Source organism: Diabrotica virgifera, chromosome 4, assembly GCF_917563875.1.
Source record: "Diabrotica virgifera virgifera chromosome 4, PGI_DIABVI_V3a".
NCBI lineage: Eukaryota > Metazoa > Arthropoda > Insecta > Coleoptera > Chrysomelidae > Diabrotica > Diabrotica virgifera.
This window is the reverse complement of record NC_065446.1, coordinates 83,047,506-83,119,594: the sequence shown is the minus strand read 5'-3', so window position 1 is coordinate 83,119,594 and position 72,089 is coordinate 83,047,506. Positions and strand designations below refer to the sequence as shown.

Genomic DNA, 72,089 nt, shown 5'->3' with positions numbered 1-72,089 from the left:
GATCCGTCAGATACTACTGGTCAATACGTTTCAAACTCATGTTTAGTAATCAAAATCGGTTAAGCCGTTTAGAAGTTATTAAGCTACAAAAGTATAATCCAATTAACGATTATTCCCGAAATGGTTTATGTAGTTGTGGTGGTTACGACGCTAAATTTGATCTGGCAACGGGCAATCCGACTTCATTTACCGGCCATCTCAATTTTTTTTTCAATCTATTTCGAATAAAAAAAAATCTAGTGTACATTCGATGGACACTAGATCATTTGGGAGATAATGCAACAAAGGTGACTATTTATAAAGCTTGACGTGTAATAGAGGAACATTGCATTCAACTTCATACATTTAATTTATAAATAACTTTGAAAAACTCCTGATACAAGAATAAAAAACTGCTAAACGCCGTAAAAATGAGTGGCGCATAAAATATTCCAGCTACAAAAGATCTGATATGAATATTACGTGGCGCGAAAATGGATTTTCATTTGATGCAAAACAAAATTCTAGTTTTATTTTAAAAGATTTTTCCATAATATTTGCTAAATTTGAAGTAAACGCGCCACAAAAGAGTTTCAAAATTCAAACTGTATCAAAGTTATTCTTTTGTGGCGCGTTTACTTCAAATTTAGCAATTATTATGGAAAAATCTTTTAAAATAAAACTAGAATTTTGTTTTGCATCAAATGAAAATCCATTTTCGCGCCACGTAATATTCATATCAGATCTTTTGTAGCTGGAATATTTTATGCGCCACTCATTTTTACGGCGTTTAGCAGTTTTTTATTCTTGTAAAATACGTTTACGGGATAATAGCCATTTCCTAATTATTACTACTGACACTCTGACAGTATACGTATCAATACTACACATCGTGTACATCACGTATCAATACAACAAATCACATCCTGTAGTGAATACACGTACCTGGGAGTAATCTTCGATAGAACGGGAAAAGACGATGAGGAAATAAAGAAAAGGGTAACTCAAGCTAGAAGAACAATTGGATGCCTAAATGGAATACTTTGGAGCTCCGAAATAGGAATACAGCGAAAATACAACATCTATGAAACACTTATTAAAAGCAGCCTACTTTACGGAGCAGAAACTTGGAGAATAACCGAGAACAACAGGAAAAAATTAGAAGCTGTAGAAATGGATGTGTTTAGAAGATCGTTAGGTATATCCCGTAGGGAAAGAATTCGAAATGAGGAAGTAAGACGACGAATTGGAATAGATGGTTACTTAACAACAGACATTGAGAGGAAACAGTTGATTTGGTATGGTCATGTTCAAAGAATGGAAGACACAAGATTGCCCAAAAAGATCTTGGAGTGGGTACCACCAAACCGCAAAAAACGAGGAAGACCCAAAAAGACATGGAAAGAAGGGGTAACCAAAGCAATGAGTACAAGGGATCTTAGAGATTGACAATGGGATGATAGAAGGACGTGGAAGTCAGGCATCGGACAACGTCGAAAGACGTTCTAAAACCGATACATACAATACAATACTACACATCGACGTACGTTTCAGTTTATTTTTTTATTCAACTTATTCAGTGCCGGATTTACCACCAGGCCGACTAGACCGCGGCCTAGGGCCGCAAACCAAAGGGGGCCACAGCGTTTTGTAAAAGAAAACTTTTTTGGTAAAAAAAAATATGTAAAAAACCCGTGTTCGAATATGGACACGGCTTTGCGCATTCTATTATTCATGATGACATCTAATACACGCGGAGAAAGATCATTCGGCGTGTTGAAAAGAATCAAAAACTGACAAAGATTCCAGATTGTCTAGTTTTGTTAGTATTGTTTCAAATGCTAAGCTTTTTCAAGGTTTAGACTTTAACAATTTGTTTGAAGATTTTGCAGCCAAAAAAGCTAGAAAAGTGAGTGTTTACGGTGCAGATATGACATTTATTATATAGAAAGAAAACTACAGTATCTCGAACATGTGATGCGGGTCGAGAAGTATGGCATCCTGCGACTCATAATGCAATCAAAGATAGATGGCAGAAGAAGCATGGGAAGAAGATGAATTTCATGGCTGAATAACCTGAGAGAATGGTTTGGATGCAGCTCAAAACAACTATTTAGAGCTACTGCCTCAAAAATTAAGATAACTATGATGATTGCCAACCTCCGTAGCGGAAATGGCACCTGAAGAAGAAGAAGATGAGATTTATTATGAAAATGGAGTGGAGTGAGTGTCAATGGTAATCACTAATTGAACTTTATCCAAATTAAGAATATGACATTAGCGTTTTTCAGTATAAGAGAATAATGTAACAATTAAACGATTAGAAGTTTATTTGTGGTATTATTCTTAATATTTTTATTTTTCAGTACCGTAGCCTATTAGGTACTGTTAGGTTCAGTTCATATTATTTTGCTTGTTCTTTTACTTTTCAACTTGGTTTTTTTAAGTCTTTTGTGTATATACTTTTCCTCCCGGTTGAAACAAATGTTATTTAGTTTTAACAAATAAGGACATAGGCGCAAAATGTTGCCTGTCAAAATGTTCAATGTGTTTTAAATGTATTAATTTTTTTCGAATCCTGAGAAAACTAATAAGTATGTTTGAAAATTTTAAACGCAGAATGAAATATTACGTTCTTACCGAGGGCACCAAGTTCCTAAAAATTTCTATAGTGTTTATTTTAGTAAGTTACAGAGGTGAAAAAAAGAGAATATTTACTGTGACTTTTAATTTCAAATATCTCATTCAAAATAAACTTTTTTTGTTATTCTAAGTGACTTCGGCCCTCGGTAATAATGCAATCTTTCGTTCTGCGTTTAAATATTTCAAAGATACTTATTAGTTTTTTTAGGATCCGAAAAAATGAATACATTTAAAACACATTGAACATTTTTACAGGCGACATTTTGCGCTTATGCCCTTAATTGCAATTCTAATTTATAATATTTTAGCAATATTAATAATTTTATAAATATCTGCTGTTACTAACTTTTTTTGAATGATATATTTTCTATAAAAATATAGAAATTGTTGATAGAGCTGTTTTGGGGTTTTAGCCAAATGTGTAAACAAAGATTCTTTAATTAGTGAATACAACATTTCAACATTTCTATTCATTTATGATCATTTTTAATAAAGTTTATGAGAGAAGAAATCTTGAAAAAATGCTTATTTTTAGTCTTCTAAATTCTAAAGTGTACTAGTACCTTAATGCAAATATAGTTGGTTTTCTCTTAATTTACCTTTAGACCAGCTTTTTTGCTATTCTTTATTCTTTTTTTTTTATTATTATTTATTATTATTATTCTTTATTCTTTAAGAATAATTTTTTATAAAGAATAAAAAAAATACAAGAATACTTAAAAACAAGAGTGTTCGACCAGTGCATACTCCCAATTCTCACATACGCATGCCAAACATGGACCTTGACCAAGGCAAACATGGATAAAATAATGAAGACACAAAGAGCCATGGAGAGAGCAATGTTAGGAGTAAAATTAACAGACAGAAAGCAAAACAAATGGGTAAGAAATAGAACAAAAGTCAAAGACGCAGGACAACATATAGCCAGGCTAAAATGGAGCTTTGCAGGTCATAACGCTAGACAAATAGACAATATAGGTGGAATACCACGATACAACAATGGAGACCATGGACAGGAAAGAAAACAAGAGGACGACCCCAGGTGAGATGGGGAGACGACATTAAAAAGATAGGAGGAACGCACTGGAAATAGAAAGCACTAAACAGAAGCGAATGGAGGAAACTGGGGGAATCCTATGTTCAAAATTGGACGAACAAAAGGGCAAACGAAGAAGAAGATATTACCTATGCTTTGAATGTTGTACCCATTTTAAAAAGTAAAATTAAAATAAACGTTATCTATTAACATTATGCTTTAATTACATAATCGTGGAGTCATCGGGGTAATTTGAGGGTAATTTGGCCTAGGGCCGCAAGTACCCTAAATCCGGCACTGAACTTATTTGAAAATGAATCGTGACGCATGGGAAAAGTTAGAGTGGAAGATCTATATCAAAATAGTCTGGGAAGTGCTGCAAAAGAAACTTGTTCCATAATAAAACTCACACAGCTCAAAAATTTTCCCTTCCAGAACCTGAAAATCTAATATTTGTTAATGTGAGTAAAAATATAACATAAATTATTTTGTCAAAACAAGATTCCATTTCCTAACTCCCTAAGTGAAGAAAGGTCCCTAATTCATTCTTTATAAGACCAGTTGATAAATATGAGCTGATTGAACCAATAGCATCAAAACCAAATCTTTCTATAGTACTGATGGACTATCCATAAATTTTCTCAAATCTGCCAGAAAATGTGTTGGAAGTCATCATTTCACTAATTAATGATTTTTTGAGAAAGGTAAATTTCCAGAGTGCCTAAAGACAGCTATCATAATTCCTCTTCATAAGAGTTGTGACAAATCTAACGCCTGCGATAATAGACATATTGCATTAATACCGGTAGGTACTCTCCAAAATTTTTGAGAGACTCAGAAAAGCCCGACTTATGTCCTTTCTCGTTGGAAACAACATTTTATCACAAAATCAGTTCGGCATTTGTAAATAATAAATGTACCACTGATGCCATGTTTTCTGTACTACATGATGTTTATCAAACACTGAACAATAATCTTCATGCAGCCACTGTTTTTTGTGACTATGCCAGACTATGCCAAAGCTTTCGATTGTGTACCTAAATCACGAAATTTTGATAAAACAACTAAATTTCTACGGAATTCGAAGTATTTCTATGAATTGGTACCACTCTAACTTTGTAAGTAACAACCACAAATAATGACAATAATTGTGATATCTTTATACACGGTTTGCTAAAATAATGACTAAATATCTTACCTTTAACGTTAAGAAGTATTAACTTTACGTATTTTTAGGTAATTCAGAAGTATTGACATGTTTGTTTATTTTTCCTTCCTTTCCTGGAGTAATTGCGTTAACCCTAGTAAGGCGGTGCGGGGTGCAGCTGCACCCCAGACTTCGTTTTTCTCACCTATCTTTTTTAATAAATTTTTTTGATTTTTGTCCATTTTTTTATTCATATTAAATTCAATTCTAAACGTATTCCACCCATTACAGAATTTAAAACTTTTTGCGTTTACGTGCTTTGTTTAAAAAATGACTTTTGGGTGCAAATGATGAAAATTTCGTATCCTGAATTGGACGTTTTTGATGTTTTACCTGAAGCTAACAGAGCTACGGGACAAGGTCGGTGTTACTTATGTCAGAGAAAAAAGACCGAAAGTCCCGGCATAACTGTATTGTGTGTAAAAACTTTTTGTTGCTTATTCTGTGAAAAATTTCATGTGTTTGTATTACGAGGATAATATTTTTTTTAAGAAGGAATGAACACTTTTTTTGTAAAATTATGTTTCGTACTATAGTAAATAAGTCCTAATTATCTTTCAAATTAATTTCCCCGACGTTCACATATAAAAAATGAACATACAGTTGGGGTGCAAATGCACCCCGCACCGTTGTTTACGTAAAAATCTAAGCACTGCCTGACAATTTTAAGAGTTACGCGCTGATTTTTAAAATGCGATTATCTCGAAAACTGTTTAGTTTTAATATTATAAACACTTTTTTTGAAATAATGTAGGTATCTTTAATATTTTTGAGACAAACTGTGCTAACTTGAAAAGCAAAAAAAATTTATGCCACAAATATGTGGCCTCTTCTATAAGCTACATCAAGGTATGCATCAAATTAGAATTCCTCATACTCAAAAAGCCTCCAGTTTTTATACATAAATATCCAAAAACATGAAAGTTATAGCGAAAAATAAAATTTGTTATTATAAATTTAACACCCTGTATCTTTCTTAATGTCAACATTTTATTAAAAGTAATTTGACTGGAATCGTAATATTTTAAAGTATAGAATGTACGTCTTCATTGCTTTTTTTTGTATAATCACTACTTCGACATCCCCGTATATATACATGTCTGTATAAGAAATATATCATATCGGCGTATATTAATTACATTCCAAGCATAAAATATTACGATAAGCAAAATTCACGCCCACATGAATAAATCTCCGTGCGCACCTGATCACTCGTTGAGAATCGGTTTGTAGTTTATGAAGTCGTTTATATTTTTATACTTGCTTGACACTGACATGACACTTTTGTCCACATGCACATGTATCTTTAACCTTACTATTGCTCACTGTATTTGAGAAAATAATAATAAAGTGATGTGTTAATATTGTCAGCCGTGATTAATTCCTATTTTAAACGTAGACCATAAACTACGAGGTTTTAAATATGGGTAAGTCTGTTTATTTACATATTTTTTGTATAACACAAATGTCAAACTGTGTTTACATTTTGTTTACACGAAAATTGCATTAGGTTACATTACGGTGGTGGTGTTGAAGGAATGGAACTATGCGCTATTGCCATGCCAACATTACTCTTTTTGGTGAAATTAATTTATATTACATAATAGATGTACATTCTTAAAACTATATTTTTGATCATAAGTATATTATTAAGGTGGTTAAAGTATCTTTGTTTGTGACACAGGAGTCTGTTGAAGTTTATAAATTAAAATAATTTAGGTAATAATTACATACCTAAACAATACTTCTAAAGTATTGACAACGCAGCATAAATTCCTACCGATTGGCGGTGCGACGGTTACACGTTAGACCGAGAAGCAATCAATGGCGTAACAATAAGACGGATTAGGTTAAGAATTCAACACTAAAATTGTATAATATATTTATATAGCATATTTATATAGTAACTTTTTGAATTCCTGGGTTTGTCTATTTGTTATAAATAAAACACTTTATTATTGCTTAAACGTTTCGGCTATTTGCAATTTTCTATAAGCACTTTCATAATTATGTAAACATTACAAACATACCTACATTAGAAAATACCTACACTTAATATTTTATATTTAAATCTGTACTTTTTTAATTCTGAGATGGAAGGCTTTCTTAACACTGCATTTATGATCCTTTTTATGATCATTTTTATGAAGCATTTTCCATACCTAAACTCATTACTCCCCAAGATATTTTCAGTTTTATGCAATTTTCGGGAATAACTTGAATGTTTGTAAGTAGAAATATTTATCTTATTCTTGACAACAAAATTATTCTTATTCAATAAATAAATAAGTAAAAATATACATAAGAACAATATGCAATAAATGTAGCAGTTTTTAGACTAATGTTATATCAACAGTATTCTAAGCCAAGACATAGGCGTAACCAGGCTGGGTTTGGGTGTTATAACCCCCCCCCCCCCCCCCTCCATTTAGATGTACTTTGAGCTCTATACGCTTAACTCCATTACTATTCTATATCTACCCCAGGCTGTGGGTGAAAAAACGTGATATAATTCAGGAATTTTTGAAACCTATCAGGTGTTGTAAAGGACGATGCCAGGAATAACTTGTACTAAAATGTGACCAAAAATATTGTGAGCTTTTTTTTTAATTGCGATTTTCATTTGTTAAATTTGCAATTTTTAAAGATTTTTAATTTTGTAGCTTAGGATATTGATTTTAGAGAAAAACTTTTTGATAGAAAGTTTTAGTAAATTAAAAAACCTACAATTTGAGCTATGGTAAGTTTAATTTCGTTTATTGGTTATTGCAAAACAGCATGCGAAAGGTCCAAAATGGCCGTTTTTTACAATTGCGTTATTTATTGTACAAATAATTTTTTTTATTTAATTAAAGCTTGAAAATGAAGATCTTTCAATTCCAAACATAAAAAAATTGCAAGGCCAGATTAACGAATTTGTTGCACAAATTTTTTTATAAATCTTCGTTTCGTCTTTAGCAACAATAATCTGTAAGTTAGAAACTCATAGGATGTACAGGGCCGCTTCAGCTCTAAATGTTTATAACGAAATTTGCCCCCTATTTTCAAACCCCACATTTATAGGCTATTGATTATGTATTTCAGAAAGGAACTACAACGTTAACGGGGTTTTATTGTTTCATAGAGTCATTGGAACTCTATATATGAAAAAACCGCGGAGTGCTACCATTTAAAGGGGTGCGTTTTTGAGAAAAGGGTGAATTAGTCCCTAGGCACAGGGCAAATTAGAGTGAGTTCTATTCACCTTTGGTACAAACACGTCTACAGAAAAATTGTTTCAGGTTAAATTTACTATCGAAATATCACATTTTAAAGTCAAAAATATTTTTTTTTACAAAAATATATTCAAAAGAAAAGCAAGAAAAAAACACGAAAGGTAGCATTTTTGTTTCTTGCCCTACAACTTTTTTTCACGGGGATATAGGTATAGGCATTACTTCATAGAAAAAAAACTTCCATCCTTCCTCTTTAAAATGGCGTTTGGTGTAAGTCTGTATGATTTACAGTTTCCAAAATATGATTTTTCAAATTTCGCCACTCACAACAATTTTGGGCGATTTTCCTTGTTACTTCGCAAACATTGTTCTTTAACTTTTTTTTACGCAGCTTTAGGTATATGCAGTGTTACATTTAGTAGGAAGCAAAGTCAATTACCTTTAAAATGGTCTATCGTATAAGGCTGTATGACTATTTTTAAGTAAGATATGGTTTTTCAAAATTTTATACTTTTAATGATTTTTGATATATTTTACGATTATTTTTAAATTTCTCATTATAACTTTTTATTGTATACTTAGGTATACACATTGTGCAATAAAAAGGAAAGCTTATTTTCTTTACTTTAAAATGGTGTATTGTAAAAAATTCTAGGTCTATTTTTAAACAAGATATGCTTTTTCATAGTTTGACATATACACATGCAATAGGTCCCACTAAGTTGGAACCATATGGAAAACTTTTTATTATTAACTTTATGAAAAAAATTATTCTTTATAAAATGCTCTGCATAGTCTAAAACCTAAGATGTAATCATCAGATATAAAATTTTATCAATAGTGTACGAGGTATGTTAAAAAATATGAATTTAGCTCAAGAGTAAAGTACCTTTATATTCCACAATATCGAAAAGTGTTATCAAGAAAAGTTATTTAGAATTAAAAATTATGTTACAATATGCAATTATATTCTTCTAATTGAAAAAATAAAAAAAATTTAAATTTTTTCTCAAATTACGGATCCCCTTGGATATCCCACGGATATCTTGTTTAAAAATAGTGCTAGAGATGATTGCAATACAACATTTTAAAGTAAAGAAAATAAGCTTTTTTTATTCTAAAATGTATATACTTAAATGTACAAGAAAAAAAGTCATAATGAGAAATTTAAAAAAATAATCATAAAATATATCAAAAATCATTAAAAGTATAAAAGCTTGAAAAAGCATAACTTCTTTAAAAATAGTCGTACGACCTTACACAGTAGACCATTTTAAAGGCAATTGACTTCTCTTTTTACTAAATGTACCATTGCATATACCTAGAAATGCGTAGAAAAAAGTTACAGAACAATGTTTGCGAAATAATGGGGAAAATTTCACAAAAATTCTGTGAGCGGCAAATTTTGAAAAATTCTATTTTGGAAACTATAAATCCTGGAGTCTTCTACCAAACGTCATTTTAAAAAAGAAGGATGGAAGTTATTTTTTGCTGAAGCAATGCCTATACCTATATCCATGTGGAAAGAAATTAAGGGGCTAAAAACAAAATTACTTTCTTTTGTGTTTTTTTCTTGCTTTTCTTTTGAATGTATTTTTGTAAAAAAAAATACTTTTGACTTAAAAATATGATATTTCGATAGTAAATTTATCCTGGAACAATAATTTTCCTTTAGAAGTGTTTGTACCAAAAATGAATGGAACTCACCATAATTCACCCTGTGCCTAGGGACTAATTCACCCCTTTCTTAAAAACGCACCCATTTAAATGGTAGCACTCCGCGGTTTTTTCAAACATAGATGTCCGTTGACCATATGAGACAATAAAATCCCGTTAACGTTGTAGTTCCTTTTAGCTCTCTTATTTTGAACATAATCAATAGCCTATTAGCTCGGCTTCAGCTGGTCGTAGAAATTTTTTATTTTTTTATAAATCGTCGTTTCTTTTCAGCAACAATAATCTGTAAGTTAAAAACTCATAGGATGTATAAGGCCGCTTCAGCTCTAAATGATTATAACGAAATTTGACCACTTATTTTCAAACCCAAAAATTAGAAGTTTAAAAATGTTTTACGCATTTATTTACATCAGAATATGAAAATATAACTCCTTAGAAGGAGATTGGATGTTTCACCAACTCTCTACGATTTTTTTTTCAAAAAGTTATGCCCTTCGACATTTGACCTCTTGGGATAAACAATTTATAATATCTAAGCAACAAATTCGTTAATCCGGCCTTACAATTTTTTTATGTTTGAAATTGAAAGATCTTAATTTTAAAGCTTTAAAAAATAAAAAAAAATTATTTGTACAATAAATAACGCAATTGTAAAAAACGGCCATTTTGGACCTTTCGCAGGCTGTGTTGCAATAACCAATAAACGAAATTAAACTTACCACAGCTCACATTGTAGGGTTTTTAATTTACTACAACTTTCTATTAAAAAGTTTTTCCCTAGAATCAATATCTTAAGCTGCAAAATTAAAAATCTTTAAAAATTGCAAATTTAACAAATGAAAATCGCAATAACAAAAAAAGCTCACAATATTTTTGGTCACATTTTAGTAGAAGTTATTCCTGGCATCGTCCTTTACAACACCTGATAGGTTTCAAAAATTCCTGAATTATATCCTGAAATCGACCTATTTTTCACCCACAGCCTGGAGTAATCCCCCAGATACCATCAATTAGTTGTTACCCCCCTCCCCTACCCGCTTAGGATCATCCTGGTTACACCTCTGAGCCAAGAAGTATTTAATAAAACATTTATAACAGTCGATTGTGACGAGCAAAATTGTTAATAAGTAAAGGGCTACTTGTATCACTAAAAAACGGTATAACAGTTCATTGAAGAAATGACACTTTTCATAATAATATTATTACCTTTTTAAATTTTTCTGTGTGACTTGACTTTAATTTTAAAAATGAATCTTTCTGTGAGACTACCAGGGATCGTTTACACCAGGAAGAATACCTACTTACTTACTTAATCCAGATTTCTTCTACCTTTCGGTGTTAGTTATTGTGGAGTTGGGTTCTTCGTAGTTTTCTTCCACATTCCCTTTCTTTTCCTTCTATCCATGGCCAATGCTTTTGTTTCCTCCCATTTTATTCGTCTTTTGTCGGCCTCACTTCTGTCCACGTTTTTCTTGGTCTTCCTCTCTTCTTTTTTCCCATATCTTTCGCTCCATATATCTGTCTTACTATTTTTTCTTCTCCCCTTCTCAGTACATGTCCAGCCGTCTAAGTTGTCCTTGTTCGATTGTTGTTGTAACTGGGTGTATTTTCAGATTTTCTTTAAAGGTTTGATTTCTAATTTTATCTTTCCTTGTTTTTCCCTCTATTGTTCTCAAAAATCTCATTTCTGTGCTTATTCGTCTATTCTATTGTCTTTTTGTTAATGCCCAAGCTTCACAGGCATGGGTTAGAGTGGGTTTCACATTTCTCTTATCTTTTTTACTATTTCCGTTTTTATATTCTTAGGTATTTATTTCTTATTTAAAAAGTTACTCTTATATAGATTACCAGTCTTTGCAATTCTTTTATTTATCTCATCTTTTAATTTTCCATACAAGCTTATGATTACCCCCAAATACTTATATCTGTCTACCTGTTCAAGTTGCTTGACATCTACTTCTATTTTGTGTTTTTCTTTTTGTCTTCCAACTATCATTGTTTTTTATTTTTCTTTGTTTATTTTCATGTTTCTGATTTTTAGCTCTCCATACACTATGTTTATTTTTTCTTGTAATTGTTTTTCTGACTTCCCAATTAGTCCATGTGGTGAGACCGCTCCCGTCTGAAAAAATGTCTGATTCGGTTTCTTTGTGGATTCCTATTCAAAAATTTGAATTTCCCTTTTAACAAATCTGAAGGGTGACGGGCGGAATTTTTAGGCAGAAATTGTTTAAACAATTTTTTTAAACAAATACAAAAGATCACAATTTTTTAACCCGAAAAATACTTGTTTAGGTTTTTTGGGTCATTCTAAACAAGAGAGGTATCTTGTGATTTTTCTCAAAAATTGACAGTTTTCGAGTTATAGGCGATTTAAAATCTGAAAAATTCGCAAATACGCATTTTCAAGGCTTAAAAACGCATATTTAAATTAGTATTTTTGAGGTTGCCAAATACTTAAATTGTAGTTAAAACATTCATTTTCAAGATTCTGAAGACTGATTTGGTAACTTCAATTTACACCGTTGTTATTTAATTGTTAATTGTGCGTGTTCCTCCGATTTTTTGCCGATGCGGCGCGCAATATTTCCAAAAATCTCCTATTTTACTCCTAAAATATAATTTTTAGATGCTTTGGGACATTCTAAATAAAATAGGTTTCTTGTCATTTATCTCAAAAGTGAGTAGTTTTAAAGTTATACGCGATTTAAAATCCGAAAATGCATATTTTCGCATTTTTCGAATTTTAAATCACTTATAACTTTAAAACTATTAACTTTTTCCAAATATAAGAAGAAACGTATTTTTAGCAGGAAAACAGATTTTTTAAATAGAGCGCGCTTCACCGGAAAAAAAATCGGATGGACATTCATAATTAACAATTAAAAAACGGCGGTCCAAATTAAGGTTAGACCTGATAACTCTTCATAATCTTAAAAATGAATGTTTAATCTATAATTAAAGTACTTGGCAACCTCAAAAATCCCAATGTAAATAAGAGTTTTTAAGCCTTGAAAATGCGTATTTTCGCAATTCTCAGATTTTAAATCGCGTATAACTCGAAAACTATCAATTTTTGGGAAAATTCACAAGATACCTTTCTTGTTTAGAATGACCAAAAAAACCCAAAACAAATATTTTTTGGGTCAAAAAAATGTGATCTTTTGTATTTATTTAAAAAAAATTGTTTACACAATTTCCGCCCAAAAAATCCGCCAGGTACCCTTCAGATTTGATTAAAGGGGAAATTTTTGAAAAGTAATCCACAAAGAAACCGAATCAGAAATTTTTTCAAACGGGAGCGGTCTCACCACATTGACTAAATGATCACCAGGTCGTCTGCATAGCATAGTTCTGTTATTTGTATCATTCTCAACTTCCAATATTCTACATTATAATATTTTCTCCAGTTGTGTTTGCATTTTTTTTATTACGTCATCTAATACTAGGTTAAAAAGTAGTGCGCTCAGGACACAACCCTGTTTTAATCCAATGTTGCTGTCGAATATTTTTGATTTTTCATTTTTTGTCCTTACATAGCTTTTTATCTTTTCGTATAAACTCTGGATGCATCCTATTAGATCTTTTTTATTCTGTGGAAAACTTTTTTCATATCTATGAAACATGCATGTGTTTATTTTTCTGTTTTAAGAGTCTTTTCTACTATTTGTCTCATTATGAAAATCTGATCGTTCGTCCCTCTTTCTTCTGAAACCACTCTGGCTCTCCTCAAAAGTGTTTTCTAGTTTTTCTCTTAGCCTGTTTTCTAGTATACTAGCATAAAGTTTTTCTACTCTGCTTCCAAGTGTTATTCCTTTATAGTTTGAGCATTTTTTGCTGTCTCCTTTTTTATACAATGGTGTTATAATGCCTATCTGCTAATCTAGTGGAACTTTCTTTTCTTTCTTAGCTTGGTTCATGATGTTTAGTAGTTCTTGTTGTCTTTCTTCATTTATGTATTTGACCATTTCTGCAGTTATATCGTCATGTCATGATGCTTTGCCCATCTTGATTTTGTTAATTGCATTTGTTAATTCTTTTTGTGTTATATTTTCTATCTGCTCCTGTTGCTCTTGTGGGGGGAGTGTTGATTTCTGTTTTGTTATATCTTATTTCCTTCTACTTGTTCTACTTCCAAGAGTTCTTCAAAATATTCTCTCCCCCTCTCCATAATCTCATTCTCTTCTGTAAGTATGGTTCCATTCTTAGGAGGTCGAGTCGAAAAGCCGAAATGTACGGACGTGTCGCCAAGACATCGGCGATATCTAACTTTCGTATACCGGAAAACATCACGATGTCGAGGTCAAATGTAATTATACCCTATTCCACGAACATACGCCTGTTTTGGATTATTTCGACAACGAATATTTTACTGTGCAAAATAAGAAGAACGAAAGTAAACTGCAAATTACATTGTTGTTTATTGGAATAATTATTAGCGCCATTTACTTTCGTACTTCTTATGTTGTACAGTAAAATATTCGTTGTCGAAGTAATCCAAAACAGGCGTATGTTCGTGGAATGGCCCATAGTGTACTTTGGTGTCGGAAACAAAAACGATAAACGGGTTGTTCAAAATAAAATGTCGATGACTTATAACTTGAACGATAAAGTTTGACTGGATCAATCTTTTGTCGAAGCAACAAAAGTTGACCGATTAAAATTAAAACATATTATGTTCTCAACTTATATCTAGCGCCAGACCCACTACTTTGTGCCGTGTAGTTTAAGTTGCCCATATGAACTTGAATCGGCGAAATGGGCCTATAAATAATAAAGTTTTGCTACATTAACCACTTTAAAAATTCACATTGTAAGGCATGAATGAATCAAATACATATGTAGTACCTTTTTTGTAGATGTATTTTAAAATGAAAATGAAAAGTTATTACTATAAAGAGTGATCTATATCTATAACTGTGGCTATATGCTTGACTAAAATAAATCAACGATTAGATATAAAAAAATCAAAAATTTTATTAAATTTGGCAAAGTTTTTGGGTAATTTTTTCTTAATCATCCACCCTTTTTGCACATTTCATATTTTTAACTGGGAGCACACTAGTTCGCTCCCGTGGTCAAAAAAACCTTTTAATCATATACTAGTTCGCTCCCATGATTAAGCGGATTAAATATTTATCTACCAAGTTCTGTGAGAATTAATATCGGCAAATTTGGTAGTGGTTTTCGTATTTTATATAGAAATTATATAAAATATTATTTATTACATATTTATATACAAGACAGTTGAATTAGATTATTTGGTATAATATTCACTTCATTTTTTAGTCCCTATTTTGAAAAATGTTAGTAACTGATTCAGAAATTTTGATTTCTAATGGCCGGAGCGAATTTATCCGTGACCCTTTTCTGTTGGGTATTAAAATCTGACCGCCGGAGCGAACTAGTATATGCCCTTTTAAGTTGGTATCAGAGCTGATGGGCAGTATTTCAAAATTTAAATATTTTTTTTGTAATTACATATGTATTTAAATACTTTAGATTTTAGAGTATTTTAATACCAACTGTTTAAATACTATATAATTATAAATAAATACTTGGTATTTAAATGCTCTAAAGTCTAAAGTATTTAAATACCTACAAACATTATTTAAATTTTGAAATACGGCCCCTCGGCTCTGATACCAAGTTAAAAATATGAAATGTGCAAAAAGGGTGAATGATTAAGAAAAAAATTACCCAAGAACTTGGGTACATTTTTAGTATTTAATACTTGGTATTTAAATACTTTTCAACGTACTTTCCCTTTACTAAAATTTGTGATTTTTTTATATCTAATCGTTGTTTTATTTAAGTCAAGCATAGCCACAGTTATAGGTATACCTACAGATCACTCTTTATAGTAATAGCTCTTCAGTTTCATTTTTAAATACATCTACAGAAAAGGTATTATACATTTTATTCATTCATACCTTACAATGTGAGCTTTTTAAAGTGGTTTATAGCAAAACTTTATTAGCCCATTTCGACGATTCAAGTTCATATAAGCAATCCAAGCTACAGTCGGAAAAATGAAAGAATACCCATGAACGAACATATAAAACACGCTGTATTTTCCTGTCACCGTGTCACAAAGAAAATTGCCTAGCGCAAGTACATGTAATAATAATTATTACATGTACTTGCGCTGGCCAATTTTTTGTGTGCACGGTGACAGAAAAATACACCGTGTTTTATATGTTCGTTCATGGGTATTCTTTCATTTTTCCTACTGTACACGGCACAAAGTAATGGGTCGGGCGCTAGACATAAGTATGTTCTCACAGCTATTCACATTGGATTTTAGTTGATTAACTAAAATCGAACTGTGAGAGTGCGCCTATAAATAAAAGCTAAAATAGCTGTGAGTGTACGAGATAGTAATCAGACTCACAGTGATATATGCCAGCGAAACGTAGATTATGAACCAGCAAAGAAAAAAAAAGTAGAAATCTGGGAAGTAAAGGTATTCAGAAAAATAGTCAAAATAGGAAAAAAAATAGGAGGCATACAGATGGCAGAGAATATTTGGAGAAAACAAACAAATAAAGAAATAATGATGATGGATGGAAAACCAATAATTACGGCAAAAATACGAACCCAAAGAGCTAGATAGCTTGATCGCATTACACGAATGCCAGAGAATCAAAATATTAAACCAATACTAAAGGAGGGAGAAATGTGGAAAACAAAGAGAAACATTCTTCAAATGAAGAAATAGTTGGAAGCAGTAAAGCAATACTTGTCAGAAATAGGACTGAGAGTTTGGAAAGATTAAAGGGCCTGAAAAAGTGGAGGGAAATACCCAGGTTTTTGGAAGCCTGGGGCCTACAAGACCTGTAGCGCTGTATAAACAGCGTGCATATGGATGTATGCATCTTTCTGTGGAAGAATTATTAGTAGATATGATCTGGGTATTAGAATAATTTCTGGAAATTGCCGACTTGCATCCAGAATATACCAACAGTGATATCCTGAAGGAAGGAAGCTAAACGTAAGAGCTTTTGAAAATTTTATGAATCGTTTTGTTCGCACTCGGTGAGTTGCATATTCAATAAAATTTTATGAGTTCACTACTCGTGAAATTTCACGTCAACATAACATTAGTCAAACATAAGCGGCAAAAATCCTCCATCAACATAAAATGCATCCCTATCGCATGCATCTTTCTGTGGAAGAATTATTAGTAGATATAATCTGGGTATTAGAATAATTTCTGGAGATTGCCTGCTAGCATCCAGAATATACCAACAGTGATATCCTGAAGGAAGGAAGTCAAACGTAAGAGCTTTTGAAAATTTATGAATCGTTTTTTTCGCACTCGGTGAGTTGCATATTCAATAAAATTTTATGAGTTCACTACTCGTAAAATTTCACGTCAACATGACATTAGTCAAACATAAGCGGCAAAAATCCTCCATAAACATAAAATGCATCCCTATCGCATGCATCTTTCTGTGAAAGAATTATTATCGTCTGGGCTGATTATCCGAGAATAGGCCATTTTTGGGAAAAGTTATTTACCAGCAATTTTCATATATATTAATAATATATGTATGCAAAGTCCGCAGATAATGTGCTACTTTTTTTATAAACAAAATGGCGCCCGAAAATTGTGTTTTTTTCAATTATTGCTCTATAACTCCGAAAATTTTAAGTTTACAACAAAAACACTCAAATAAAAATTCACCGGAATTAAATTCTGCATAGACATATTTTCCCGATCTGCTTCGACGAAAATTTTCCTCGGAAAATGCGGGTTTTCCCAACAAAATCTTTAATTTTCAAATAAAGTTTTAGATAAGTAATTATCTACCAATAATTAAATAATTTGGTGACATAAAAGCCTTCATGGTTTAGATTATAGTTCCAGAAGCTGGTGAAAATTGAAAAAAATAGTTATAAACAAGTTAACGTTTCTCAGAAAGTTTTTATTATATTTTAATTTAAAAAAATAGTTAAAATGCGTATTTCAAATATCTTGAAAATGAATGCTTTAGAACTTTATGAAACAGCAAAGTAAACATACGATTACAACATTGTTTATAATTTTTTTTAATTCTTTCAAAGCGTAAAAGTGAGTTTAAAGTACAGGCTAATTATTTACAAAAAATATCGATTATTAGTTTAATGGTTATATTTTAATTAAAGATTATAAATATATTTTTTTGTAATTTACACGCGCAAAAGTAGACTAATACAGTACTGTAGCTAAAATTTTCACTCGAAACGACAACCGCCGCGCGACATACACTTAGTAAATAAAATTATAATATTATGTATACTGCGTGTCAGTCGCTTCGAGTGAACATTTTAGCTCCGGCTCTGTATCAAGCCTATTTTCGCGCTAAGAATTACAAAAAAAAGTATTTTTAATCTTTGATTAAAATATAACCATTGAACTAATATTTGATATTCTTTGTGAGTAATTAGATTGTACCACAGACTCACTTTTAAGCTTTGAAACAATTAAAACAAATTATAAACAACGGAGCAATCGTATATTTACTTTGCTGTTTCATAACTTTTTTGCAAATGGTTGGAAAATTTTTTTAAAGCATTAATTTTCAAGACCTTTGAAATACACATTTTAAGTATTTTTTAAAATTAGTATCTAATAAACAATTTCTGAGAAATGTTAATTTGTTTATAACTTTTTTTTTAACATTTAAAGATTATGCATAAAAATGAAAAATTTATATTTTGTCGACAAAATATTAAATAGTCATCACATCTTTATAATCTTTCTAAGTTTGATCAATGTCTCATGATTATTTTGGTTGTTATTGCGACTGGAAATTCTTAATTAACAATTGAATTGTTGCTAAAATATTCGTTTAATTTTCACCGGCTTCTGCAGTTATAATCTATTCCGAGGAAAATTTTCGTCGGAACAAATCGGGAAAAACATGCCTCTATGTAGAATTAAATTGGGGTGAATTTTTATTTGAGTGTTTTTGGTGTAAAGTTAAAATCTTCGGAGTTATAGACCAATAATTGAAAAAAACACGATTTGGGGGCGCCATTTTGTTAATTAAAAAAGTAGCACACTATCTGGCGGACTTTGCATACATATATTATTAATATATAGGATCATAATATTCGATTCCAGCAATAAAATTGCTGGTAAATAAAATTGCTGGTAAATAATCTTTATTTGTACTTTACTAATTAGACCAGCGTATTATAACTATTTTTTTTTTTCAAAATTTAAAGATTATGCAACAAAACGAAAAATTTATATTTTGTCGATAAAATATTAAATAAGCATTTCATCTATATAATCTTTATAAGTTTGATCAATGTATCATGATTATTGTGGCTATTATGGCTATCGTAAATTATTGTTAATTAACAATTGAATTGTTGCTAAAATATTCGTTTAATTTTTACCGGCTGCTGGAATTACAATATATACCAAGAAAGCTTTGATGTCACTAAGTTATTTAATTATTGATTAATAATTACTTACCTAAAACTTTATTTGAAAATTAGAGTTTTTGTTGGGAAAACCCGCATTTTCTGAGGAAAATTTTGGTTGGAGCAAATCGGGAAAACATATCTCTATACAGAATTTAATTGCGGTGAATTTTTATTTGGGTATTTTTGTTGTAAAGTGAAAATCTTCGGAGTTATAGAGCAATAATTGAAAAAAATACGATTTGTCGGCGCCATTTTGTTTATAAAAAAAGTAGCACACTATCTGCGGACTTTGCATACATATATTATAAATTATATAGGATCTTATAATTCGATTCCAGCAATAAAATTGCTGGTAAATGACTTCCATGAATTTTGCTAATTATCCCAGAGTATTAGTAGATATGATCTGGGTATTAGAATAATTTCTGGAAATTTCCTGCTAGCATCCAGAATATACCAACAGTGATATCCAGAAGGGAGGAAGCTAAACGTAAGAGCTTTTGAAAATTTTATGAATCTTTTTGTTCGCACTCGGTGAGTTGTATATTCAATAAAATTTCATGAGTTCACTACTCGTGAAATTTCACGTCAACATGACATTAGTCAAACATAGGCGGCAAAAATCCTTGATAAACATAAAATGCATCACTATCGCATGCATCTTTCTGTGGAAGAATTATTAGTAGATATGATCTGGGTATTAGAATAATTTCTCGAAATTGTCTGCTAGCATCCAGAATATACCAACAGTGATATCCTGAAGGGAGGAAGGTAAACGTAAGAGCTTTTGAAAATTTTATGAATCGTTTTGTTCGCACTCGTTGAGTTGAATATTCAATAAAATTTCATGAGTTCACTACTCGTGAAATTTTACGTCAACATGACATTAGTCAAACATAGGCGGCAAAAATCCTTGATAAACATAAAATGCATCACTATCGCATGCATCTTTCTGTGGAAGAATTATTAGTAGATATGATCTGGGTATTAGAATAATTTCTGGAAATTTCCTGCTAGCATCCAGAATATACCAACAGTGATATCCTGAAGGGAGGAAGGTAAACGTAAGAGCTTTTGAAAATTTTATGAATCGTTTTGTTCGCACTCGGTGAGTTGCATATTCAATAAAATTTCATGAGTTCACTACTCGTGAAATTTCACGTCAATATGACATTAGTCAAACATAAGTGGCAAAAATTCTCCATAAACATAAAATGCATCCCTATCGCATGCATCTTTCTGTGAAAGAATTATTAGTACATATGATCTGGGTATTAGAATAATTTCTGGAAATTTCCTGCTAGCATCCAGAATATACCAACAGTGATATCCTGAAGGGAGGAAGGTAAACGTAAGAGCTTTTGAAAATTTTATGAATCGTTTTGTTCGCACTCGGTGAGTTGCATATTCAATAAAATTTCATGAGTTCACTACTCGTGAAATTTCACGTCAATATGACATTAGTCAAACATAAGTGGCAAAAATTCTCCATAAACATAAAATGCATCCTATCGCATGCATCTTTCTGTGAAAGAATTATTAGTACATATGATCTGGGTATTAGAATAATTTCTGGAAATTTCCTGCTAGTATCCAGAATATACAAACAGTGATATCCTTAAGGGAGGAAGCTAAACGTAAGAGCTTTTGAAAATTTTATGAATCGTTTTGTTCGCACTCGTTGAGTTGTATATTCACTAGTAATACCACTAGAGGTCAAATTATTTCCGGAAATTTTTTTGAGATCATGAATATTTTGAAAATTTCCCGAGTCGCAGACGAGGGAAATTTTCTAAAAATATTCATGATCAAAAAAAAATTTCCGGATATTAATTTAACTATTTGAATATTTTGTAATAAACAAAACTAAAACCCATAATTTTTAAATATTTTAGATTCATAACAAAGAAAAAAGAAGAAAACTAAAAAATAAACAAACTTTTAGTAATAAAAGTAAGAGTAGCTAGAACCTATTTTATAAAAATTTAAACATGCTTATTAATAATACTTACTTATTTGTCTTAACACCTGATCAATTTCAGTTTGAAACTAAATAAACTGATTATGAACTATACAAGAACTAAGTAAGAACATAAATAATGCCTTGGAATTTTCACTAGTAATACCACTAGAGGTCAAAAAATTTCCGGATATTAATTTGACTTCGCGTGGTATTCGGTAAGAAGATTCCACACCAAATTTGCATTTGAAAATCCAAAGCTGCATGAACAGATTAATAGCGCGCCATAGCTTTGTCAGCAATTATTTAGGCTTTCAAATTCGTAATTTCTACTCATTGTAGTTGATGGGAATACCATTTCAAGATAGAGAATAGTATATTCTTCAATTTTACATAAGTTTTGAGTAACTACAAGTGATAGAAAATTATTTTTTGGCGTTTTATTTTAAATTATGTAAACAAATAAAAACCAGTCTGTCAAAAATGTTCTGTTATTGTAAACGTCAAAAAATGTCCACTATAATTCGCTGTTGGGTACCCCACGAGCAAAAAATTTCCGATAAAATACCTCCGTTGCCATGGTGATCTGTCAAAATAACGTATTTTGATTGGTTCAAAAGTGCAGGTGTGGAATTTTCAATAAAATTTCATGAGTTCACTACTCGTGAAATTTCACGTCAACATGACATTAGTCAAACGTAGGCGGCAAAAATCTTCCATAAACATAAAATGCATCCGTATCGCATGCAGATACATTCAGCCCTATTCTGTAACTTTTAACAAATCGAATAGAAATGACCAAGTCGAATCGTAATTACCCAAAATCGGAATGTTTGATATCTATCGCGTCATTTTTGTGTTTGGATCGGTATTCTGTAACTCATATCGTAATCGAAATCTCTGACTTCTATTTCACGCGGTTCTGAGGAGGTGGCAACCGCGCAGTAACCAGCGAAATTGTGTTCTGTGATCTATTTTGTTACTTGAAATATGACACCGTTGCCATTTCCTCAATGTTTTCATACTTTCTTCATACTATCCTCAAAGTTTTGAGAAGTAAATAAAATATTCGTGTAAATACTGGATGCAAAAAGCTCAAAAGAGGATAAATGGTTTTAAATTAAAGTTAATTAAAATTGATATAAAAAAGAAGATAAACTGATAAATAAAAAAGATAAGTGAAGATAAGAAGTATAAATGCTTTTAAATCAAAGATATTTAAATTTTTTTTTCTTTTTTTCCCATAATCATCACTACGATGATGATTATTACAATTACAATCTGATCATACTTGACCAATGAGCAATTTTAATCTAACCTAAATTATTACTGTTCCTTAAAATTAAGAGCTTGCCCCATAGCGTCTCTTATCTAACCTAACAAGATAGTGCACTATTCTAGCATACACACTAACGCGCACAAGCACTATGCTCTGCTTTTCACTATCACCTATCACTTAAACTAGTTCATAAGGTTTTGTCCTCTTCAGTCTTCTAACTTGCCCAGTAGTATCGAGGAGCTGGATTGCCTCAATATTCTCGTGCATGTGAAGTCGTTGCTCGTGACTTCCTGCCATCTTCTTGATGATTATATCCACAGTTTCCATTCCTAGGTCCTTATGGAGATCACTGTTTGTAACATACCAAGGAGCATCTACAATATTTCTTAGTATTTTGTTCTGGAATCTTTGTATTACTGTTATATTACTTGGTCTAGTACACCCCCATAGTGGGCATCCATAAGTCCATACAGGTCTCAATATTTGTTTGTAAATTAGTAACTTATTATGCATCGACAGTGTGGAGTTTCTTCCAATTAGCCAATACATTTTTTTATATCTTATATTTAGCTCTTCCCTTTTTTTCTTAACGTGCACCTTCCAGCGTAGTTTTGCATCTAATGTTATACCCAAATACTTAGCCCAAATATTTAAATTGATGTTATTAATTCATTATTATTAATAAATTATTTAAAATTGATATTACTAATAATATGCATGTTGTTCTGAAGCTATTTTCTTATATATTTTTTCATATATATTCATACTTGATTATAATAATATGCAATCTTTAAGATTCGATTCCAGTTGAAATAACTGCTAAACAGCTTTTCGCAAAAATGGCATCTTTTCTATAATTTGTTCAGACTATGAGCGTTGACTGATAAATATACAAGTATACTGGTATAATATTTATTTATCAATTAACGCATAAGAAGTCTATCGTATGCTATTCTTGTGCATTATACCATTGATTGCAATTGTACAAGAAATATGCGAATAAAATATGGCAACAATGTGAATGGGAAACATTCAGACGCCAAGTAGCAAATAAATAAGGTTAGGTCCCATTATTCATACTCGTACATGTCTAAATGAAATATATATATAGTTCTCTAAACAAATAACACCACAGACTAAAAATTAAGCAGCTAAAAAAAGGTACAAATACTATAAATAATTATAAATAAGTAGTATGTAATTAATTATTTTTATATATAAAATATAAACGTCAAAACAAAACAAAATGCGCTTGCGTCAACCACAATTCCGATAATCGAAATCTCATCTCGACAGGGTAAATGCTGTCGAAGTGATTTCTATTCACATTACGATTGTAGAGATTCCGAAGTAGTTATGGAATACGGATTTGGACTATTTCTATTCGACTTGGTCACTTCTATTCGATTTTACTGACTTCTATCATCGAAATGAGTTACAGAATAGGCATGATTAGGTTTGTTCGTAGTACGATCCAATCGATCAGCAACCGTTGCCAACCATCAGACGCATGCGCAGTTAACAGTTAGCGCTGCGCAGTTAACAGTTTGAGTTCGTAGACTACGAACGCGCTTGCGTCTGACGGTTGGCAACGGTTGCTGATCGTTGCAACAATGTCGCAACATTTCACAAAAATGGAGCAATGAATCGGGATAATTTTCATTACTATGTATCAAGCAATCCTTACTTTTAACAGTCATAGTCAAACTAGCTGATCTATGTGACTATGTGATTGGCTCACTCACAGTTTGTTGACAGCCGTGTGAATAGTGCTATATATTTGGATCTTCTGAATAATAATTTGCCATTACTACTGCAAAATTATCCACAAAGAATATGGTTTCTACACGACGAAGCTTCAGTTCATCACACTGCTCTTATTCACAATCATCTAAATAAAAACGTTCCTGCGAGGTGGATAGACAGGAGAGAACCAACTGTTTGGCCATCGGGATCACCGGATTTATCAAATATTGGTTTTTCATCTAGAGCTATAATATAAAAACCTGGTGTACCAAAAATTTCCAACGACGCCAGGTTATATGAAAAATAGAATAAGGCAAACTTTGTATAATCTTGACTTACTATAAGAAAAGTGGTTCGGTCATTTTAATATCGGTTACAAACTTGCGTAGACATTGGAGGTGGAAATAGTGTTATGGTTTATATTTTGTATTAGTTATTTATTGAATAAAAACAAATTTTGTTATATTATTACAAAAGATTAAGTCATTTCTACAAGCATATAATATACGACACAGCATATAGACAATTTCTCCATTAAAAGACCGGCTCTAACCTCTATATATAGCTATACAAAGTAAGTTTTTTGTATGAAGCGCCTCAATTATATCGGAAACGGCTTGCACGATTTTTATATAGATTTTGGTGAGTAGGGATCTTCTAAGCCGACCGATATCGTAGTGGAATTTACATTGTTGTCAGATCTTTCGCTTTTCTGAAAATCTAATGAAGTTTTTATTTGAAATGAAATACCTTGAATATTACAATAATGGCAAGAATATTACATGAAAAATATTCACTATTCGTTAAGGACTTCAAAACGCAAGAAATATATAGGCTGTTCCAGTTGAAAAAAGAAAGTTCGTTAGATTTCCACAAAAACGGATGATCTGACAACAATGCAAATACCACTATAATATCCGCTGCATTACAATACCCTTACTCACTAAAACCTATAAAAATCGTAAAAGCCGTTTCTGCGATAATTGAGGCGTGTCATACATAAAACTCACTCTGTATGTTAATATAGTTCACTTGAGAAATGTATCTTTATCTACAACCACTAATCAAAATGCACTTTTCTGTACAGTTTTATGTTAACAAAGTTATTTTCTCACAGTATAAAATATGACATTATTGTGCAGAAAAGTGACGTTTCTGTCCCGGAAAGTTCTTTTCTGCACAGTAGACTACCTCATTCTGAGTAACGTTATATATTCTGTTTACATCTGTGGTTAAAGTGTAGACAAATATAACCTGTAAGACAATTATTATACTTAATTATCAGTAGTAATTGCACAAGAGCTCTAAAATTCTATATTAATTTTAGAGATCGAGTGCAATTTGTTGCGATTATTTCGTGAATAAAACTGTTCAAAACCAAAATGTTATTGTAATTTATTTATGTAAGTACAAATTAGTACTGTTAAACACACAGTTGTTATAAAATATTTTACGGTTGAAAGTCATCACTTTTATAAGTTTTAAAACATTAATTGTCATTAATGTCACTGAATGTATTTTTCGTAGCAACGAAGGGCATCTGACGTAATATACTTGACGACGGGATATTATCAAAAATTATCACCTTAATTTGCATTTCTGTAGCTTTCTATTGGCCAGAATCTCCTATGAATGAAATAATCGAATAGAAATTTAATTATGGATGTTACAACTGTTTTATTTTAGAATTTTATTCTTAATAAATATTTTATAATTATCAATTAACCAATAAGGATTTAGCAAGCTTAGCAAGATACGTCGAATGAAGTAGGTTTGGTGTAAATTCGTGACTGCGTAAATATAACGCCAAATGTGACATTATTTTGTAATAATTATTTAAAATAGTTTAAATTCAAACAAATTAATGTAGTGCATTAATTTTTAACTGATTTCTGTGTAGTTTGTTTAGTAGTTCAGAGAAATAAGGAAAAAAAATATCATGTTGGTGACACATCCCCCTCCAGGCTGAAACCAAATTTTTCGAGTAATATGGTCATCTATAATAATAACGTATATGTTTCCTGCAGCCGATTTTGATGATATACATAGTTATAAACAAATGAAGATCAAAAAACGGTAAATTTTCGCTTTTTTCGTCTCTTACTAAAAAATTGGGCATTTTAAACAAATTTGAGAGTAATAAACTCATAAACCGTATAAAAGACTTCAATATGGCGTTCGCTGAATATGTCTATCCTTATTGGTTACTTAGAAAATTGCCAAATAAATCATAAATTTTGAGTTTTTATAAATATTCATAACTTATGTAAAAATTAACTTAGAACCTTCTTATTACACGGAATGCTGAGACTTATGGTGCTTTAATTACACCCTAAATTCCAAAGCAATTGGTCAAATAGTTTAAAAGTTATTTAATTTGTTTATCCAAAATTAATTTTTTTTGCAACACTGTAAGTCAGAAAATGATGAAGTTACAGTAATATTTTGGATAGTTTATGAAAGAAGAAAATTTACAGTATTAATTTAATTTAAAAAAAATGACAAAAAATAATTATAGATATTGCAAAATAATTTTGCAAAAACATGTGAATTAAAAAAATGGGGGGGCTAACTTTGTCCCTAAATGTCCTAGAACAGTTGTTTTCCTTTCTAAATGTGTATAAAAATTCAGTCTTTCTAAATATGAAAAAAAGAATGTGTGTGTACTTTGTACGCACGTAAGAAGTTATACTTCTATTATATGATTATATGATTATAAACGAAATTAATATACTTTTTATTTATATTTTATTTAAATATTAAATTAATTTATACTTACTACTTCTCAAACATTTTTATTAAAACAGTGCCAAAAAACACATTAAAAATGCCACAAATGATTTCTGAACATTAATTGTCGGAAAAATTTTTAACCAAATACGTATTTTCTGAAAATAAAATTATATAATAAATGTACTTACAATCATAAAATGTATAAATAAAAAATAAAAGTTTCTATTGGGATTCGAACCAACTTACCACGAGGCTGGTATTTGCGTTGTATTGGGATTCACCCGCATTAAAACTTCGCCACAGAGACAGCTTGTCATTATGTGCGAAGATCGTCTAACTAAACAGATTAACCTTTTGACATTTTTAACTTATATAAATCAAATTATTTTGATTTTGAATTGAAATGATTCAGAATTGAAAAAATACAACAAAACATAGAGTAAGAAGACAATATATTAGGTGCATATTGATAGAAATTTTGATGGTAATCAAATTATGTAAATAAAAGTATTACATACTACTTATGTATTTTGGTAGGTTCAAGGTAGGTATCGGAGCCCGTATAACGACTAATAAATTTCGCAATCACTTGCATCGTGCAAAGTGGCTATGTTCAAATATCATAACAAAATTTGATGAACTATTTATAAAACACTTACCAGTGAAAGATTCTTTAGCTTTGAATAAGCGAGATCTGCGGCACTCATACTAGGCACAGTTTGATGAGCTTTCACATTGGCATGCAACAATCATCTCTTCTATGTAAATAAGTCCAAAAATATAATATGAAAACTATTTAAAAAGGCAGTATAACCATTAACTAACTTTTTGTTTGTTGTTTCTCTTCCTACAAATTTTAAAACGCAACAAGCATACATTATAACCAAACCATGCAAAGTCCCACAGCTGTGCCACAGCTGCCATATTGGATAATTTTTGTCATGTCATTTGAACATCCAATCAGAACAAAGTTATAATGCGCATGCGCCCGGTCGCTAGGTTTTCCCATATAAAATTTCACCGTCATTACGCCCGTAAAGAAGTATAACTTCAAAAATAATTTTTCTACGGGTAACGGTTAAAAAGTTATTCTAATTGTTTTTAAGTAAGCAAAAAATGGACATGTTTTTGCAAAATAATTTTACACTGTTTAAAATTATTTTTTGTCATTTATTTTTAATTAAGGTAATAGTATAAATGTTCTTCTTTCATAAACTGTCCGAAGTATTATTGTAACCTCATAATTTTCTGACTTATAGTGTTTGCAAAAAAAATTAATTTGGGAAAAATAAATTAAATAACTTTTAAACTATTTGACCAATTGCTTTGAAATTTAAAATATAATTTAAGTACAAGAAGTCTCGGCATTCCGCGTAATAAGAAGATTCTAAGTTAATTTTTACCTAAGTTACGAATATTTATAAAAACTCAATATTTATGATTTATTTTGCAATTTTCTAAGCAACCAATAAGGTTGGACATATTCAGCGAATGCCATATGGAAGTTTTTTTATACGATTTATGAGTTTCTTACTCTCAAATTTGTTTAAAGTGTTTAACTTTTTGGTAATAGACGAAAAAAGCGATAATTTACCGTTTTTCGATCTTCATTTGTTTATAACTATGTATATCATCAAAATCGGTTGCAGGAAACATATAGGTTAATAATATAGATGTCCATACTACTCAAAAAATTTGGTTTCGGCCTGGAGGGGGATGTGTCACGAGAAAAACCTTATTTCTCTGGACTATAGGTATAAGGAACTTAAATTGATCAGTATTAATTAAACACAGTTTAAGGTACTAGTACACTTTAGAAGACCAAAAATAATCATTTTTTCACAATTTTTTTTCTCAGAAACTTTATTAAAAATGAACATACAACTTTTTACATATTAATATCCAACTTTTAGAGAGTACCAAAAATATATCTTCTTTCATTTATGCACGTACACTAATATTATAGAGGGCGCCAAAGTTGAGGCCTCGAAAAAAAGTAGTTCCGATGGCGGACAGTTAATCTCAGGATTGGGATCTCTGAAACAAAAAAATTGTACGGCATTTGAAAAAGGAGGGTTTCTTACGTGACAATTTACCACCATTAGTGAAAACTTCCGCAAAACAAAGATTTTACGGAAATTTTAAAAAAATTTGTGAAAAAATCGCCGGTTTTTCTTCAGTTTCTCATGGTTAAAAAATATTTATTTTTTATTTTTATGGTCAAATTGTGGTAAATTGTCACGTAAGCTACCTTCCTGTTTCAAATGCAGTGCGATTTTTTTGTATCAGATATCCAATTCCGAGATTAACTGTTGTCCGCCATCATTTTTCGAGGCCTCGACTTTTGCGCCCTCTACAATATAAGTGTACGACGTGTACGTGCATAAATAAAAAAAACATATTTTTTGTACTCTCTAAGAGTTATATGTTAATATGTAAAACGTTGTATTGTTCATTTTTAATAAAGGTTCTGAGAAAAAATTCTTGAAAAAAATGATTATTGTTGGTCTTCTAAAGTGTACTAGTACCTTAAAATTTATAATGTATTGTTAGAATAAATCTTCGATTGGAAATTGTGATTTTTAGTTTTAGCAAAATATGTGGTTGTAGAAAAAGTATAGTGTGTAACACGTACAGAAAGGTAATTTCTCACTCGTTTGAATTGCGGCACTCGCTTGCGCTCGTACCGCAACTTTTCAAACTCGTGAGAAATTAGCACCTTTCTGCACTTGTTACAAAATATACTATTTTTACCAGTACAACTTTACTGTGTCCAATGTTTTATTTTAAAACAAATCATCACTCGATTTGCATTATATTTTTACTTTTCTTTTTAGATTGTGAATCTTCATCGAAGAAAATCCTGGTTCTTAGAAAACAAAATGAAGTAATTGATATTATACCCTGTGGAAACGGTGATCACATCGTAGAAAAGGAATATGTTGCCTTGGAAAAATTCTTTCATATTGTTGAGAACAATATTTGTGATACTAACCTAGCTCTAGACAAGATTTCAACTTTAGACTTGTCTCGATGTAATCTAGAAAATTTGCCAGATACCTGTAAGGACCTAAACATTAAAAAATTGGTGCTGGCTCACAATAATCTATCCAAAGTACCAGTTTGTATATACAGCGGAATGACATACATAGAACATCTTGATATCGGTCATAACAAGATCGAACAATTTTATATAGCTCCAGCTTGTTTAAATGTGCTTAAAGTTCTTAAAATCAACAACAATTCATTTAAATCTCTGCCTCAATTTATCACTAATTTTCAATGTACAGAGTTGGAGGAAATCAATTTTAGCTGCAATAACTCCACGAGCTATAAGTTTGCCAAATTAAGCTGTACAGTGGACAAAATGAAACTGAAGAAGGTCAAGTTTAAAAATAGTTGTTTGTTGGACGCCGATTATGAGTTTCTTAGATGTTTTAATTTTATCGAATATTTAGATCTGAGCAATAAGTATAGAACTTTTCTTAATACGTTCTACGAGACTGATAATCTTTTTCTGAACCTAAAGTGGAAGCATTTGAAGGTATTAAAGATGAACAACTTATCCATAGATATGTTTCCCGATGGCATCTGCTGGGTGGAAACATTAGAGGAACTCTACATTAATAACAATTCTATCTCATGGTTACCCGATGGCATACGGTTTCTTGTTAACTTAAAGGTATTGGATGTTTCTAGTAATTTGATTGTAGCAATTCCACAGCAAGTAGAAAAGTTAGTTTCGCTAGAAGTTCTGTTAGCATCTAGAAACAGTATTGATACCATACTAAGCAATATGCCTGCACTAAAAGTATTAGATCTATATGATAATTCTTTGGATTCAATCAATATAGACTGTGATAAATTAGAAGAATTAGATCTGGAACTAAATTATTTCAGCACTAATGAAGTGGCAAACTATGAAGATAAGAAAAATAGGTTAAGGACGTCTTTAAAACAGTTGGAACTTCGAGCAGATGGTATAAAAATATTGGAAAAGTGTCCATCTAACAGGTCTTCCTATTGTAGTAGAAGTAGTTCTACTTCTATAAATGATAACTATTGCAATGATATCATTCCAACGGTAACCCTTTGTGACGAAACGGAGGATTGGGACTTGCCAGTTCCTTCCAAACCAAAGAATCCAGATATTGATAGTGCTGATGAAGAATGGACAGGTGTAGAAAACTATCACCACAGAAGCAGTTGCAAAGTTGATCCAAAGGTTTATGTCCATGATGAAGACTGGATGTTCGAGGATGCTGAATAAATTGTATTGATGCCATAATATATAGATCTAAAAAATGACTATGTTTTGTAATTTTACATTTATCGTCAATTATATTTTAGAATAATTAATCTTAGTTTTTCTTTTACAAGAAAAGAGATATTCAGATAATTCAAAAAGCAAAATCTTAGAAATATCTCCAGGATAATACAAAAGGAGTATGTAACAAAATCAGCCCTTCAATTTTTTTCACAGAATTTTTTAAAGTTAGGAGAAAATAAAACGCTTCAATTCACCCCCGTATAATGCCATCCAAGCAAAAAATGTTTGTTACCAAAACATGTACCTACAAACTGATGCAAGAATCTTGAAAATCGGAGTACAAATAATAAAGTTATAAATTGTCAAACTTAATCAAAAATTTTCGGCGGCAAAATTTTGTGCCGGTGAGTGTATATGAAATAAAAAAATTTCTTCGTAGAAATTCACCGCACTTTATACCGAAATGCCGACTAAGGGTATAATAATGTTTTCCCTACACTCATTCGACTCCCATCGTATATATGCAAATGTTTTCGTTTTAAATTAGAATCAACATGAAGCCATAAATAGGAATTTTCTTCAGTTCGCTTACGTTCCAACTTTATAGTCGGTTATATAGTTGAAACAAAGAACCAATTACTACTCACTTTCCTATCAAAGTCTTTTACGTCCCGGAGTACGAGATACAATTATCCGAGCTACAAAATAAACAGGTCACTTTGACACAACTCATCAGACTTTCTTTTTCCTTTTCCAACTTCCGGGCCATCTTCTTGCGAGTCTTCGGACCCTTTTGTTGTTGTTTTATCGTTTTTGATCGCCTAAATTTGTTACGAGTTAAAGTCAACTGTTTCTGAAACGACTCTATTGTCTTCGGTAAGTTTTTCACTAGTTCAATCCGGAAAAAAGTATTGACAGTATTATTGAAGTAGAAATGCGCAGCCTTTATCTTGTAACCAAATTCGGAGGATTGTTTCATAATATAATAGTTTTGTTCTAATCGTCTCAAAATACCGAGAATTATTAATGCCTATCATAATAGGCATTATAGACTAGTGACTAGTAAGGATCTGTTTTTAGGTGGATGTGAGAGGTGGCATTCAGATTTTTGCGGATAAAGTTAGGTGATAACTTCGTTAATAATAATTGATTTATGCTCCTTCTCATATATGCCCGGAACATTAATAAAAAAAAATAAAATATTTAAAAATTTCAAAAAATTTCGTTTTTTTTTCTACTTTTTTTGCTTATAACTTAAAAACTATTCATTTTAGAACAAAGTCCTATAGGAATAAAACAAAGATAATTAAATTTTCTATCAGATGCGATTGGTTAAAAATGTCTTAATTTATCACCCTTGATCCAAAATAGCAATAAATATAAAATAAGGGGGCAAAACAAGCCTGTCCTTATTCAATGATTTTCCATCACTTAGGTTACACTTGGAACCTTCTTAATTCGCTTAGAAAATTTTTGTAATGTGCTAAAACCGTACACCAAATTTCATTAAAATTGACTTACTAGATTTTGCATAATAATTTTGCAATCTAAACTTTTTTAAAAAATTAAAATTTTTTTAAAATCTTGCACAACAAAAACTAGAACATACAAACATTTGTCAATTTTTTTACATATAAAGAAGTACTCCACCTATCTAATTAGTCCAGAAAGCCACTGCGCATCCGCTAGGGAAAATATTCTAATTCGGATTTTTTGCACAATCTTACTTAAAAAGGACTCCTTTTAACAAATTTGCATGTTGCCAGAACCAAAAGGTGGTCAAAAATTTTTTAAACGTTTTTTTTTTTGTTTTTTCCTAAAATTATTTTTTTTGCATGGAAAAAAGTTATTTTATGTTTTTTGGATCATTTCAAACAGAAAAGGTGTTTAGTGACTTTTCTCTAAAATTGATAGTTTTTGATATATAAGCGATTAAAAATTGAAAAATTGCGAAATCGGCCATTTTTAACCCTCAAAAACTATGTGAAAAACTGAAAATTTGAATGTTGCCAAGGTAGGTAGATATTCTTTAAACATCGATTGATGAAATCCCGAAGAGTTTTTTGCAATACAATATTCAGAACTCCTTTGTTTTTTAATTGCTAATCAAGCGTGCGCGACACTATTTTCCACCGACAGTATGGTGCAAATGAAAGGAATAAATTCGTTATTTCGTAAACCGGCGACTTTAAGGAAAAATCCGGAAACAAGTCTATTTTTATTTTTAAGTTATGATAAAGTTTCTTCAATTCTCTATTCAGTTATATAATCATTTACATAATTATTTATACAGGGTGTCCAAAAAATTTTTATTAAATTAAATTATTTGACAAAAAAGAAGTAGGAGGACATCCTGTATAAATAATTATGTAAATAATTACATTACTAAATAGAGAATTGAAGAACCTTGCAAATGAGCTACCACACGACCCCTATTCTCATTTAAAAAAATCATAGATTACGTCATCACGCCCAGTATACCATATATGCCACAATATCATAACTTAAAAATAAAAATCGACCTGTTTCGGGATTTTTCCTGAAAGTCGCCGGTTTACGAAATAACGAATTTATTCCTTTCATTTGCACCATACTGTCGGTGGAAAATAGTGTCGCGCACGCTTGATTAGCAATTAAAAAACAAAGGAGTTTTGAATATTATATTGCAAAAAACTCTTCGGGATTTCATCAATCGATGTTTAAATAATAACTACCTACCTTGGCAACATTCAAATTTATAGTTTTTCACATAGTTTTTGAGGGTTTAAAATGGCCGATTTCGCAATTTTTCAATTTTTAATCGCTTATATGTCAAAAACTATCAATTTTAGAAAAAAGTCACTAAAAACCTTTTCTGTTTGGAATGATCCAAAAAACCTAAAACAAGTTTTTTCCATGCAAAAAAAAAATAATTTTAGGAAAAAAACAAAAAAAAAACGTTTAAAAAATTTTTGACCACCTTTTGGTCCTGGCAGCATGCAAATTTGTTAAAAGGAGTCCTTTTTAAGTAAGATTGTGCAAAAAATCCGAATTAGAATATTTTTCCTAGCGGATGCGCAGTGGCTTTCTGGACTAAATGCACTTTACAGAATTGAAATCGGATTATTTAAGCAGCCTCAGCAATGTTTTAAAGTTATAAACAATTTTTTGGCTTATAAACAAATTAGTGCTGTAGCCAGGAGGGGGTGCTACGGGCTCCTTTATTTAGATGGACCTACCCAAGTTTTTTATGTATTTTGACCCGTAGAACACGAATTTTTTGGGTAACAGTTGATCCGGATGTCGGATTGTTATAAACAAAGAACTTGAGGAATTACATAAAATCGATTTTTCGCAAAATAAAACATTTTTTTGTATTTCTTGGGTAACTCTAAGCAAAAAATGTTCTTACAAGTTTTTTCGTAGGATGCATAGTTTTCGAGATAAACGCGGTGAAACTTTAAAAAAATCGAGAAATTGCAATTTTTGAACGCGAATAACGTTTGATTAAAAAATAAAATAGCAATTCTGCTGACAGCATTTGAAAGTTTGAGTCAAATTATACCGGTTTTAATTATTTGCATTGCTAAAAATTAATTTTTTTATTATTGAACAAAGCTATTTGTTTATAAGCCAAAAAATTGTTTATAAATTTAAAACATTGCTGGGGCCCCTTAAATAATCCCATTTTAATTCTGTAAAGTGTATTAGATAGGTAGAGCACCTCTTTATATGTAAAAAAATTAGCCAACTTCTAAATGGTCTACTTTTTGTTGAGAAAGATTTTAAAAATTTGAACTTTTTTAAAAACATTTAGATTGCAAATTTATTATGCAAAATTTATTAGGTCGATTTTAATGAAATTGGGTACACGATTTAAGTATGTTACAAAGAATTTCCTAAGCGAATTACTAAGGTTCTAAGTGCCACCAAAGTGGTTAAAAAATATTGAATAACAACAGACTTATTTTGTATTTATTGCTATATTGCAGAAAAGGTAATACCTTAAGACATTTTTTACCGGTCGTGCATCATACAAAATTCAATTTTTTCAATCTTTTAATTTTTTTAATTATTTTAATTTTTTTATTAATGGTATATTTGAGAAGGAGCATAACTCAATTATTATTACTGAAGGTGTCACCTAACTTTATCTGCAAAAATCCGAATGCCACCTCTCACATCCAAAAATAGACGTTTTTTCGCAGATCCTTACTGGTCTATTAGATTTAGACATACAATAGACAGTACAATACAATACATTACATTACAATAGACATTAATTATACGCAATTTGGGTTTCGCAAAGGCCTAGGAACTTGTGAAGCTCGTTTTTTACTTAATATACCTACTAATACAAAGGTGACTGGACGTCAATCAAGATATATACAGTCGGAAAAATTTATATAACAAACATATGTTATTTATAGAAAAGAGAGCAAATACAAAATAAGTGATCGATATGATCGTTTATGGGTAATCTTTCTTTTTCCTACTGTACGCGTGTTTTATTGACTATATTAACGATCAGCTGTCAGAGGAAATTAAAATGAGACGTGGGGTGAGACAGGGACGCGTGTTATTGCCAATTCTTTTTAATGCCTACTTGGAAGAGATCTTGGAAAAAGCTCTTGAGGGTGAAACAGCTGGAATAAAGGTAAATGGAGTTCCTGTTAACAACATTAGATATGCGGATGACACTGTCATCTGAGCCGAAAATATTGGGTATCTTCAGAGGCTGGGTACCAGATTAGCTGAGTTTGGACAAGAATAAGGTCTAACAATGAACGTCAAGAAGACAAGGTTTATGAGAATATCGAAAAGTCAAAGAAATAACGAGAAACTCTTCATAAACGGATTCAATGTCGAACGGACTGACTAATATGCATATCTTGGAACAATGATCAACTCCACAGGTGATTACTTACAGGTAATCAGAATAGAAAAGGCTACAGCAAATTTTAACAAAAGGATAAAAGTGTTCTGCAGAAGAGATTTGAAGTTGGAGCTAAGAGTTAGGTTGGCTAGATGCTACGTTTTCTCGACTTTGTTTGATGGAATGGAAGCCTGGATCTTGAATGCGGCATCAATGAAAAAACTAGAATCATTCGAGCTGTGGGTGTACAGAAGAATTCAGAAAATATCGTGGACAGAACACGTCAAACAAAGAGGTTCTGAGAAAGATGGATAAAGAAATGGAAATCTTAAATACTTACCATTAAAACAAGAAAATTGGAATACCTCGGACATATTACACGTGGAGGGAGTTACAACTTGCTCCAATTGATTATGCAAGGAAAGATTTAAGGAAAAAGAAGTATAGGGAGACGCAGAATATCGTGGCTGCGGAACCTGAGAGAATTGTACGGACGTACATCAAATAAACATTTCAGAGCAGCTGTCTCTAAAGTCCGAATAGCTATGATGATTGCCGACCTCCATCGCGGAAATTGCGGAGGCTAGAACCTAGTTGATTTGCCAGGTTGGGACATGGTAATTGCAGACACATTATCTAGGTCATAATTAAAAACAGAAGTTAAGGACGATCCAGAAATGGAATATGTCATTCATGTCATATCTAAGGATATTCCTATGAGTGAGAATAACAAAATAATATTTCAAAATTAAATTGATAACGATGAAACATTAAGAAAAATAAAAGGATACTGCACTGAATTTTAGCCTATTAGTGATAAAAATTTGAACAAGGAATTAAAGTTTTACTAGAAATTAAGAGAAAAGATTTATTTATCTAATAATTTATTATTTTTGGAATATAAAGTTATTGTTCCAAATTCACTAAGGAAATAAATGCTGGAACTGGTACATAAAGCACATTTTGGTATTTAAATAGAGATATGGAGGATATGATTTCAAAGTGTGAGAAATGTCAAATATTTCAAGGATGTAATAAAAAGAGCCATTAAATAATCATTTAATACCTTGTAGATTTCTTTCAGTCTTTCTTTCTTTCAGGCTCAAAATAACGTTTATTTTGAAACTTCCTTATTTTTAATCCTAGAAGCTTTTTTAATAAACTTTAAAATAAAGTTACCACTTTAAAAAAAAGTTAAACTGAGTTTTCCCCAGTTTTTGATATTTTACCAAGACTGTGCCAAAACCTGGCGAGTACCTCGGACTAATCCTAGAATTACCCGTTTGCATCTAAACATTCCGTATATGTATTTGGAACCTAGGAGTTTTCTATTGGTTCGTTGCAGCACGCGGTCATATTTTAACCAATAGGCGGCGAGGTCCCAAACGCATATACGGAATGTTATTCGGTTCCAAATTCAGATACGGAATGTTAAATATTCGTACACCGAAAAAGATAAGTTTTTATTAGAGTCTGTTAAAAGGAGATTAATTTTAAAATACTTGTTACTGTATTATTAAATAAAAATAAAACAATTATAGTATTTGGAATGTTATTTGGTGCGAAATTCATATACGGTATGTTAAATATTCGTAGAAAAAAGACGATTTTATTAAAGCCAATTAAAATGAGACTGGTTTTTAATAGTATATTATGCAACGAGCATTTAATGATGGTCATTATGAAGCGAGTATAAGGGATACGAAACGAGCCGCCTAGCGGCGAGTTTCGTATAGAGTACCAGCTTCATAATGATAATTAAATGCAAGTTGTTTACACGATTTTTTCTATGATCATTCACAAAAAAATATATTCAAATTTATTAATTTTGTAACGCAAACAAATTAAGTGGTTTGTCAGTCTGACAGTTTGTTTACATATTGAGAACTGTCAAAGAGTATGTATTTGATTCGCCATTGGTTACTGCGCGTGTGCCACCTTTATCGCGAATGTCATATCGCGATTCTATTGGTTAAAAATCCGTATCCTAATGAAAATATGTATCACAATGAAGTTCATTATGATACAGGTAGTGACATCATGATTGATATTTTATAGTGTGAGAATAGAAAAATTATTGTTAATGTATTATTAAAGATCCACAGGGAAAAAGGTTTTCCTGTAGTTGGCTGTATACCATATAATACAAAAAACGAATAAAGTCCTTTATAAAAAGTCTATATTTAAAATCCCTAAAAAGGGCTACATCACAGAACTAGTTTTAGATTGACTGACCAATCATCATCAGTGCTTTCCTAAAATGAATATAACCTGATAAAATGATGCAAAGGTTTTAAAATTTTGACTACGTTTAAAAAAAGTCGTAGGCTATACCTACTCACGTGTCCTTACCATTCTAACCACCAAAATATAATATTACTAATTCTATTTACATATATTACATAATTACAAATATTTTGGTGGTTAGCATGTAAGATCACGTGAGTATAACGTTCAACTTTTTTTAACCGTAGTCAAAATTTTAAAACCTTTGCACCATTTTATAAGGTTATATTGATTTTAGGAAAGCACTGATGATGATTGGTCAACCAATCGAAAACTAGTTCTGTGATGTAGCCCTGTTTAGGGATTTTAAATATTGATCTTTTATAAAGGACTTTATTCGTTTTTTTGTATTATATGGTATACAGTCAACTACAGGAAAACCTTTTTCCTTATGGATCTTTAATAATACATTAACAATAATTTTTCTGTTCTCATACTATAATATATCAATTATGATGTCACCACCTGTATCATAATGAACTTCATTATGATACAGATTTTCAATATGATACAGATTTTTAACCAATAGGATCGCGATATGACATTCGCGATAAAGGTGGCACAGGCGCAGTAACCAATGGCGAGTCAAATATATACGCTTTGACAGTTCTCAATATGTAAACAAATTGTCAGACTGACAAACTACTTAATTTGTTTGCGTTACAAAATTAATAAAGTTGAATATATTTTTGTGAACGATCATAGAAAAAATCGTGTATACAACTTGCATTTAATTATCATTATGAAGCTCGTACTCTATACGAAACTCGCCGCTAAGCGGCTCGTTTCCTATCCCTTATACTCGCTTCATAATGACCATCATTAAATGCTCGTTGTACAGTGGCGACGCGTGACTTTTTCTGAAGTGTTACCAAAACCAGATGCAAAAAATCTTATTAAAAAAAATGAAGATATGGCTAAATGTATATATACACTCACCGGCACAAAATTCCGCCACCCAAAATTTTTTATTAAGTTTGACACTCTATAACTTTATTATTTGTACTTTGATTTTCAAGATTCTTGCACGAGTTTGTAGGTACATGTATTGATGTCAATTGCTATTATTCCGGTAACAAAAATTTTTTGCTTAGATGGCATTATACGGTAGTGAATGTAAGCGTTGTTTTTTCTCCTAACTTTAAAAAATTCTGTGGAAAAATTGGAGGGCTGATTTTGTTTCATACCCTTTTTGTATTATCCTGGAGGTATCACTAAGGTCTTGTTTTTTGAATTATCTGAATATCTCTTTTCTTGTAAGAGCTGTAATTAAAAACACTGCTTTGAAGGTTTATTTAATTAAAAATATCAAACGCACTAAAATTAACAAAACAAAACAAATTTAACAAGAAAACAAAACAATTCAATAGCGGTTATGTCCACCTCTTGCAGCAACGACTGCTCGCAATCTGTTTAGCATCTAATAAAGACGTGTTTTCCTTGCTTGGGGAATAGCCCGATATTCTTCTACAAGGGCCATAAATGTACCAACTTTTCTGGAGCCCTAGGATGACGGCAGATAGCTTTTTTTATTCATCCCATAAATGCTCAATATGATTGAGATCTGGGCTACATGCGGGCCATTCCAATCTTATCAATCCAACCTCAATTGTATGAGTCAATCAGTGTTTTTATTTACAAAAAATGGTACAGCTCTTACAAGAAAAAAGATATTCGGATAATTCAAAAAACAAAATGTTGGTGATGCCTCCGGGAAAATATGACAGGACTATGAAACAAAATCAGCTATTCCATTTTTCCACAGAATTTTTTAAAATTAGGAGAAAATACAACGCTTCCTTTCACCCCTGTACAATGACATGCAAGCAAAAATTTTTGTTACCGGCATAATACCAAACAATATGAATACATGTACCTACAAACTGGTGCAAGAATTTTGAAAATCGGAGCACAAATAATAAAGTTATAAATTGTCAAACTTAATCAAAAATTTTGGGTGGCGGAATTTTGTGCCGGTGAGTGTAGCTTCAATAATATCATTTTGTATATGACTTGAAACTCTCGAAAAAACAGAGGTTTCTAGATGTTGACAAAATTTTTGATCTTTTTTGGCAATTAATGTTAACAATTCCCCGTAATTGCCTCGATTGTCAGAGTCGTCGCACTCAAAATGATCACGAAACGCTAGTTCTTGTTTGGCCCAAAAACATACAGTATCTCTTATAAGTGTGCTAAGGATATACCATATACCTATCTATTTTTGAACAAACTCATTATGTTTAGCAATATTTGCTTTAAAAGCTTGGTTAAGAGAACTTTTGATTTTTTTTGCCAAACTGAATCAAATTGAGTATACATCTTACATGTAGGTAACGGAAAAATTTCATGTCTCCTTTTTAAAAATCTAACACCATTTAAATCGTGAATCTGGTCCACCCATTTTTCTGTAGAAACCAGAAGACATGCCCAACAAGACAGTATATTTTTCTTGCAACGATAATATAACCAAGGATTTTCACTGTACCAACTAAATTTAAAATATCGAACTACTTTTGTTGATTCCTTTTTTAAATTGTTTAAAATAGGTCTTTCATTTTTAATAATCTCATTTTTTTCTTCAGAATTATACAAGGAGAATTACTTTTCAAGTAGTTGATCGATTAAGAAGCGACACTCATCTATGGTTAACTGCACGCACACTTTTTATAGGTACTGTCACCAATTTTTTAAATTTGGTAACAGCCCTACTGATACACAGCGCGCTTATGTCGTCGCTTCTTCAAAATTTTCAGTCACTACCCGGTCCCGAGCGCCAGCGTGCGTATATAACCATTGTCACCAGAAATGAGTCTGGTAACAGAGTATCATAAAGTGCAACGGAGTCACATAAACTCGCCAATATTTTCGTGTCTACGAGTAGTTGGCTATATTGGAGATATTTACTGAATTAGGTACTATTACCACATAATATAATAATATATTTCTATTGGTAAAAATATTGGTAAATAGAATTATTCATCGTCATAAAATATTTATTTGCAAGATTTTTAACTGTTACCAATGGTAACAGTGGTTACATGGACGCTTCGCCAGTGTCGTTGTATAATATACTACTAAAAACCAGTCTCATTTTAACTGGCTTTAATAAAAATTGTCTTTTTGTTCTACGAATATTTAACATACCGTATATGAATTTCGCACCAAATAACATTCCAAATACTATAATTATTTTATTTTTATTTAATAATACAGTAACAAGTATTTTAAAATTAATCTCCTTTTAACAGACTCTAATAAAAACTTACCTTTTCCGGTGTAGGAATATTTAACATTCCGTATATGAATTTGGAACCGAATAACATTTCGTATATGCGTTTGGGACCTCGCCGCCTATTGGTTAAAATATGACCGTGTGTTGCAACGAACCAATAGAAAACTGCTAGGTTCCAAATACATATACGGAATGTTTAGATGCTACCAGTTTACCGAACTTTACCCATAACTTATACATTATAATCACATGGCAACACTGCCAAATTTAAATATTTCGTTTTGTGAAAATCAAGTCTAGCCATCTTGCAGCTAACTTCTCGGACCCCAGAACTTAATGTTCTCCAAAAATAATATTGCTTATATTATTGAATACAGAATTGAATAACCTTTCAAATGGACTCATAATTAAAATATAAAAATCGACCTGTTTTAAGATTTATTTCCAAAATCGCCCATTCACGAAAAAAATTAATTTATTCCAACCTTTACATGCCCACTGTATATGACGTCGCCTGCCATCTAACGAGAAGTAGCATAGCAGAGGTGAAACAATTTATAGATATCTCCATGTATGATTTAGAGTCCTTCCCTTTCTATAATATTAAAGATTGTAGGTATTATTAGATTTTTATAAAAAATATAAATTTAAAATATACCAAAAATATCAATGTACCACTATTTTGGTTTGATAAGGTTATTAATGATCTCAATTAATTATACAAAAATAAGTGAGTGTTCTGCAATAAAAGAATAATGTTCGACACAGTAGTGTATGAATTTTAGGAGAGATGGCGATACAAGAGTTTTATTTGGAACACTAGGAACACTAAACTATTCTAATAAAGATTATAAGAATTATTGTATGAATATTTGTTTAATTTAATAAGTTTAGTAATTTAAAATTTAATGCATATATTTCTAGAGAACAGAAATTTATTCTGTAGAAACGTAGAAATTATTGGTGGCGCCATCTCTGACAGACAAAATTAAATATGATCTTCAAATATCAATTTTACAGAACGAATTTATTGTAGGTACCTATGTAAATCTATATAAAATATTATTTTGATATACATAGATTTAAAATATTTAAATAAAAATATTTAAGATACTTAATAAATCTACTTGGTGAAATATTTAAAAATTTATTGTTTAATGTAATAATTATACCTAATAAAAAAATTACGTTCACGACACCTCTCCTACCATTCAAAAACTATTTTAGAAATCGTTCATAAAAGACACACGTGTATTTTTTTTATAATAATGAGAGCGATTATAAATATAACCTTATCCGGGCAAAAGAATTTCACATAACTATTTAATATTGTCTTTTGTCTTTTGACAACTGTTGACTAACATCGGTCATATTCCCTATTGACATGTTTGAGAAATTTTAAACTTTTAGCCCCATCTCTGAATAAAACTCGCAATATGAAGTATTGATCACTTAGCTTAGGAAAGGTTATAATATAGTTCATAGCAAACCCTTCTTTCAGGGCGTCGAAAATAGGGCTTTTCATCGATTGTCATTTGTTTCGAGCTTCTGTCATGTGTCACATAATATTAAGATATCTACGTCATACGTCTTTGGTTTGTATTATTGTATATACCAATAACGTATGTCGTAGATATATTAATATTATGTGACACATGACAGAAGCTCGAAACAAATGACTGTGAATGAAAAGCCCTATTACGTACCTCCGTGATTAAGTGATTATTATACATAGAAGGTAGAAAATGATGTATTCGTTGACGGGTATTTGCATACTAGTCGAGGCATTGAAGGATTGAAGTATCGATTTTTTTGCAGTAAGACGGATTTTAATGCGGATTGGGGCGTTGGATTCGTGAGAATGTCAGGAAATTTTGTGAACTAATGTAATGAATAAGAAATCTTAAATTGCATTTGTGCATAAGAAAAATGCATTTCAAAAATTCATTTCGCTAAATAGTGGGAAAATTGACCCAATTTTCATACTCGGGGGTTTTTGGGGTCGCTGACAACGAGTATGAGGTTGGCGAGAGTGTGCAAACTACCTGGTGCCTGCAGCGGATGTAATAAACGTCTTCCTCTGGAGTATTATTTTAATTTGTTAAATAATTGGCCCAAACTTGTAACTCGGGGGGTTCTTGTGGCCGCTGAAAATGAATATGAGGTCGGCGAGAGTGTGCAAAGTACCTGGTGCCTGCAGCGGGTGTAATAAACGTCTTCCTCTGGAGTATTATGGTAATTTATCATATAATTAGTTTAAACTCGTTACTTGGGGGTTTTTGGGGTAATCTATTTTCTTCGATGTAACTATAGTGATCGAAAAGGGTGGTATTTTTATTATAAATAAACATAAATTTTTATTATTATAATATATTTATGGTTAAAAAAGTTCATTATACAAAATTTATCGTAATTTATTTTTAAAATTCATTTTCTTCATCATTATCATCTTCTTCTTCATTATTGCTTTCCTCTCTCGATTCCAATGCAATATTTGTGCAATCATAGCCTGCACAATTTTTGCGGGGTAAATTACAAACTAACCCATGCTCCCTGCACCCGCATGAGTTGCCGCAGTCTGACTTACTACTACAGAATATTAAATTTATAATGTTTGGAGGACCAGGTGGCTGAGTCATTCTAGCTTGAATTAATACATTATTTTGTAATTCCCATCCCCAATCGGTTGGGTTCATGTTACTGTCCTCTCCATGCAGCCAAATTTGTGTTTGTAAATATACCCTTTTGAAATGCTGGGTAAATGCATCAACAGACGAAAGAATTTTTCCAATGACAATCTTTTTATTTTTGGCAATAACCATTAAGTACATTCTGTATCTAGTAATTTTCTCTCAAGGCAAGACCACATCATCCACTTGCGCCTTAATTCAAACTACTTTAAATGATATGAAATTAGAATTTAGTCGTTGCGATATTTATTTTCAGTGACCCCAAACACCTCCGAGTAACAAGTTTGTGCCAATTATTTAACAAATTACCATAGTAGTCCAGAGGAAGACGTTTATTACACCTTGGTGCTGCAGGCACCAAGTAGTTTACACACTCTTGCCGACCTCATATTCATTTTCAGCGACCCCAAAAACCCCCCGAGTAATGAGTTTAAGCCAATTATATGATAAATTACCACAATACTCCAGAGGAAGTCGTTTATTACATCTGCTGTAGGCACCAGGTAGTTTGCACCCTCTCGCCGACCTCATATTCATTTTCAGCGACCCCAAAGACCCCCCGAGTTACAAGTTTGGGCCAATTATTTAACAAATTACCATAATACTCTAGTGGAAGGCGTTTATTACACCCGCTGCGGGCACCAGGTAGTTTGCACACTCCCGCCGACCTCATATCTATTTACAGCGACCCCAAAAACCCCCGAGTAATGAGTTTAAGCCAATGATATGATAAATTACCACATTACTCCAGAGGAAGACGTTTATTACACCCGCTGCAGGCACCAGGTAGTTTGCACACTCTCGCCGACCTCATATTCGTTTTCAGCGCGTAACCCCTAAAACCTCCGAGTACGAAAATTGAGTCAATTTTTCCCACTATTTAGCGAAATGCATTTTTGAAATGCATTTTTCTTATGCACAAATGCAGTTTGAAATTTCTTATTCATTACATTAGTTCACAAAATTTCCTGACATTCTCACGAATCCAATGCACCAAACTGCATTAAAATCCGTCTTACTGCGCCAAAAATCGACAGTAAACCCTTTTTTTGTGCTTCAATGCCTCGACTATACTTATACTTATAGATGTATACAGGGTGTAACAAAAATACAGGTCATAAATTTAATCACATATTCTGGGACCAAAAATAGTTCAATTGAACCTAATTTACCTTAGTACAAATGTGCATATAAAAAAAGTTACAACCCTTGGAAATTACAAAATGAAAATCGATTTTTTCCAATATATCGAAAACTATTAGATATTTTTTATTGAAAATGGACATGTAGTATTCTTATGGCAGTAGCATCTTAAGAAAAAATTATAGTGAAATTTGGACACCCCATAAAAATTTTTTGAGGGTTTTGTTCCTTTAAACCCCCCAAACTTTTGTGTACGTTCCAATTAAATTATTATTGTAGTACCATTAGTTAAATACAATGTTTTTAAAACTTTTTTGGCTCTTAGTACTTTTTCGAAAAATCAGTTTTTATAAGATATTTTGAATATTTGTCAAATCCACCACATATTTGTATATGGTTGAGTACGATTATGGAGACTTGGTAATAATATGAAAATTTATGTCGTATGATTTACATTTTTAGGCATATTTTGCACCATATTAAAAAAGAAGCCACATCTCGATAAAAGGTGCCTTCTCGAAAAAATCCAAAGAGGCCAAAAAGTTTTAAAAACACTGTGTTTGACTAATGGCACCACAGTAATATTTTAATTGGAACGTGCACAAACATTTGGGGAGTTTAAAAGAACAAAACCCCCACAAAATTTTTATGTAAACATATTAAAAAATAAGCCTCAACTCGATAACAACTGCCTTATCGAAAAATACTAAGATGCAAAAAAGTTTTAAGAATATTGAATTTAACTAATGGTACCACAATAATAATTTAATTGAGACGTACACAAAAGTTTGGGGGGGGGGGGGTTTAAGGGAACAAAATCCACATAAAATTTTTATGGGGTGCACAAATTTCAGTATAATTTCAGTGTAATAGTTTCCGATATATTCGAAAAAAACGATTTTCATTTTGTAAATTCAAAGGGCTGTAACTTTTTTTATGTGCATATTTGAACTAAGGTAAGTTAGGTTCATTCCAACTATTTTTGGTCCCAGAATATGTGATTTAATTTATGACCTGTATTTTTGTTACACCCTGTATATACTGTTCGTCCGCTATACTTTTCCCATGCGTCACGATTCATTTTCAAACAAATTAAGTCAAAACATAAAGTGAAACGTACGCCGATATGTGTATATATTATATAGTATACAGTATACAAAATGTATCATCGACGTTCGTTTCACTTTATGTTTTGACTTAATTTGTTTGAAAATGAATCGTGACGCATGAGAAAAGTTTTAGCGGACGAACAGTAGCAGCTTATACTTATAGATGTATATGTAATTGGTTGGCGAATACAATACTCGAAATAGATAACCAATCAATATCAATGATGCAGATAAAGATAATTTGACCACAGAATAACCAACGACAAGAAGCGACAGCTTGGTCGGTTTCTTTGATGTAGGGCTTTTCATTCACAGTCACTTGTTTCGAGCTTGTGTCGTATGTCGTATAATCCGTGTATATTAATATTATGCACAGATTATACAACTTATGATAGAAGCTCGAAACAAATGACAATCGATGAAAAGCCCTATTGGCATGTAGGTACTTAACTTTAGTATTGATTTGACAGTTACGTATCAGTACACTGAGAAAAGTCTCAAGGCCGGTTGACATTCTTAATAATGGTGGAAATATTTAATGGACTTACTAAATCATGTTTAAGATTTAAGCACCGTGGATGACGAATTTGGATATTATGTATACGGTTTTTCCTGTTAACATATTGATGATTGTGGATTTAACCCGGGAGCAGTCGCACTCACTTCTGTCAAGTAAGCAGTCGCACGTAGAGAAAAAATCTAACAATACGAATTTAAAACAAATTTCTATTTTATAACATTGTTATTTACTTGTTATGTTAAAAATATCTATTTCTAACAACTTTAAAGCTAATTGGTTCTGACCAAAGCCATAAATTCCACAAAAAAAATTTAAAAAAATTAAAAAGAATATCCCATGCATTACTACAATCTTCCTCGAGGCACTGACGAGTGGAAAGTTATGTTGAAAAATTTTTCCTCAAGTTATCATCATCATTCTCTTTGCCTTATCCCTATGCGGGGTCGGCTTCCCTAATTGCATTTCTGCACACAATTCTATCTTGGGCGATATCAATGTCAATCCCCTTTACCAACATGTCCTGCCTTATCGTCTCCCCCCAGGTCTTCTTTGGTCTTCCCCTCCTACTCCTTCCAGGAATCTGCACTTCAGCTATTCTTCGTATTGGGTGGTTAACGTCTCGACGTTGAACATGACCAAACCATCTTAACCTATGCTCTCTCATTTTGGCATCAATTGGTGCCACACCTAAACTTCCCCTAATATACTCATTTCTAATTTTATCCTTCTTTGTCACTCCACTCATCCATCTAAGCATTCTCATTTCCGCCACATGCATTCGTTGTTCCTCTTTCTTTTTCACTGCCCAACATTCAGGTCCGTACATCATAGCTGGTCTTATGGCTGTTTTATAGAATTTTCCCTTCAGCTTCATTGGGATTTTTCTGTCACACAACACCCCACTCGCTTCTTTCCACTTCATCCATCCAGCCCTAATTCTACTGCATGCATCTCCATCTATATCTCCATTACTCTGTAATACCGATCCTAGGTACTTAAAACTATTGCTTTTCACAATCATTTCACCATCCAAAGATACCATTTTATTTGTAGTAGCTCCATCTTTAAATGAACATTCCAAATACTCTGTTTTTGTCCTACTAAGTTTTAAACCTTTTTCCTCCAGAGCTTGTCTCCACTGTTCCAGTTTTTGTTCTAAGTCTCTTTCACTATTTCCTACTAACACGACATCATCAGCATACATTAAGCACCATGGAATGTTACGCTGTAGTTTCGCTGTTATCTGGTCCAAAACTAATGAGAATAAATACGGACTAAGCACAGAACCTTGATGCAATCCTACTTTCACATGAAATTTATCAGTCTCTCCCACACCTGTCCTAACACTAGTCGTTACTCCCTCATACATATCCCTCACAATCTTTACATATTCACCAGGGACTCCTTTCTTATTGAGTGCCCACCACAGAATCTCTCGAGGAACTCTATCATATGCTTTCTCGAGATCAATGAATACCATATGAGCGTTTGTTTCTTTAGTCCTGTATTTTTCCATCAACTGCCTTATAATGAAAATTGAATCTGTTGTTGATCTACCCTGCATAAAGCCATTTTGATTCTCGGATATTTCGGTCTCTTCACGTATCCGTCTATCAATTACTCTTTCCCATATTTTCATGGTGTGGCTAAGCAGTTTTATAGCCCTGTAGTTTGTACATTGTTGTATATCTCCCTTGTTTTTGTAAACAGGTACCAGTATACTGTATCTCCATTCGTCTGGCATTTGTCCAACTTCCATAATTCTATTAAATAGACCTGCTAGCCACCTTGTTCCTGTCTCTCCCAATGCTCTCCATACTTCCCCAGGAATATCATCTGGTCCTACCGCTTTTCCTTTCTTTATTTTTTGAAGCGCTTGGGCCACTTCCTCGTTGGTTATTTTGGTGACCATTGCTGCTACTGTCTCCGTTGACTCTACAGGCTGTCTGTAAAATTCTCCATTTAATAAGCTGTCAAAGTACTTTCTCCATCTCTTTTTGACATCCCTTTCGTGAACTAGTATTTTATTATTTTCATCTCGGATACATCTAATCTGGTTAAAATCTTTTGCTTTCTTTGCTCTCTGTTTGGCTATTTTATATATCTTCGTTTCACCTTCCCTGGTATCAAGTTGGTCGTATAGGTTTGAATACGCTTCTGCTTTGGCTTTTGCTACTGCTACTTTCGCTTCCTTTTTCGCCACCATATAGTTTTGCCCTCAATAATATATGATAACCTCATGAGATTCCATGATAACCTCAAGTTATCATGGAAATGGATAAAATGTTAGATTGTTTTAAACGGCGCGACTACTCCCGGGTTAATGGTAAAAATTGAAAAAAATGAAGCTGGTGTTTCCCAGTACCGTTGAATGAAATATTAATACCCGTATTAATTTTTTAAATCAAGGCACGCAATCAACGCCAGTACGCTCATGATATTATCCTACAGTCTTCTATTAAAAATCAATGTTCATACTCCTAATAGATGGCGCACACAGGGAGATGAATAATAATTGTAGCATTTTACATTATATTTCAATATGATTGCTGATAATTTTACTTTATATTTTATTATTAATATTGGCGTATAAAACGGCCTTAAAGTCAATTTTATGTTAAGGCCTAAAAGTCTTAAATACTGTGGATTATATTATTTTCTTTTAGATTAATAAAGGATTCTTTAGAAACTCGGAATTAGTTTCTTACTTACTCACTAGAGGGCAATATAGGCTTGAATCAATAGCCTCATTAAGAGAAATCCTTGTTTTAATACAAAACGTTTTATAAAAAATTAGTGGAGTGGTACTGGATATTGGAAGTGGATATTTTAATATTTTTGTTTTTTTTTCTTCTTATAACTATATAATTTATTATCTTTATTCATTATTAACCACAATTTCAGTGGAGAATAAGTTTATTTTGATGTTTTAAATTTACTTTGGAAATCGTTCTGTATTTTTCATACAAAAAAATATTTGGAGAACGATTTTTGAGTTAATCGGAAATCTACATAGTTTATTTGTTTTACACTTGGAAAATCAATCAACCATATAGAAACCTTAGAGAAAAATGTCCACATTATTAAATTATAATATATTCTTCTATTTTCTATCTTTATAAAGGAAAGGTATACATAATATAAGAATTATATTCTATACATATTATGTACCTACCTATAAAATATCATTCATCGTATATGCATTTATAGAAAAGCCTGTTGACCTGTATTTTATTTTCCCAAATATACATACGATATCAGCATTCCCAATATTAGTATTAAATCAATAAATAGTTGCAAATAGTATATAAACTAAAAAAAAAAACAAAAAGTGTTTCGACCGTGACAGGACTCGAACCTGCAATCTTCGGATCCGAAGTCCGACGCCTTATCCATTAGGCCACACGGTCATTGATAATGATACTTGAGAACTGTTATAACAGCGCATGCATGTTTTGGAATGTGAATAAAATTATTATTCCGTCCACTTTTATTGATTGTATAAGGTTGGTAGTATGTAGTAAGGTACAAAGTATAAAATGTATACATTATTTTTAGAATATTAATAAATAATGTATTTTTTTTAATTCATTAACGGAAAAAAATTTAAATAAAAATGTCAAAGATTGAAATGTTTTCGCTCTCAAGAACAAAAATAAGAAAATATTTTTCAATAACGGTTTACTAGAAAAAAAATACTATTTTGTACAACAAGTGAGAAAAAAGACATAGGTATATCTCACGAGCGCAGAAGTTTGTTGGCACGAGCCGAGGCGCGAGGCGAGTGCCGCAAATCAAGCGAGGGAGAAATATGTCATTTTCTCATGTGTTGTACACTGGATTTTTTCTATGGATGCGGTTTCTCCAAGAGTTCAAATTTCAAAATTAAATAATTCAGGTGCTTTTAGGTACCTATATTATATGCATACATTGAAATAATTTAAATATACTTATATGTAGGTATTCAATATTCTTATAATTTATATACCTTATTTATTTAACATTCTAATTACCTGTTTCTAATTCTAAGTTGTTATTTTTAAACAATTTTGAAAGGTAACTACCGGTAACACATTTTGTTTGACAACATTACCTAATAAAATTGTGTTTGTATTGTGAATGTTACCATGGAAACGGCTATCATATGTATGAATCCGTAGGAGAACGCGTGAGAAAAAATATTTCTCACTGCAATGGCCGGCTTTTCTCACTGCGTGTGAAATTGTTCATTTTGAATGTACCCAGATAGCACAAGTACGTTTTATGGGCATACAATGGACTTACGCATCTGTGTACATTGGAACGTCCAATGGACGTCCCGCTAAGGTACAATGGAAATCCGATGGACATCCAACGAACGTCCAGAGTTCACAAAATTGGACGTCCATAGAACGTCCGCAACAAACGTACAGTATCTATACGTTGTTGGAACTTTCAGTGTACGCCTTATGTACATTCAATGTACATTCAATATTCAATGTAGGTACGTCTTATAGACATTTTTAGCCCACTTTTCACAAAGCAATCCATAATTTTGTGAATACATAGTAAAAAGCCTTTATAGGAAATAGTTCCTTTAACTTATACATTAAAATATTACACAAGAGACGTTTTTTTATTTTTCTTTACTATAACAACTTTATTATAATATATACAGTAGGTATACAGGTATATATTATGTAGGTAGTTTATTATATAGGAACTTCATTAATGCACAACTGAACTTGCACGATAAACAGAAAACACAAAGGTATTATCACAGGATGTATTATATTGTATGTAATAATTTAATAAAAAACGAGATTCAGTTAATGGCGGCGTATGCAGCAGCATGCACATAGAAAAATTGTTTAGTTTAGGTTTAGGAGCATGAAGATGAAGTATGAAGTCATGAAGATGAAATACGCCGCTCCGGGCCAGTTGGTAATTGGTAACTAAAATGACATTCCATGGCATACAAAGCAAGGCGGGAAATTTAACAGTTACAAATGTACATTTAAGATTTAAATTGGTAGTGTCTAATTCTTGTAAGGTCTATAATTACCGATGTAGCTCCGTTATACTGAAAAAGTTTACGATCATTTTATCATCGTCTAATATTAGGTATATAGGTTTAATTAATAGTTCTTTATGTATTAAGAGTGAACATTGATACATTATTGCTTGAGAGTAAAAGTTACTACTCAAGTAGTAACTAACTACTAAAGTAATTACTCGAAAGCAATAATGTTACTTTGCGCTTGTAATACATACAAATTTTTTTTTCCCTGTAATGGGATAATGTAAATGTAACCCTATTTTAGTTTCAGTATTTTCTTCTTTTTTACCTAATTTTTCGTTGAAATCTCCCATAATTATAGTATATATTGTATCATTTTCATCTAATGCTGTTATCAGATCTTCGTAGAACATTTCAACTTCCTCTTCCTGATGTGATGTTGTGGGAGCATACACTTGTATTACCTTTATCTTAGTTTTATTACCTAGGTCTACTATAATATAAGCTACTCTATAAGAAACGCTTTTATAAATGTTGAAATGTATGGTGTGAGATACTTTTTCATAAGAAATCCTATTCCACCATATGTTTCGTCTATTTTCCCTGTATAGTACAGGCGATTTCCCGAGTTTAGCTGCATGCATTGTTCGCCTCTTCTTTTCACTTCTGACAGTCCTACAATATCCCACTTTATCTTGGATAGTTCTTCTTCTAATTCGTGTACTTTTTCATCTTTAGCCATTGATTGAATGTTGTATGTGGCTAGTAGAAATTTTTTTTTGTTTGGTTGTATCTACTTTGGCGCGTTTTGTTGAGCTTGTGCCTCCCCCAGAATCCGAGAGGCTGACCGTTTTTCCGGTGTGGGAGTCTCTACCCACCTGGGGAACCATTCCATTTTGTTTCAAGTTCAACATGTTTTGTTTTGAGGGGTATATTGGCATTAAAACACCACGCTTGCCGGACGGGTTGGTGAGTGTTCGCAGTATCACAGCCGGTTAAATCAATATCAGATTCTCGCCTGCGACTTTGTGGAACCGCACCTGTCAGTAATTTTATTCCACAGCCACGGGTCACTAATGACACAGCTGCTGACCTGTATCATATCTGGATCAGACGCTACATTTGATTTTACACGAACCCTAAAACCGGGGGTGGCCACTTCCGCCATACACACCGTACTGAAGATGTTCTTCTCCGCCGTGGATACCGTTGTGGTCGTCATTCGTTACCCTGGACAAAGGACCCTAAGCAGGTACTAGTTTCCCGGGTCAGGAAACTCCTTGAATCTACGGAGGGCAGAGATTGATTCACTTTCCCTGATAGGACTGTCCAAAGGAGTTCCTACCCGCTACCCGTGAACAATAGCAACCATTAAATTTTTGTCCAAGAACGGTCTATCTATCCTTTTATGGTTCAACAATTTTAAGTTTATTGTATGCAAAAGTTTGTTTTTATCTATTGAGGCAGTACGAAGTCTGCCGGGTCAGCTAGTATATTATATAACAAAGATGTAAGGTAGAGAACATTAGGTTAGTACTGGGTAAGAAACAGAAGAGTAGAATGGAACGATCATAAGCCAAATGATAAAAAATAGAGCAGTAAAGGTGGCGGAAGACGGTTCCTTAATAGGAAAACGATCAGTGTGGAGACCCCGAAAACTATGGAACGACAACCTATTGGAGGCACATTGAGAAAGAGACAGTCATGTCTACACAAAAAGAAAAAGAAGAAGAAGAAGAAGATCTTTACACATAAACAAAGATTAAATATTATTTTCCACTACTTATTAATCACTGACGAATACTAGCGTAAATTAAATGTTAATGTACTATTGAAGAGGATCTGTCCATTGATCTAGATAATAAGTACCTGTTAATAATTAGGTATATTATCGTTTACTTCGATGAATTCACAAAACATACAACTAAGTTATTAACTAGAATATGCGACAATACGATTTTGTATGATGAATAGAACCGTTCACAGTACACCTGCCATTCTCTAAATTGGTAATTAGCGAGTGAAACCGGTGTGAAATTCGCCACACCGATCACACCCCAGCGGACAATCACATAATCGCTTTGTATCCTTCTTTCCGGGCCTTATGAGACCCGAAAAATATTCGCCGTGATAATATACGTTTTGTTACGTTGGAAAACTTACAGAGCAGCCAGCCGCAGGATTTCCATATTAAATTTTTAAGGTTAGGATTTCTAGAGGGCAGTTATTAGATATTATTGCGAAAATTATAGAGAGAGAGAAAGAGAGAGAGAGAGAAAGAACTATTAGAGTTATAGAGGTTCTAAAACTGTTTTCTTGTGACATGTAAGTTGAATAATATACAGAGAGGGGCAAAATTATGGAATAAATTCATTTTCTCTAAAATGGACGATGTTGGAGAAAAATCCCGAAACAAGTCGATTTTTATTTTCAAATTACAATTTTTTGGCATATATTTCATACTAGTGACGTCGTCCATCTGAGCGTAATGCAGTAATCGATTATTTTTTTAAATGGGAATAGTTACGTGTGGTAGCTCATTTGAAAGGTTGTTCATTTCTCTATTCAGTAATATAAACATTAACATTATTATTTATACAGGATGACCAAAAAAATGAATTTTTGAATGAAATTAATTGACACAAAAAGAAGAATGTATGTAATCTATTTAATTCAAAATACATTGTATTGCTGTCAAAAAATAGAAAAAAATGTTTATTGCTTAAATTTAATCTCAAACAGCCTCCAACCTGCTTCTTGGCAGTTTGAACATTTAATTGAAGGGGAAGTGCTTATTTCCCAAATAAACATTTTTTTCTCTTTTCTAACAGCAATAGAATGTATTTTGAGTTAAACAAATTAGATACATTTTTCTTTTTGCGTCAATTAACACTTTGACTACCAACACTTTGACTATCATCACTTTGTGATGATTCTGCGTTGTGGTACCATATGTATCACCGGTGATCCACCTTCTTGGTTTATTTCTGGACCATGTATATCACCTGTGATACCATGCAGAGTATAGTTTAAATGACCATTAACATCGTTGGTATATAAAATCGGGCAAACAGAGTGTGAAGATGGGATGTAAATGAACCTAATAGCATATCGGACAAGTGGGCTTCACCTTAGTCAAATTGCAATTTGAATAATAAAATAGCAAGATTTGACGACTATTATTAAAACAATCACGCATTGTTTTCTGAATATTATATTATAAAAAGTTACAGAAAAAAAAAGATATATTTTAACAGATAAAAAATATTATCTTAGTGTCTTTTTTGGAAACATTCTAAACATAGCGCCGGACCATTTGGGCAACTATTAATTTAGTCCATTCTATGAGGCCGCCCGGTTTCTTTGCGGATCCTGTTAAAAAATGTCCCCTTTAAACAAGTCAGAAGGGTACCAGGCATAGGCGCCCATACCCATGAGCAGGGGGCGGCGCCCCCTAGCTTTTCGGGTGCTTAAACTATATATTTATTGTTACGAAAACTATACTCTTCTGGTTCTTTCATATACCATGTGAATCACCGGTGATCACATGTCATTCCTTCTTAGAAGTTATTCCGTTATGATATTTAAGTTGTCCAGAGCGACACCTATGAATCGGAGAATAAATTTATAACCGCAGTGTGCTTGGTACCAGACAGAAGTATATTCAAGTTTATGCCGGTATAGCAGCGACTGAAGCTGATGTATCACCGGTGATTCACATGGGAACCAAAGTGTTAATGATATGCCCGCTATTGAAATTAATACTTTCATTTCGACATTGTTAATTTGTTGTTTCGTCTTTCTTGTATCGGGCCTTGTATAAATATTGTTCTGAAGCTATTTCCTTGTGGCATTTTTATGATTGACTATTTAGATGGGAAATAAGCCACAACTAAATTGAAAAATAATTTTATTAACGTTTCAACGCTCAAATCGGGTGCCGTTGTCAAAATACAAAACACTACTAAATTAAACAAAAATTTGTTGCTAAGTAAAAAAATTCTTCTAATAATTTATTTAATCTGACTCATTTCTATTGGCAATTCAGACGTATATTATACATTTTAAAGTAGAAGACTTTAAAATGATATCGCCAATATTTATGAGTTGCATTTCTGGGACGACTTTACTAAAAGATAGTTCATTCGATTACACGAAATCAATCCCATCCCAACTCAAGAATATCCGTAACAAAAAAATCATAGCATGTGATCTGTCTTTAAGAAGACAACCAAATGCAACGATGACAGTAAAATTCTCCCGTTAGAGATTCCATAGTAAATCACGAGGGAAAACCAGGAAAAAAACCTCGTGATACTATCCCGACATCGTAAGTATTTAGTCTTACATTTAATTTACTTTCAAAAACTAATACAGTACAGCGTCGATTATCCGAACTAATTGGGAGACAGGGGTGTTTGCAAAATCGATTTTTTCGGATAATCGAACTGTATTGACATAGCAATACTATTTATCCATAGGCGAATGAAAGCCCTATTTACATACATCATTACATACTTACAGACATACATGTATATCTTTAGTGACAAATAGTATAAAAATTAAACAAAAAAGTGTTGTATTTGCAACAAAGTGAAGATTTTTAAGCATTAAAAAATCTTCAATTTTTTCTGCCGAAGCAATCCTACCCGTTTACGAGCAGCTGGGTTACGTATTTTTTAACCAGGTGTCTGGTAAAGTATTTCAGAATGGATTAAAAAATAAAAAATACAAAATTTGATTTTAGGTGTCAGTTTGGCATCACAAACTATATGCAACAATGCTAAAACTCCCTGAGATCTAGATCTAGAGAGGAGAAATAGGTTCTCCCCGGGATCTATTTTGAGTAAACCGCTTATTTACTACGGCATCAACTAAATCTTTTGTTATTTATCCGTCTTACCAGCCTGTCAACTTTGTATTCATTGGATAAATTGGTTGCAGATTCACCTCCCTCCAACCATTTGTTAATCTCGTGTTTTTTTTTCATAGAAAGGACAATACTCATTTTTAATCGAGTTTTTACACGACAAGTCGGGAGTTCGGATAAGCGGTCGTGCGGTTGATCGACGTTCGGATCATCGACGCTCTATTGTACCAAATTTTGACTATAATATGTTTATATAATAAATAATATTAATAATATATAGATATACAATAAGTAATACTAAAATATAAAGTATGTACTAACCCGATATGTTATTGACTTACTAATCGTGGTATTTTCTTTCTATTGACTTCCTCTTTCAGTATGGGTAACCGCATCCTACTGCATTCTACCGAGGAATTTGCGACACAATTGGTTTCATTTAGCATAATTAGAGCCGCTTCTTTGATTTTTCTGTTTTTACTATCTGATTCTTTCAGTACTATACTTGAATCTCTCCACTGAACTTTATGTTCATTATCCCATGCGTATTGACATATTTGAGATCTATCAAATTCTCTATTTTTAATATAAGACTGATGTTCACTTATTCTAACGTTTAATGGGGCCTGATTCTAATTCATTTCGACAGTCGCAATTTCATTTCGACACCGCCATGACAGCAACTAAGGATATTAACCTTATCATGTTGAGACTGCTCAGAATTTGGGTTGGCGCTTCGGTTTCTTGGATTTTGTTGATAGTCTGGGAAAATTATCGAAAAAATACCATTTTTGGGAAAAATTATTTACCAGCTATTTTATTGCTAAAATCGAATCTTAAGATTGCATATATTAGTAATAAGGGGTATGACAAGTCCGCAGAAAGTGTGTTATTTTATTTATAAACAAATTAGCACTCCTAAATCTTCTTTTTTTTTTTCAATTAGTGGTCTGTAACTCCTATAATTTTTCCTTTGAGCCAAAAACACTCAAATAAAAATTCACCGTAATTTAGTTCTGCACAAAGTTATTTTTTTTCCGATTTCCTTCAACAAAAATTTTACTCAGAAAATCCGAGTTTTTCCAAAAAATCTGCCATTTTCAATTAAAATTTTAGGGAAGTAAATAATTATTTATCAATAATTAAATAATTGAAGACATGAAAGATTTATTATAGTAGATTATACAGAGGGGCTAAATTATGGAATAAATTCATTTCTTTAAAACGGACGATTTTGGAGCAAAATCCCGAAAGAGGTCGATTTTTATTTTTCAATTACAATTTTTGGCATATATTTCATACTAGTGACGTCATCCATCTGAGCGTGATGACGTAATCGTAATTTTGTTAATGGGAATAGGGGTCGTGTGGTAAGTCATTTGAAAGGGCGTTTAATTCTCTATTCAGTAATATAAACATTAATATCATTAGGTATTTATACAGGGTTGCCAAAAAAATTTTTGAATTAAATTAATTGGCGCAAAAAGAAGAATGTATGTAATTTATTTAACTCAAAATACATTGTACTGCTGTCAGAAAATAGAAAAAAAGGTTTATTTCACCAATAAACATTTCTTTTCGCTTAAATTAAAGCATAAACAGCCTCCCTCCTACCTATTGGCAGTTTGAACTTTTAATTTAAGCTAAAAGCAATGTTTATTTGCAAAATAAACATTTTTTTCTATTTTCTGACAGCAATAGAATGTATTTTGAGTTAAATAAATTACATGCATTCTTCTTCTTGCGTCAATTAATTTAATTCAAAATTTTTTTTGGCCTCCCTGTATAAATATTGATATTAATGTTTATAATACTGAATAGAGAATTGAACGCCTTTGTAAATGAGCTACAACACGAACCCATATTCCTATTTAAAAAATAATTACGTCATCACGCTCGGATGGATGACGTCACTAGTTTGAAATATATGCCAAGAAATTTAATTTAAAAATAAAAATCGACCTGTTTCGGGATTTTTCTCTAAAATCGTCCATTTTAGAGAAAATGAATTTATTCCATAATTTAGCCCCTCTCTGTATATCAGGAGACCGGCGACAATCTAACCAATAGTTTAGCAATAATTAAAATGTTAATTAAAAAATTTCGGTCGAAATAATAACCAGAAAGATTATGATACACTAGAATAACTATGATTTTCATATAAAAAAGCACTATACCTATTCAACGTACCTTACAGGATTGAAATTGGACCATTTGAGCGGTCTCAGGAATGTTATAAAGAAACAATTTTTTGGCTTATAAACAAATAGAACCCCTCAGAAAATATTAGATTAAATTAAATTAAGTTAACGCTGTTGAAAAGAGCACGGCTTCTGTGTCCTTTTCGAAGAAAAACAAATTGAATTGCGAGGAGTGATTCCAGGTATAACCAGTCAAATTTGACTGGCATTTGCGACAGAGTTATAAACAACAGGATTTTAATCTTTGAACCATTAGATACCTTTTAATTCCGGTCCTCTTTGTACATACAAATTTTCATATCTTCAAGACACTCATAACAAAAAAGATTTATGTCACTGTCACCAAATTATTTAATTATTGATAAATAATTACTTCCCTCAAATTTTAGTTGAAAATTAAAGATTTTGTTTGGAAAACCCGAATTTTCCGAAGAAAATTTCCGTCGAAGGAAATTGGAATAAATTATCAATGTGCAGAATTAAATTACTGTCAATTTTTATGTGAGTGTATTGGTTTAAAGTTAAAATTTTCGGAGTTATAGAGCAATAATAAAAAAAAAGATTTCGGAGCGCTAATTTGTTTATAAACAAAATAACACACTTTCTGTGGACTTTGCACAGCTATATTACTAATATAGGAAACCTTAAGATTTGATTTCAGCATGTCCAGCAATAAAATAGCTGGTAATTAATTTTCCTTGTTTTTTACTAATTTTCCCAGATTATTACCTCACATCTTTCATCGAGTTGATGATTCATGTTGTGGACATTCTCAATTATTATATTTCTAATTTAATACTATTCTATCTAATTCCTCAAAACAAGCAAATTTCAATTAAACCCAGCTATATTATAATACCTTTTGATTTAGTTTTCCTTGCAAGAAATAAACAAAACACATCTAAACTAAACCTAACCTCGCTTTTGGCCATTCATTCATCTCCGTGTCAAATAATTTCGACAGTCGCCATATTGAAAGCGACTTGTTTTTGGTCGAAATTTGATTTAGAATCAGGGCCATGGTTTTGATGTTTCACCTAAATAAAATTGTTCGCGTTCACAAGGTATTTTATAAATGAAATTCTTTGTTCTTTCTTGTTAACTGTTAGGTTTAGTTTTAGATAGAATAGATCCCAATGCGTTTATTGTTTTGAATGTTGTTGAAATGTTGAGTTTATTTCCTATTGTTTTAAGTTTCTTGGATAGCCCTTTTATATATGGTATTGATATTTTCCTCGTATTATTTCTTGTGAATGTTGTAGGATCCCGTTCTAAGTTGTTATCTTCCATTCAATCCAATCTTGACAATTCCTTATTTATAAACGAAAACGGAAAATCATTTTTTAATAAAACAGATGTTAACAATTGTTTTTCTTCTAAAAATAAATTTTCGTTAGAACAAGTAATTTTGGATTTATCATATAAGGATTTAATGATTCCTTTGTTAACGTTGATGTTGTGATTTGATTTGTAATTGAGATATCAGTTGGTGTGTGTTGGTTTTCTATACACTTGAGTCTCATATCCAGTATCCTTCTTTGAGACTAAAACATCGAGAAAAGGCAAAGTGTTATTGTATTCCTTTTCCATTGTAAATTTTATTGTCTCTTCTTGATCGTTTATAATATCCAGGAATGTATCCAACAATTCTGATCTATGAGGCCATATTGAAAACACATCATCTGCTGTGGGATTTAAATTTTGTTTAGAAATGATATTAGTTTCGAAATCCTCCATAAATATATTAGCCAATAATGGAGATAAACAAGAGCCCATTGCTAGATCAAAATTTTGTTTATAGAATTCATTATTTATTTCAAAATAGATATTATTAGTACATAATGTCAATAACTCCATTATAGCTGATACATTAAGTCTTGTCCTAGTCTTGATGTATTATCATTCTCTAATTTCGTTTTGATTATGTTTAAAGTGTTATCTAATGGCACATTTGTAAATAAACTGGTTATGTCACAACTTACTAAAATATTATTTGGATTAAACTCAATAATTGATCATTTGTTTAAAAAATGTTTTATATTTTTTATAAATGTGTCGTCATTATTATAAATATTCAATTGTATAAATATGTTAGGATTGGTAAATAAATCGACTTTTTTAAATCCGACCCTGATTACTTCAGTGGCGCATCTATAGATATTTGCCGTGGGAGGGGAAAGTTGCCTTAGGGGACGAACTTCCAATGAAACACCAACCAAAAGACATAAAAAGATAAACCCAAATTACATAAAAAACATAAATAACTCACATGCATTAAGTTCCTTACTTTTCCTAACTAGCGTGTTTATTGGGTTAACAGTTTATACATGTTTCATAATATATGGTTCGTGGGTATATGTTTCAACAGTTTTTTTAATTTGGACCTTGTTAGGGTGGGAAATTTTCCCATTTTCCCTCCATAGGAACTAAGCTCCACTGGATTACTTTAGTTTTAATGAATCCGTTAATTAGGTAGGTGGTAGTAGTAGTAGTAGTAAATTAATAGAACTCTACTACTCACTACGTAACAATCATATAAAAATATAATTCTGATTTAAAGGTTAAAATATTGTTTCGTAATAAAAAATTAGGGCTAAAACTGAACACACCAGTAATGAAATAGGGCACGATGAACAGAATATAATTTTATGATTGTGCGAAATGCTTGGCCAATCCAGAAAGGGAAAGCATCTTCCACCCGCATAATTGTTTTGTGCGCAACAATGGAAGCACATCGTTTCTCTGATACACACCCCAAAACATCTTCCCTAGTCCGTGAAAGCTCTTATTACAAAAATACCTGCTACGCGGGGGATACGCTTTTGTCTTTTATCGAATTCGACTAGAATATTGCATACTTGTTATTAACAAGAATATAATATTTGATTTGATTTGATAATAGTATTTCTCTACTTAATGTGGCTTGTGAAGTAATAACGATTATTATTAATAATAATCTCGAAGTGAAACCACAAATTGTATACCAAAATTTATTTAAAAAATGAAAAAATGTTCTTAATAAAAAAAATTATACTTACAGAGCTTAATTTAAAAGAGAGTGGGAGAGTGGCTGCGTTGCCCACGATAATGAACCTCCTGAATACACAATTGCCGTATAAAAAAACATTTAATTAATTATAAAACATTTTTATCTACTCTATCTCATATTATGTATAAGATTTTAGTTTGTGAAAACTGTCATTATAGATAGCAGTGCGTGAAGGATTGAAAGTGTACTTGAAGTAACGATGTATTTGAAATGGGATTTACTTTTTCTCACTGTTTTTTGTCACAGTTTATTTACATTGGACTTTACTAATACTTTACCCGTTAGTGATAGTTCATTACTCACGGGCTGAAGTTACTCAGGGGTTAAAGTTACTCACGGGTTAAAGTTACTCACGGGTCATTACTCACGAGCTGAAATTAGGTCCAAGTGGTGAATCCCACTTTTAAAAAATGAAATTACTTAAACTTGTTTATTTTTTACAATAAATATTATAATTTATATCAATAATTAACTTCGAAAATTTTTTAAAGGATTTTTAACTGTAACAATAGACCAGGCCGCATCTGTAAAAATATTAGTACATTTGGATGTTGATAGGTGACTCATATTTTTTGTTTTTGCAAAAATTGCTTGAAAATAACTCATATAATTATATTTGAGTTATCCTCCCGCTCAAAAAGGTTTGGAACATTGTTTAAATAATAGTCAAAAAATAAAGGAAAAATTCGATTTTTTTCTTCGTTTTTTGATTATAACTTTAAAAGTATTCATTTTCGAGAAAAGTACAGTGGGTTACTGTATTTTTAACTTTTTTACCTTGTTTATAACATTTATAATTTATATTGTGTTTTCTGTTTATTTAATTAATTTATATTGGGTTAAATATATTATAACATATCCATAACATATTATATACAGTGATGAGCGCGCTAATAACCGGCAAAATAGCACAAAAGAGGGAAAACGTATTAAGTTGTGAGATAAAATGAAAAGAAACTAGTCGAGCTGGGAAATTTAGGGATAGTAACCTTTTTATTTACATTATATTGATTGTTTCCCAGCTTTACACGTATCAGAGGAGTATGTCAACTAAAACTGTCACTTTGACAGTGGTATTTGTAAAACTCGTCCGATACGTCTAAAGGTGGGAAACAATCAATATGATGTAAATCAATAGGTTAATATCGCTAAATTTCCCAGCTCGACTAGTTTCATTTCTTTTATCTCACAACTTAATACGTTTTCCATCTTTTATGCTATTTTGCCGGTTATTAGCGCGCTCATCACTGTATAATTTTATTATTATAATAAAGATATAGTTAAATATAAATGTACATTATAGCTTTATAAAATACGTCCACCGATAATAGCATTTCCTATTAATTAGGTACATTAACAGTAGGTAAAAAGTGCGTATAATTTTTCGGAAACGGATATGACTTGAATTGTCTATTTCTTGCAGTATTTTTTACCGTGACCCGTCAAAATAGCCCGGTCAAAACAGCCCCGTCAAAAAAGCCCCGTCAAAATAGCCCGAACACAAAATAGCCTCGACAAAATAGCCCCGACAAAATAGATCGCACACAAAATAGCCCCGGTCAAAACAGCCCCGGCTAAAGCAGCCTCTTATAAACAATTACATAATTATTTATACAAGGTGTCCAAAAACTTTTTTTTATTTAAATTATTTGACAAAAAGGAAGAATGTAGTTAATTTATTTAATTTAAAATGCATTTTACTGTTGCCCGAAAACAGAAAGAGATGTTTATATCATAAATAAACATTGATTTTCGCTTAACTTAAATGTTCAAACTTCCAAGAGGCAGGGAAGACAGGACTCGAGTTCTCTGAAAAGATCATTTTTATTTAATGTGGTTGAGATAAACATCTGAATAGAGGATAATTACCATTTCCGAAAAAATGTAATTTTAAGGAATTATTTCATGATGAATTCTGAAGGGAGCTTTTTTGTCGGGGCTATTTTGTCGGGGCTATTTTGTCAGCGGGCTATTATTCCGCGTATTTTGTCTGCAGGCTATTTTGTGTGCGGGATATTATGTCGGGGCTATTTTGTCGGAGCTTTTTTGACGGGGCTATTTTGACGGGGTACCATTTTTTACAGTACATACGAAAGCATTCGCTAATAGTAGGCAACCAATTTTTCAGCCGTGTACTACTGGCAAACAAAATTTATTTTTGTAAATGATAATCATTTTAATCTTGAGTAGTCAATAATTATATTTTTTTACTAATTAAAATAAAAAAGCTCGTAGAAAAAGTATAGTATTCTACTCGCATGTAATGGATATTACTCACGATAATAGTGTCGCAATTCATCTTTACATGCTCGTTGAATAATATACTATTAATATTTGATGTCACTTCGAGATTAACAATCGTTACATAATACTTATATACCAGGGGTGGCCAAGCTCCTTGATAATCCGAGCCATTTTTAAAATTTTGAAATTTTTCGCGAGCCGCAATAACAATTATTTAAAAAGTGTAAAAAAGTTTTTAAATTTTTCTCTCACTGTTTGGATTCACGAATTTCGAAATAAAATGCTTCACATCGTTGTTTTAAATATGTAAATAAGTAATTCTACAAGCAGTTTTTACAGGATTCTTCGATTCTTCATATTATCATCCTTCCATTTATTTCTGGGACGGTCTACTAATCTACCGTCTTTCAAAAAACACTGTCTTTAACACTCTGTCATCTGTCTTCCTCTGATCTTACCACATAACATTCCCATCTTATCTTAGCTTTTATATTTATGACGATGTTTTCAGTGCCATACAGTCACGAACTCAGCTTTGCAGCACCTTCTTCAGTCTCCTGTCATGTCAATTCATCTCTTTGAGGCCCAAATAAGAGAACTTTCCTTTCAAAAACCAGCAGCATATTTATTTCCCGCTGATGCAGAGTCCATGTTTTACTTCCATGTAACAATTGGGCGAATAATTGGCATGTACCTACAGTCTTAATTTAGATTGTCTTTTTAGCATCTTAGATCTTAATAATGATGATAGGGAGTATAATGCTCTATTCCAAGCAGCTATCCATGCTGAGACCTCTTTTTATATGTGGTTGTCATTTGTCATCTGTGATTACCACAGATATTTAATTTTTTTTACTACTTCAAATCTCTTTGTCTGAGTCCTGATGTTACAGTTTGTCTTTGTTATTTGTTGTCAGTAATTTAAGACATTCTGAAATACAAAAATTTAAAGTAATTCAGGTACATTTATTGAAAGCCACAAATAATGCTTTAAAGAGCCACATGTGGCTCGCGAGCCACAGTTTGGCCACCCCTGTTATATACGGTGAGCACGCAAAGGTTGGAATAAATTTGTTTTTTCGTGAATGTTTTATTTGGGAAATAAATCCCCAAACATTTTGGTTTTTATTTTCAAATTATGATTTTTTGGCATATATTATCATACTAGTGATGTCACCCATCTGGGCATGATGACTTTTTTAATGAGAATAGGAGTCATGTGATAGCTCATTTGAAATCATATTCAATTCTTTATATAATAATATAAATATAATTATTTATACAGGCTGTCCAAAATATTTTTTTTTAATTAATTAGTTAAGTAATTGACACAGAGAGAAGAATGTATGTAATTTATTTAATTAAAAATACGTTTTACTGTTGTCAGAAAATAGAAAAAAATATGTATTGGACAAAATAAATATTGCTCTTAGTTTCAATTAAATGTTCAAACTGCCAAGAGACAGGTGGGTGGCACCTTGAACTTTGAATATAAAATAAAAACAATATTTATTTCTCAAAAAAACATTTTTTCTGTTTTTATCCTCAGTAAAATGTATTTTGAATTAAATAAATTATATACATTCTTCTTTTTGGGACAATTAATGTAATTTAAAAAAAATTGATTTGGACACCCATTATAAATAATTATGTTAATGTTTATATTAGTGAATAGAGAATTGAATATCCTTTCAAATGAGGTAGCACACGACTCATATTAGGATTTAAAAAAATCATCAATTACGTCATCACGCCCAGATGGATGAAGTCACTAGTATGATATATGTATTGTTATGATCTGCTTTCTCTTACTTTTATATTAATTAGTATTTATTTAATTAATTATTCAATTGTCGCAAATCATACATAAAAAAATTAAGAAAAATCTCAGGGTGCCTTTTTGTCATAAAAAAAAATAACTAAATTATCTTAGGTTATAATTATCCTTTCTCGTGGCTTCAGTATCTCTTAGTTGATCCTTGTCGTAATAAAATAGGAAAAGGAAATAAATAGAAATACCATAAATAAGCTTTATACAAATACCTTTATTGTCAAAAGCAATGCTTTGAAAATTTATCAATTAAATCCTGTGGGCATAACTGTCCAAATGAAACTTTTACCATATAAATTAATCTAATTCAAACAAATATTTATCACTTTGTTCTTGATACCATTAATAAAACAAGCTAAACAAACCAATTTAGGTTTTGAAATGTTAGAATCTTAATTCATACGCTTTTACTCAAAAAAAATTAACTTCTAATTATAAAGAAAATATATCACATAAGTTATTGACTGACCTTTTTGATTCACACACAATGATGTCTCATCTTAACCCAAACAGCTCTTCCTTGCTGATTATGTTAGGCTACCAATCAAAGCCCTCTCCGTTCTCAGCATTAATCCAGCAGCATACCAGCAACTATTTCTCCAAAACACAAGCCAGGCCTCTTTTGACCAGTAATCGTTCAATAAACTCCAAAACTCTCTCCTCTCTTTCTCACAATGATAATCTCCTGAGACCCAAGTATCTTTTTTACTTGGTTTCACAAATAATTTTAATAACTATAGTTCTTGTAACTTACTCTCTTGGACTTGGACAGAATCAAAGAGGTATTTCTTCTCAATTTAGTTTGTCTCTCGTTCCACTTTTCAGCTACCCTTCACTATCAAACAACCACCAGTACTTGCTTCTGAACTACTCACGAAAACTTTTGACTGCTCTTCTCGGATGCCGGTCACATAATAATCTCCTTTTCCAAACTGTCTGAACATTCAAACTTCTCTCTCCCCATTTCAAATTTCCAAGCCAATCAGAAACATTTCTCTCTCCACATTCCTCTCTTTTCATTCGAAAAAACCCATGCATTCTTTCAAGAAATACTTCTACTCATCATAATTACTTTTCGGGAATTCTACAAATATTCTTGGGCTTAAACAAAAGGACTTAAAATTCCAAAGTTCTCTACCTTATTTTTCTAAAAACTAATAATTACAATTACCTCTGGATTTTGCCTTTCCCGTAACAAAACAATCTTTTTAAAATTATAATCCGAATTAAATTGTCTTTTCACTTCACTTATTTACAAATGTCTTTAATTCTTCAGGCAAAAACTCATTAAGGATAAACCCACTGCGTAAAACCTAACTTCTAATAAATAGTTACAAATCAATATACAGGGTGTATCAAATTTATGTGCCCGCGTTATATTAAAAAATTAAATTTTTATTCTATCTTTGATTGACAAAATGATACACAATAGTATATGCGAAAAAATCATAAATTAAAAATGAAAATCGACCTGTCTCGGGATTTATTTCCCAAGTTACCCATTCACGACAAAATGAATTTATTCCAACCTTTACGTGCTCACTGTATATTAATAGTGTCCAGAAAATGCCTTCAAAATTTTTTTAAGCAAATGGTCATACAAAGTTCGTAAACACATAATTTTTCTCAATTTAGTTATTACCGAGGGCCGAGAGTACCTGAAAACTTCTATAAAGTTTATTTTAATGTGTCCAGGGGTGAAAAAAAAAGATAAAATTTAGTGTGATTTTTAATTTCAAATATCTCATTCAAAAGAAATCTTTTTATTTATTCTAAGGGACTTTCGGTCCTCGGTAATAATTTAATCTTTCATACTTCGTTTAAATTTCTCAAAAATATTTATTATTTTTCTCAGGATTTGAAAAAAATGAATGCACTTAAAAAGCATTGGTCCGTAAATTTGCGCTTACGCTCTTAAAGCATTGTTTCTGAAAGTACGAAGAAACATTTTTGTTCAAATTTGTCTCTACAAATGTCAGCTACATTTCTTGTTTGAAATATATTTTTTTACGAGAGATCTATTCTACGAGAGATCTTTTAGGGAAAAGCTTGGGGGTATAGTCTAGGCGCCAGAGGGGTCACCGTGTCATATTCAATTCTGATGGACAAACTTAACGGTTTCTTATGGATTTTTGGCTGCTGATTACGAATTTCGAGGGGGGATTTCGATCCGAGTGGTCAAAAAATTGTTATAAACAATTTAATTCTTTATAAATTGTTTATAAGGCTCTGGCTCATAAACTAAAAGATATAAAAAAAATGTTTCAAATAAAATTTGTTCCTTAATAAAAGACTAAGAAAAAACCGTTAACTAAACTTAAATATAACAATTAGAACTCAAGATATTGTAAAATTAGTGCACAATGCAAATTGCAAATTGCAATATAAGTATTTTTCGAAGCTTTATCGCTCGTAACTCGGCTTCTACGCATGCAAATAACTCTTAGAAGGTGCTGTTTTAAAGCTTAATTAACAGGATTCCAAACAAAGTTTGTTAAATTACTTGATCTTCATTTGTTTTAAAGTTATACCCGTTTGAAGTTACAATTTTCTTAAAAATATTGTACATTCATTTGTTTATAAGGGTTTCAAGCAAATTTGAGTTATAAAAATTTATACTTTAATGAACAATAATGATAGAAAAACTCAAAAGGAACAATTTGAGGTTACGAAAATGTTCATAAGTTTATTTTTGGCCAAGATGTCGATATTTTAATGGCGCGCGCTATGAGGCGCAAGATCGGCTCACCGCGTAAAGGTTCACGCGCTAACTTCTCGATGCAAATTATAATTTCTATGTATACATACGTTATGTTTATTTTTCATTTTTGAAGATCCTAATAAAATTTTATCATATAACTCTTATAATTAAATCATCATACTGTACACCGTATCACCTTTCATTCTATTTACATTGTCTTCTATTTTTTGCACTAAATGAGAAAAAAACATTAAAAACTAATATTTCAGAAGTATAACTAAAAAGTAAGTTGATATTATTTAATAATACTATTTTTACAAACATTTTTTTCATGCATCTGCAAATCTGCATAGACATATACAGAGAATATCAGCTTTTTTACATCTGCATAAGTTCTTAGCGAAATTTTAACAGTTACATGGTGGTACAAGGTACAAGTCTGTTCTTGTAGGCAGTAAAACTAAAACTTTTTTAGGCTTCAGAGTCTAATTATCTATATGATATCCATATAAAGTGGATCTAGTTCTTTTGCAGCACCATCAAGTCCCGTCAATTGTGTGTATGCCGCCACATCATAAATGCTCATTTTATATGCAATGATGATGCTGCAAAAGAACTCGATCCATTTTTATATGGATATCACATATTGGCTCATTTTCATGCGTAGAAGCCGAGTTACGATCGATAGAGCGTCGAAGAATACATACTTACTTGACTGTGAGCCAATCTTGCGCCTCATAGCGCGCTATTAAAATATCGACATCTTAGCCAAAGATAAACTTACGAACATTTTCGTAAGCTCAAATTGTTCCTTTTGAGTTGTTTTATCATTATTGTTAATTAAAGTATAAATGTTTATAGCTCAAGTATGCTTTAAACCTTTATAAACAAATTATTGTACAATTTTTTAAAGAAAATTATAACTTCAAACGGATATAACTTAAAAAAATGAAGATCAAATAATTTAACAAACTTTGTTTGGAAGCCTCTTAATAAAGCTTTAAAAGGACACCTTATAAGGCTCATTTGCGTGCGTAGAAGCCGAGTTACGATCGGTAAAGCTTCGAAAAATACTTATTTTGCAATTTGCAATTTGCATTGTGCACTAATTTTACGTGTGTTTAGTAAACGGTTGTTTCCTCGTTTTTTATTAGGGAACAAATTTTATTTGAAACATTTTTTTTAACTCTTTTAGTTTATGAGCCAGAGCCTTATAAACAATTAAATTGTTTATAACAATTTTTTGACCACTCGGATCGAAATCCCCCCTCGAAATTCGTAATCAGCAGCCCAAAATCTATAAGAAACCGTTGAGTTTGTCCATCAGAATTGAAAATGACACGGTGACCTCTATTTGGCGCCTAGACTAGTAGGAGTGGCAAACTTTTGCATCATTTTTTTGGATCCCAAAATTGACATTCTCATCAAAATTTAGCTTGTTTGTATGATTTTTAGAGGTTCAATGGCATTTTTGTCTCTTACGACTACGCTAGAATATATGTAGATAAATCAGAACGGTTATCTATCGGTTAGAGGTTATTATTATTTTAAACATTGTAAAAATCAATGAGTAACGTCTATAGGTCTGGATCCCGCGTATGAAAAAAAAGTTGATTAATAGCAAGCTGAAAATTTGTTAATAGCTTAAGGGTGTCTAGTCGGATAAATTTTGATATATGGGAACACTGGAACAGGGGCAGTTTTAATTGTAGAACAGGTTAAAAATTTGGAACGGTCACACCACGAAAACGGCACATTTATTTTGTCCGACAGAACAGACTTAAACTCTCGAACAGAGATTAAACTCTCATTCAAAAATCAGACTGCTATTTATCACCAAATGGGCGTTTTAATGAGTGGAACATGTAGAATATGTCAAATGACAGGAATTATGACAGGTGATAAATAGCAGTCTGATTTTTGCATTAGAGTTTAATCTCTGTTCGGAGAGTTTAAGTCTGTTCTGTCGGACAAAATAAATGTGCCGTTTTCGTGGTGTGACCGTTCCAAATTTTTAAACTGTTCCACAATTAAAACTGCCCCTGTTCCAGTGTTCCCATATATCAAAGTTTATTCGACTAGACATCCTTAAGCTATTAACAAATTTTCAGCTTGCTATTAATCAACTTTTTTTTCATACGCGGGATCCAGACCTACTAATTTAATCTTTACACAGCTGAATTTCATAATATTAGTATAGACAATATTTATTTCATTTAACATAATACAATATGCTGATGACTTTTGTATTTATACTGAATCTAAAAAATATAATGATGGCTTAAACACATTGGAACATATCCATGAACATTGCCGTGAGTGGTTTTAAAAAAAATTGTTTTGAGTTAGCAAACAACAAGTCTAACATTTGTATATTCACTAGACACAATGTACCTCAAAGGGAACAAATACAATTAAATGATGATTACTTTCCTGTTTGTAAATCAGTAAAATATCTGGGTATGATTCTGGATACCAAATTGACATGGAAACTGCACGTTGATTTTATGCTAAGCACTAAATTTTCTTAAATCAATTGCAAAAACTTGGTGGGGTGCAGATGTTGAAACATGTCTTCTATTTTATCGTTCATATATCAGATCTATTATAGATTATGGCTCAGTACTGTATGGATCGGCTAGTAACAATATTTTAGGTCGCATAGATGTTTTTCTAAACACAGTATTGCGTTGTTGCATAGGTGCTATGAGATCTACCCCTATTGAACCACTCTATGTTGAAACAATGGAACCGCCCACTAATTCAGAAGAGAATATCTCAGTCAAAAATTTCTTCTTAAGATCCGATGTTACAACACTTTTTTATATTAAGAAATTAGTACTTTAAATTATTTTGATTTAACAAATTTAATAAATATTTGGCTCACAAAAATTCGCCTCCGTTATGTGACGCATTTCGAAACACTGCGAATAATAATACTAAACTTGCAGTTGCAAATAAAGTGGTAGATTTCGAAGATTTCTTTGAGTTACTAAATCAAGTAGATATAATACAACCCAGTTATCATGAGCACTCTTTATTAAATAGTATTGTTTTAAACAACTACCTTACAAATTGGTCAAAATCTGTTTGTATTTATACAGATGCATCCAAAAGTTCACATGGTACTGGTTGTGTCTTTTATATTCCAGATAAATTTATAGAAAAAATGTTTAAACTGTCCTCAAATT

The 72,089-nt window shown here is 31.7% G+C and overlaps 1 protein-coding gene and 1 non-coding gene across 2 annotated transcripts; one reads left to right on the top strand and one right to left on the bottom strand.

The window, feature by feature from the left end:
- Nucleotides 1–6,134: 6,134 nt before the first annotated feature.
- Nucleotides 6,135–31,257, top strand: LOC126883707 (malignant fibrous histiocytoma-amplified sequence 1 homolog). Its single transcript, XM_050649369.1, has 2 exons — nt 6,135–6,292; nt 29,736–31,257. The coding sequence occupies exons 1-2, from the start codon at nt 6,289–6,291 to the stop codon at nt 31,166–31,168; spliced, it is 1,437 nt and encodes a 478-aa protein (XP_050505326.1). The 5' UTR covers nt 6,135–6,288; the 3' UTR covers nt 31,169–31,257.
- Nucleotides 31,258–50,340: 19,083 nt separating this feature from the next.
- On the bottom strand, nt 50,341–50,413 carry Trnar-ucg (transfer RNA arginine (anticodon UCG)). Its single transcript has one exon. It is a non-coding gene; the product is annotated as a tRNA-Arg (tRNA).
- Between the last annotated feature and the right edge of the window lie 21,676 nt (nt 50,414–72,089).